Source organism: Hippopotamus amphibius, chromosome 6 (genome assembly GCF_030028045.1).
Source record: "Hippopotamus amphibius kiboko isolate mHipAmp2 chromosome 6, mHipAmp2.hap2, whole genome shotgun sequence".
NCBI classification, from domain to species: Eukaryota; Metazoa; Chordata; class Mammalia; order Artiodactyla; family Hippopotamidae; genus Hippopotamus; species Hippopotamus amphibius.
This window is the reverse complement of record NC_080191.1, coordinates 170,617,674-170,683,540: the sequence shown is the minus strand read 5'-3', so window position 1 is coordinate 170,683,540 and position 65,867 is coordinate 170,617,674. Positions and strand designations below refer to the sequence as shown.

The 65,867-nt window shown below is 39.6% G+C and overlaps 1 protein-coding gene and 1 non-coding gene across 4 annotated transcripts; both read right to left on the bottom strand.

Annotated features, from left to right (window-relative positions):
• Positions 1-13,845: 13,845 nt before the first annotated feature.
• LOC130856234 (U2 spliceosomal RNA) lies at positions 13,846-14,035 on the bottom strand. The gene has a single exon (XR_009054525.1). It is a non-coding gene; the product is annotated as a U2 spliceosomal RNA (small nuclear RNA).
• A 19,040-nt stretch (positions 14,036-33,075) lies between these two features.
• Positions 33,076-61,033, bottom strand: TFRC (transferrin receptor). Of its 3 annotated transcripts, XM_057737987.1 has the most exons (20): positions 60,945-61,033; positions 59,929-60,013; positions 55,138-55,196; positions 54,359-54,569; positions 53,246-53,456; positions 51,933-52,082; positions 51,649-51,760; positions 50,000-50,113; positions 47,440-47,538; positions 46,911-47,050; positions 43,969-44,126; positions 43,120-43,239; positions 41,904-41,989; positions 41,614-41,677; positions 40,545-40,612; positions 39,758-39,816; positions 39,493-39,574; positions 37,746-37,967; positions 36,621-36,761; positions 33,076-36,034 (listed from the first exon to the last, which is right to left on the bottom strand). In XM_057737987.1, exons 3-20 carry the CDS (start codon positions 55,171-55,173, stop codon positions 35,795-35,797), a joined length of 2,313 nt encoding a protein of 770 aa, XP_057593970.1. In that variant the 5' UTR covers positions 55,174-55,196; positions 59,929-60,013; positions 60,945-61,033; the 3' UTR covers positions 33,076-35,794. The 3 variants fall into 3 exon arrangements, with proteins under 3 accessions (XP_057593970.1, XP_057593972.1, XP_057593971.1); XM_057737989.1 differs by lacking the exon at positions 59,929-60,013 and having other exon boundaries at positions 60,945-61,002; XM_057737988.1 differs by lacking the exon at positions 60,945-61,033 and having other exon boundaries at positions 59,929-60,111.
• Between the last annotated feature and the right edge of the window lie 4,834 nt (positions 61,034-65,867).

The window sequence follows — 65,867 nt, the reverse complement described above, 5'->3', positions numbered from 1 at the left end:
GTTTTTTGTTATTGAGTTGTATGAGCTGTTTGTATATTTTGGAAATTAAGCCCTTGTTGGTCAGATCATTTGCAAGTATTTTCTCGCATTCCATAGGCTGTCTTTTCATTTGATTTATGGTTTCCTTTGCTGTGCAAAAGCTTATGTCTGTTTAGGTCCCATTTGTTTATTTTTGCTTTTATTTCTATTGCTTTGGGAGATTGACCTAAGAAAACATTGCTACATTTTATGTCAGAGAAAGTATTGCCTGTGTTCTCTTCTAGGAGTTTCATGGTATCATGTCTTATACTTAAGTCTTTAATCCATTTTGAGTTTAATTGTGTGTATGTTGTGAGGGAATGTTCTAACTTCATTGACTTATACACGGCTGTCCAGCATTCCCAGCAAAACTTGAAGAGACAGTCTTTTTTCCATTGTATATTTTCCTCCTTTGTTGAAGATTAATTGACTGTAGCTGTGTGGGTTTATTTCTGGGCTCTCTATTCTGTTCTATTGATCCATATGCTTGTTTTTCTGCAAACACCATGCTGTTTTCATTACTGTAGCTTTGTAGTATTGTCTGAAGCTGGGACGGTTATGCTTCCTGCTTTATTGCTTTGACAATTCTAGATCTTTTATGGTTTCATATAAATTTTAGGATTATTTGTTCTACTTCTGTGAAAAATGTCATGGGCAATTTGACAGGCATCACATTAACTCTGTAGATTGCTTTGGGTAGTATGGTCTTTTTGACAATATTAATTCTTTATGTCTCTTCTTGATGGATTGTACTCTTGATCTATCACGTGCCCAAGCCAGTGTCAGACACAATCACAGAAAACATGACCTATATGCATAGTCAAGAAACTGTGAGTCGGGGGAAGCAAGACTAAACAAATAAACGACTGGCTCCTTTTATTCTTCACCTACTCCTTCTTTACATCCCCCAAATCTGGCTTCCCTTGGAACTCACTGTGCTACGTTTAGAAATGAGGACCATTCCGGGCTACTGAGGTATTTTTTTTCACTTTTGGAATTCTCTGCTCTTCCTCCGTCCTTCTTTGTTTAAATCTCCCCATTTGTAGTGTAGATACAGCACAATCCTTCGCTGACTGTTCTTCCTCTTTCTGCTCCAGTGATGACCATCCCAGGGACTCTCACACATGCTGCTTTTTTGGCCACCTCTACAGCTTGGTCGGCTAATTTCCACTCATGCAACCCCCCCCCCCCCCCCCCGCCATGCATGCGTGTGCACACACACACATCTGAGCTAATTAGGCCCACAGGATAGGGCTCCCTGCGTCTGTGGCTGCCCTCTTGAGCCACGATGTTCACTGACTACCAGACACTTCCTTTTGGTCACACCAACCTGAGGAAGTGGCAACAGAATCTAAACTCTCCAGTCCAGCCCTCTCTCCTTGACTCTCCTGGCTCCCTCATTTGCCCAGAAACCAGACTCAGGGCCTTGGCCGCCTCCTCCCCCGTCGCCTCTTCAGCACTCTACGCAGACCCCAGACACTGCAGGGCTCCATCCTCCTGCCTCCTCCCCCGACTCACTTCCTCTCAGCTGCCACCTTAGTGCCCTTATGGAGAACCTGGGTCCAGGTCCTACCTTTGCCACACCATTTCTTCATATAAATGGGAATCCAGCACCTTTGAAATGCCATACACCTAACTATGAATTTACTTCTCTGTAAGGTGGGACAAATCATTTCGTCATCAGGCCTCTGTTTCTCCCACCCTGGGCGATTGTAAGGATTAGACAAGATAATGCTGTGATCTTTATGCCCTTGAATTGTGTTTTACTATAAATGTTCTTTGGATGAGGAGCTGGCTGACTTCCGTCTCTTGCCTCCATGTTAATTCCCCATTACCCTTCCTGAAACAGCGGTCCACCACGTCACTCCCTTACTCAAGAGCTCATCACTGCTCCCCAGTTCCCCCTGGCTGCTCCCTAGTGCTCCCTAGTCCTCCCTAGGTGGAAAACTGGGTCGAGACGTGCCAACACAATGAAACTAGAGGTCAAGATAGGGCTGGGGGGTTGGACTCAGAGAAATTCTGTTTCCAAAGGACAAGGCAGTCAGTATGTCCGGAGTCAGGAAGGCACCTAAGCAGCAGCTGTAAGTCACCATCAGCAAGGATAGACGTCTATAACCACCGCCGCGGTGAGCTTGTTTGTTTGTTTTTTCACGTCAAAACACTCTAATCCGTATTTCAAAATTCTGAAAACTGAAGCAATTCTGTTTTCCACGGTAGCTGCATCAGTTCACATTCCCACCAGCAGTGCACACGGGTTCCCTTTTCTCCACACCCTCGCTGACACCTCCTGTGCTGTGTTTGAAGATGGCCATCCTGACAGAGGGAGGTGGTGTCTCATGTGGTTTTGATTTGCATCTCCCTCATGATTAGCGATGTTGAGCATGCTGCTGGCCAACTGCATTTCTTCTTTTTAAAAATGTCTATTCAGTTCTTCTGCCCACGTTTTAATCAGATTGTTTGGGGTTTTTTTTTTTTTTTTTTGATGTTGAGTTGTATGAGCTGTTTACGTAAGTTGGATGTTAATCTCTTATCATTCATATCATTTGCAAGTATTTTCTCCCCTTCAGTAGGTTGCCTTTTTGTTTTGTTGATGGATTTCTTTGCTGTGCAAAAGCTTCTAAGTTTAGTTAGGCCCCATTTGTTTATTTTTGCTTTTATTTCCTTTACTTCAGGAGAGGGATCCAAAAAAATATTGCTGCGATTTATGCCAAAGAGTGCTCTGCCTATGTTTTCCTCTAGGAGTTTTATAGTATCTGGTCTTACATTTAGGTTTTAATCCATTTTATGTTTATTTTTGTATACGGTGTTGGTGGGCCTGTTTATAATAAAAAGATAAAGTTTCTGGAATATTAGTCCTCCAAGGTACCTCAATATCAACAGCCCCAAAGGAGGTGATCAGATGGCTAAACCAAGGGGCCCACTAGTTGGGGAGATCCAGGGCCCCTACACAAGAGTGTTTACAAGACAAGGACAGATTAACAGTCTCATCAGTAGCACATCTGAGCTATTGGGAGGGCTAAGAAAGGATTGTAAAGGTACCCTAAAAGGATAGAATCAAATCTGGGTTTGAGGGAGGAAACATACTTTCTCAGTGAGGGATTTTTTTGTTAGAGCTAGAAAGGGTCTTAGAGAACATCAGGCCTAACCGCCTCATTTGAAGTGAGGAAACTGAGGTCTTGAGAAGTATAGCAAATTACCCAAGGACGTCCAGCAGTTTAAGGGTGGTGATTGAATTGGATTAGAATCTCCATGACCCAGATACAAATCCAGGGCTCCTACTCTACTAATTCTTTTTCCCAACTTCCTAACCCCTCTAGCAAATACACAGATACCATGCCAAAGCTGAGCTTCAAAAACAGAAGAGTAAAAATATTTTAGTGAGTTCTGACGATTTACATATGGAAATTATACATGGGCCAGTTTCTATATGCTTGGCTGGGGATGATAAGAAAGCACCTTATGGAATTAGTTCAGGGGACCAGCTGGATATCAAGGAAGGCTGGGGCTGAGTTCTAGCATGGGAACAGGTTAGATCATCAGACCTCCTTACCTTCCAGTGCATACATGCATGAAAGCACCCACACATACTTTCCCCCAAATGCTAGAAGCCTTCATGGATAAGAGTCAAATGCACTTTGAGCTAATGAGGTTCCTGGTCCTTGGTGTGAGCACTTACATAGAACTGACTTTTTCAGCAGGGAGAGGAGCAGGAAACAGGCGAAAAATACAGAACAGAGAAGGGGCTACAGGAATGATGCTAAATCAGAAAGGTGTTATAGGATTTCTCTAGGCACCAAGGAAGCCTTTTATGTGTGGAGAAAACATTTTTTTGTTAGTTTGCCAGTTAACCTTATGATTTGGTTTATGCTTTGTTTTTGCAGTGCAACAATTTGTATGAAATCAGTTTATCAGTCTTTTCCCACATGGCACTTGGGTTTCTTTTAATTTTTATTTTATATTAGAGTATAGGCAATTTACAATGCTGTGTTAGTTTCAGGTGTACAGCAGAGTGATTCAGTTACACATATATTCATTTTTTCAGATTCTTTTCCCATATAGGTTATTACAGACTATTGAGTAGAGTTCCCCATGCTGTACAGTAGGTCCTTGTTGATTATATATTTTATATATGGTAGTGTGTATATGTTAATCCCAAACTCCTGATTTATCCCTAGTCCTACCTTTCCCCTTTGGTAACCATAAGTTTGTTTTCAACGTCTGTAAGTCTGTTTCTGTTTTGTAAATAAATTCATTTGTATCATATTTTTTTAAGATCCCACATATAAGTGATATTACATGATATTTCTCTTTCTCTATCTGACTTACTTCCCTTAGTATGATAATCTCTAGGTCCATCCATGTCGCTGCAAATGACATTATTTCATTTTTTGCAAATGGCTTAGTAATATTCCATCATATATATGTACCACATCTTCCTTAATCATTTCCCTGTTGATGGACATTTAGATAGCTTCCATGTCTTAGCAACTGTAAATAGTGCTGCTGTGAACATTGGGGTGCATGATATCGTTTCAAATTATGGTGTTCTCTGGATATATGCCCAGGAGAGGAATTGCTGGATCATATGGTAGTTCTATTTTTAGTTTTTTCAGGAACTGCCATACTGTTCTCCATAGTGGCTGCACCAATTTACATTTCCACCAACAGTGTAGGAGGGTTCCCTTTTCTCCACACCCTCTCCAGCATTTATTGTTTGTAGACATTTTGATGATGGCTATTCTGACCAGTATGAGGTGATACCTCATTTTACTTTTGATTTGCATTTCTTTAATAATTAGCAATGTTGAGCATCTTCTCATGTGCCTCTTGGCCATCTGTATGTCTCCTTTGGAGAAATATCTATTTAGATCTTCTGCCCATTTTTTGATTGGGTTATTTGTATTTTTGATATAGAGCTGCATGAGCTGTTTGTATATTTTGGAGATTAATCCCTCATTGATTGCTTTGTTTGTAAATATTTTCTCCCATTCTGTGGGTTGTCTTTTCGTTTTGTTTATGGTTTCCTTTGCTGTGCAAAAGCTTTTAAGTTTAATTAGGTCCCATTTATTTTTGTTTTTATATTCATTACTCTAGGAGGTGGATCAAAAAAAGATATTGCTGCAATTGATGTCAGAGAGTGCTCTGCCTATGCTGTCTTCTAAGAGCTTTATAGTATCCAGTATTACATTAGGTCTTTAATCCATTTTTAGTTTGTGTGTATGGTGTTAGAGAATGTTCTAGTTTCATTCTTTTACATGTAACTGTCCAGTTTTTCCAGCACCACTTATTGAAGAGACTATCTTTTCTCCATTGTATATTCTTGCCTCCTTTGTCATAGATTAGGTGACCATAGGTGCATGGGTTTATCTCTGGACTTTCTATCCTGTTCCAATGATCTATATTTCTGTTTTTGTGCCAGTATCATACTGTTTTGATTACTGTAGCTTTGTAGTGTAGTCTGAAATCAGGGAGCCTGATTCCTCCAGCTCCATTTTTCTTTCTCAAGATTGCTTTGGCTATTTGGGGTCTTTTGTGCTTCCATACAAATTGTAAAATTTTTTGTTTTAATTCTGTGAAAAATGCTTTGGTAATTTGATAGGGATTGTATTGAATCTGTAGATTACTTTGGGTACTCTAGTCATTTTGACAACATTGATTCTTCCAATCCAAAACATGGTATATCTCTCCATCTGTTTGTGTCGTCTTTGATTTCTTTTATCAGTATCTTATAGTTTTCTGGGTACAGGTCTTTTGCCTCCTAACAGGTTTATTCCTAGGTATTTTATTCTTTTTGATGTGATGGTAAATGGGATTGTTTCCTTAATTTCTCTTTCTGATCTTTCATTGTTAGTGTATAGGAATGCAAGAGATTTCTGTGTATTTTGTATCCTGCAACTTTACCAAATTCATTGAGGAGCTCTAGCAGTTTTCTGGTAGCGTCTTTAGGATTTTCGATGTATAGTATCATGTCATCTGCAAACAGTGACAGTTTTACTTCTTTTCTAATTTGGATTCCTTTTATTTCTTTTTCTCCTCTGACTGCCATGGCTAGGACTTCCAAAACTATGTCGAATAAAAGTGGAGAGAGTGGACATCCTTGTCTTGTTCAAAATCAGACTATATATAATTAAGAGTTAGAAGTGTATAGAATTTCTCAACAACAACAATGTAATATATAAAACAAGAGCAAATAATTAAAATAATTATTTTCAATGTAGAATTATATATCCAGCAAAATTATTAATAAAGTATGATAGAATAATTTCTTTTTAAGACGTACAAGGTCCCCTAACATTTATATCCCATGAATACTTTCTTAGGAAGTTACTGAAGGATGCACTCCACCAAGATAAGAGAAGAAATCAAAAAAGTAAAAGGCCATGGGATCTAGGAAACAGAACAATAGTTGTGTAGCAGTCCAAAGAGCAGCCAGTCAAAATTGCAGCGGAAGGGTGGAAGCTCCTAAAGAGAGGACTGTGGGAATAAATATAAAATGGATCAGTTAGCTTATAGGTTTGCACATATGGAGAGGAGATTTACTGTTTTGTCAAAGAGTTTAGGGATGAAATAATGTAAGGTAAATAGAAAACACAAACTTTAAAATTGTCTCCAGAGAAAATAAAGAACTGTTTAAGAAAGGAAAGCTAACCATATGTCATTGTATGGTTCATCTGTGAATAAAGCATATATAATAGAATAATGTAAACACTGACTACGGTTTAACCAATAACTATATTGGAAGAATGAGGAAGGGGAGATGCAGATGTGCGTGTGCAGGGGGGTTGCTATAAGAGCTAAAACCACATTTTCCTTAGCACACAGTATCTGTTTCCTGCTGTGGCCTAAATGTTTGTGTCCCCCCAAAATTCAAATACTGAAATCCTAAGTCCCAAAGGTGCTGGTATTAGGAGGTGAAGTCTTTCAGAGGCGCTTAAGTCATGAGCACAGAACCCTCCTGAATGGGATTAGTGCCTTATAAAAGATGCTCCAGAGAGCTCCCTGGCCCCTTTGTCCATGTGAGAACAGGAGAGAAAGCATCCACCGTGAACCAGGGACAGGGTCCGCACCCACCCAAGCTGGCTCCCTGGTCTCAGACTTCCAGCCTCCAGAACTGCAAGAAATAAATTTCTGTTGTTTATAAGTCACTAAGTCTGTAGTATTTTGATATAGCAGCCTGAACAGGCTAAGACAAGGTCTAAAACTAAAAAAGTCAAATAGCATTTTAAGCATGTTATTTAGAAATAAAGAGGTAAATGCTGAAATAAATTGCTAAAAGAGTGAAACAATGGCCTTCTAAGGACTAGGGGAGGTTGGAGTTACTTTTTTGTTATAAGCCTTAAAGGACTGTTAGACTTTTTAAAGCCATGCATAAGTATTATTTTGATAAAAATAAAAATTAATTAGAAAAACAAAACCAAGTCCCTTCACCTTGAAAGAACTAGCGTTAACATTGAGTAAACATCATTCTGGATATCTCTGCATATGGATCTATCCAAGATACTCTGGAATCTATCCAAGATACTCTGAAGACAAGGGCGGAAATTTATCATAGAAAAGAACGGACACGGGTGTTAGAAAATAATGCTACTTTCTACTTGCAGCGAGTCCATCTCATTTAACAGTTACATATGACTGTAAATATATGGTATCCTTTTTTAATGTTCTGTCATGCAGATGGCCTTTTAATTCAGCACATTCCTGAGATCTATCCTGTTCAAACATATAGGTGTAGTTCATTTTACCATCCCTGACTTTACCATTGTATGAATATACACTTTGCTCAATCCTCCGTTCGTGGACATTTTGGGTGTTTCAGATTTTCCGCTATTACAAACAGTGCTGTGAGGAACATCTTGTATACACGTCTCCTTGTGCAAACATGGAAGAATCTCTCTCCGGTACATAACTGGAGGTGACATCGCTAAGTCAAGGGTATGAAGGGCATTTTCAAGTTTCCTGTGCAATGCTAAACTTCTCTGAAGTGAGCCTATCAATTTTCACTCTCACTATCAGATCTAGACGCGTGTGGGAGATTCCCGCCCTCTTTGAGACAGTCTGAAAGTGGTGTGATTTTTCCTTCAGTGCCATTAAGGACCACTATAGTTCCTGCCTTAAGTACCTCTTCCTGCATCCTGAGGCCTTTGAATTGGCATTGAGAATAGAAAGCCATCCCCAGGCCATGTTCTCACTGTTAAAGTGTTTTTTGTCGTGTTTGTTTGTTTTACCAGAATTTACACCATCTACTGGGAGATGGGTGGTGGGTGATGGCCTCAGGCCTCTAAACCTTCTGTGTGCAGTGATAAGTTTCCTTTCTGAGAGTTCCATAATTCCCTGTTCCTATATCTCACTATGTTCCCAGAAGAGGGAAGGGTTTACTCTTCTCCATTATGAACTGTCAGCATTTGGTAACGCATCATTTTGCCTTTTGCAGGGTGAGGACAGACCTCCTTTATACGCTGCATTCATCTCCAGAATCTTCTGTTTCTTTCCTCGAAGACCACTCTGGGGAAATTCCAGCATCAAATTGTACCTGCTTGTTTAGTTGCTTCTGATAAATCTCTTTTGCTGGCTGTCACCCGCTTCCTCATCCCCTGCCAATTTTGTGAGTATTGGGAAGGGAGCTAATTTTTCACCTCTCCATCTTATCAACAAAAACATCAAATAACAAGCTAACAAGAAAGAAAAGAAAATTTTATTCAAGCCAGACTTAAGGGTTATAACCCAGGAGACAGACTCTCAGAAGCTGTGAGAGCTGTCCACTGGTCAGGGGTTAGAGATGCAGTTTTATACATTCTTGAGACAAAGAATTTTTGTGTCATATAGACAGGTTAGCATCGTTCATAAAGTCCATCAGAGATGTTTTGGTCAGGTATGCACGTATGCAGCAAGGCTTTAGACCAAAGCAACCCTCTGTACAGGACGAAGAAGAAACATAAAGACTTACAGTGCTGGCGTCTGAAGCAAGGGACCATTTTTCTCAAACGTTGATTGTATCCTCGTACTGTGAGGAGGTCTGGTTAATGTATAACTCTGATGCACGTCGCACACTGGGAAAGGCCCATCACAAATGCGGGCATGTTGGGGAATTGTTATGGGGCTTTCAATTCTGACTTAGTTTGATTGTCCTGCCATAAAGAAATTTATTATTTTCCCTCATCAGTCTTAACCTGGAAGTTCTCTGCATTTTAATTATGTACCCAGACGCTTAACAACTCCCTGTTTCTAACAGTGTATATGTGTATGTAAAATACTTCATCCACAAATGGAAATATTTGCGCCACATAACACAGGGCTCATTTCTGTCACATTGAAAACTACTCTGTATCTAAACTCACCAAGTTATACGCTTAAGATCTGTTTGTTTTGTTGTATGTAAATATACTCCAATTTTTTTTTTAGTGTGGCAGGGTGAAAGCATGTAGCCATGCTGGTAGCACATGGTATATGCTTAATGTCAATTTTCTTCCTCCCAGGTAAATAAAGGTACATAAGTAGAGTCACAGATATAGGAAAATCCGAGGCATTTGGAGGACTAGCAAGTAATAAAGCAATAATATAATAATGATAAGCTCCTATCATGTATATATTATTCCATTTAATCCTTGAAATGATTTTTTAAATCAATATTGCTATTCATTCAATATTGATTGACTCTCTGTTATGTGCTGGGCATTGTGCCAGGCGCTGGGAATCCAGAAATTAACAAGTCAGAGAGGCTGTTTCTAGGAGGCTTACGTTGTCTATTCTGTAAGTGAAGAAACCAAGAGAATTTAAGTAAAATTGACCAGGACACACAGTAAGTCATGGCAAAGTCATTATTTCTCTTTTCTTTTTAAAATATTTATTTATTTATTTGGCTGCGCTGGGTCTTAGTTGTGACACGTGGGATCTTTAGTTGAGGCATGTGGGATCTAGTTCCCTGACCAGGGATCGAACCTGGGCCCCCTACACCAGGAAAGCAGAGTCTTAGCCACTGGACCACCAGGGAAGTTCCAAATTCATTATTTCTTTAACCAGTTCCCTATAACCTCAGAGTTTGTATTCTTTTTTTTTACTTGAATATTTTATTGTCCATTTTCTTTCATAATCCCCTTTTTCCCCAGTTTTATCGACATATAATCGACATACAGCCCTGTGTAAGTTTAAGGTATACAACATAATGCTGTGACTTACATACATCATGAAATGATTACCCCAGTAGGTTTAGCGAACATCCATCATTCATGTAGATACAGTATTAAGTAACTAGAGGGTTTTCTCCCCCTGTGATAACTCTTAGGATTTACTCTCAACAGCTTTCTTTTATGGCACGTGGCAGCGTCAGTTATCTTTCTCATGCTGTACGTTCTGTCCCTAGCACTGATTTAGCTCATAACTGGAAGTGTGTGCCTTTTGGCCGCCTTTATCTAACTCCCCCCTCACTCTGCCCCCTGCCTCTGGCAGCCATAAACCTGGTCTCTTTTTCTATGAGTTTATTTTTGAAGTATGATTGATCTACAACACTATGTTAGTTCCTGGTGCACAACACAGTGATTCAATATTTCTATACATTTCACAGTGAACGTCATAATACGTCTAGTTGTCATCTGTCACCACACAAATATTACCTAATTATTGACTGTATTCCCACACTGTATATTTCATACCTGTGACTCATTTATTTTGCACGTAGACGTTTGTACTTCCTAACCTCTCTCCCCTATTTCTCTCATCCCCCAACCCTCTTCCCCTCTGGCAGCCACCTTTTTTGTTCTCTATAGCTATGATTCTGTTTCTGTTTGGCTATGTTTGTTCATTTGTTTTGTTTTTTAGATTCCACATACAAGTGAAATCATACAGTACCTGTCTTTCTCTGTCTGACTTGTGTCACTTAGCGTCATGCCCTCTGGTCCATCCACGTTGCTGCAAATGGCAAGATTTCACTTGCTCGTGGCTGAGTAACACTGAGAGCTTGTATACTTAAGCATTGTGGTAAAGCAGTGGTATTTGCTAAATATTCTCTCTGTTCCAGCTCCCTTGCAGTTAGACAGGGCCATGGGGCCAGTTCTGGCTAATGAATCATGAGAAGTGACATATATAACTTGCTGGGCTGATTCTTCAGTTTCTGCTTTTAAGATGCGACTGAGAATACTTAATGTTCCAGATGCAGTTGTCACAAAATGGTGGAGCTTCAGTCATCAAAAACCCAGACAATTTGGAAAAGAGCTCCTAGCAACCTGTGTAGAATAGGTGGCATGAATAAAAAATAATCTTTTGTTGTGTTTGGAAATACACTGGATTGGTGAGCTTGTGGGAGAAATGAGAACTCATTCTTACATTGCTGACAGGAATATAAGTTGATCCAGTGTCTTTGGTGATCAGCCTAACAATTATCTAACAAAAGTTTAGGTGCATAAGCCATTTGATCTAGAAATTTTATTTCTAGGTATTTATCCTACAGGTAAACCCTCTGCTTGTGCATAGAGAGCTAGAGAGAGAGCTAAAGAGATAGGTAGATGAAAGATAGAAGCTCAGTTAAGTATAATATGCAGTAGCAAAACAGTAGAAGTAGCTTAGATGTTCCTTAAGAGGGAACTGATTTAAAAGATACGACAAATCTATGGAGTGTATAATATAAAGGATTTTTTAAAAAGTACATCTGTTTGTATAGATATGGATCATTCAAGATCTAATTAAGTGAACAAAGCAAGATACTATGGTGTGTATGTGCATTTTTATTTTACATATTTTTTGAGGTATAATTTACGTACACAACACTGCACCATTTAAATGTACACCACTGGGACTACCCTGGTGGCTCAGTGGTTAAGAACCCACATGCCAGTGCAGGGGACATGGGTTTGAGCCCTGATCCGGGAAGATCCCACATGCCGAGGAGCAACTAAGCCTGCGTGCCACAACTACTGAGCCTGCGCTCTAGAGCCTGCAACCCACAACTACTGAGCCCATGCTCCGCAACTATTGAAGCCCACGTACCTAGAGCCGATGCTCCATTAACAAGAGAAGCCACGGCAATGAGAAGCCCATGCACCATAACGAAGAGTAGCCCTCGCTCACCAAAACTAGAGAAAGCCTATATATAGCAACGAAGACCCAATGCAGCCAAAAAATTAAAAATGAATAATAAATAATTAATTTTTAAAAATATAGAACCTGATGGGACTTCCCTGGTGGTGCAGTGGTTAAGACTCTGCACTGCCAATGCAGGGGGCTGGGGTTTGATCCCTGCTCAGGAAATTAGATCCCATATGCATGCATGCTGCAACTAAGGAGCCAGTGTGCCACAACTAAGGAGCCTGCCTGCCGCAACCGAGACCTGGTGTGACCAAATTAATTTCTTTTTTAAGTGTGTAACCTGGTGAATTTGACATAAGTATAAACTGTGAAACCATCCCCGCGATCACATTTCCATCATCCCCAAAACTTTCTTTTTGCCCCTTGGCAATCTCTCTCTTTCACTCCACACCCCCACCCCTTGCATCCTCTAACTCGTCCACCCCATCCTCAAGCAACCAGTGCTTTTCTTTCTGTCATTATTGATAAGTTTGCATTTTTCAGAATGTTATGTGAATGGGGTCAATCGTTTCTTTTTAAAACCAAGTAGTAGTCTGTTGTATAGCTAGAATACATTTTGATAGTTATTTCTACTTTTGAGTTATTACAAATAAAGCTTCCATGAACCTCTGAGTACAAGCCTTTGTGTGGTTACATGTTTTCATTTTTCTTGGATAGACCTAGGAGTGAAATGGCTGGGTCACATTGTGGGTGTATATTTAACTTTTAAAGAAACTGTCAAACTGTCTTCCAAAGTAGTCATAATATTTTACATTCCCATCAGCAGCATGGAAAAGTTCCAGTTGCTCAACATCCTCACCAATGCATGGTACAGTCAGTCTTTTAAGTTTCAGCCATTTTAATGAACGCGTAGAAATATCTCATTGTGGTTTTCAGTTGCATTTCCCTGGTGACTAATGATGTTGAGCATCTTTTCATGTGCTTATTCACCATTTCTACATCTTTTGTGAAGTATCTATTCATCTTTTGCCCATTTAAAAAAATTGGATTGTCTTATTATTGAGTTGTAAGTTCTTTATATATTCTGGATACAAGTCCTTTATCAATATATGATTTGCAAATATTTACTTCCAGCCTGTGGTCTGCCTTTTTATTTTTTTAAATAGTATCTTTTGAAAAGGAAAACTTTTAAATTTGGATGAAGTCTAATTTTTTTTACACTCCACCTCCATGTCTAACTTTATTTTTTTTTCATTACTTATCTATTTTATACATAGAATCAGTAGTGTATATTTGTCAGTCCCAGTCTCCCAATTCATCCCACCCCCCCACCCCATGAAGTCTAATTGATCTTTTTCTTCTATGTGTCAGCTTTCTGTATTCTATCTTTGCCTACCCCAAAGCTTTTCTCCTGTGCATTTTTTGTGGAAATTTTATAATTTTAGATTTTACATGTAAGTCTGTGGTCCACTTTGAATGCATTTCTGTCTGTGGTAGGAAGCAAGGGTCAATGTTCATTTTTTCCTTGTATGGATGTTGGTTGATCCAGCACCATTTCTTGGAAAGACTTGTGTTTCTCCCATTGAGTTACCCAAGCACCTTTGTCAAAAATCAGTTGACCATATATGGGGTGAGTTTATATCTGAACTCTATTCAAATCTATATATCTACGTTTTTGCCTGCACCAAGTTGTCTTGATTCCTACGGGTTTATAGTAAGCCTTGAAATCAGGTCAGGTAATGCCTCCAACTTTGCTCTTGTTGTTGTTGTTGTTCTAGTTCTTCTTTTCCTTCTCCTCCTTCTCCTCCTCCTTCTCCGTGCAACATTCCTGGAAACATTCCAATACCAAATTAAGGAGTGTAGTCAACAGAACAGGCTCCTGTTCTATCTCCCTGACCCCAAGACCCATTTAATATCTTAACCTTGGCAGAGGACATGTCAAATGTGAAACTAATAATAACAGATACTACACTTGAACTCAGCCACAAGGCTGAGAAGTTCTTTTTAAAAATAGCTTCTCTAGGTCCTCTGCATTTCCATATATTTTTATTACCAGCTTGGCAATTTCTGCAGAAAAGCCTGCTAGAATTTTGTTTGGGATTGTGTTGACCCTATGGAACAGTTTGGAGACAACTGACATCTTAATGATATGGGGTCTTGCAATACACAAACATGGTATACTTCTCATTAATTTAAGTTTTCTTTGATTTCTCTCACAACTTTTTGTAGTTTTGGGCCTTGAAATTTTGGACATATTTTATTAAATTTTTTCTCTAAGTAATGTATGTTTTTTGGTGCTATTGTAAATGGCTTGTTCTCGTTTTCTTTTTAATGTTTGCTGCAGTTGATTTTCGTACATCAATCTTCTATCCTTTGACTTTGACAAGTTCACTTATTCTAGTTGTTTTTTAGATTCCCTGGGATTTTCTATTTAGCAATCATAAACTCTGTAAATAAGGATAATTTTATTTCTTTCTGACCTACATGCCTTTTCTTTTTCTTGCCTTATTGCAATGGCTAGGGTCGCCAGTACAATGTTGATACAAGTGGTGGTGAAAATGAGCATCATTTCCTTGTTCCCCATCTTATGAGTCTTTCACCATAATGCATGGATGTTAGCTGTAGCTTTTTCATAGATGTGCTTTTATCAGTTTGAGGAAGTTTCCTACTATTTCTAGTTTTCTGAGAGGATATGAATCATGAAAGGGTGTGACTCTTTCCAGATGCTTTTCTGCATCTATGGCATAATCATATGGGTTTCCTCCTTTATTTTGTTAATAGGGTAATTGGTTCTTAATAACTTTATTGATATATAATGTACATACTATATAAAATTCAACCTTTAAAAGTGTATAATTCAATGGTTTTTAACATATATTCACAGGATTGTGCTACCATAACCCTTCTGTAATTTTGGAACATTTTTATCACAGCAAATAGAAACCTCATACACATTAGCACTCACTCCCCATTCCCTCTTAGCAGTCACTAATCTACTTTCTGTCTCTATAGATTTGCCTATTCTGAACATTTCATGTGAACAAAATCATACCATATGTGGTCTTTTGTGAATGCCTTCTTCCACTTAGCATAGGGTTTTCAAGTTATATCCATGTTTTAGCATGTATCAAAATTTCATTCCTTTTTAATGGCTGAAGAATATTCCATTGTATGTATATACCACATTTTGTTTATCCATCCATCTCTTCATGGACAGTGGGTTGTTTCTACCTTTTGACTCTTGTGAATAATGCAACAATGAATATTGTATACAAGGATTGGAATTGCTGGATCATATCATGATTCTATGTTTAACTTTCTAAAGAACCACCGAACTGTTTTCCACAGCAGCTGTGCCATTTTATACTGCTATTAGCAATGCACAAGGGTTCCAATTTCCCCACATTCTTGCCAATGTTTTTTTAAATAATAACCATAACTTACAAAGTGTGAAGTGGTAGCTTATGGTGGTTTTGGTGCATTTCCCTAATGACTAAGGATATTGAGCATCTTTTCACATGATTATTGGCCATTTGTGTATCTTGTTTAGAGAAATGCCTATTCAAGTCCTCTGACTACTTTTAAATTGAGTATTTTTTGTTCTTTATACATTCTGGATATTAATCCCTTACTAGATATATGACTTACAAGTATTTGTCTTCAATTATGTAGGTTTCCTTTTCACTTTCTTAATAGTGTGCTTTGATGCATAAAAGCTTTTATTTTTTATAAAGTCCAATTTATTTTTTTTGTGTTCTGTGCTTTTGGTGTCATATGCAAGAAATCATTGCCAAATCCAATGTTATGAATATTTTTCTGGTGTTTTCTTCTAAGAATTTCATAGTCTTAGCTTTTAATTTAGGTATTTAATTCATTTTAAGTTAATTTTTGTATCTGGTGGAAGGTCAGTGTGTAACTTTTTTTTTTTTTTTGCATGTAGATATACAGTTTCCTATACTATGTATTGAAAAGATTTCTTTCCTCTTTGAGTAGTCTGGGGCACCCTTATCAAAAATCATTCCACCATATACATAAGGATTGTATTCTATTGGCCTGTGTGTCTGTCCTTAAGCCAGTACCACACTGTTTTGATTACTGTAGCTTGGTAGTAAGTTTTGAAATCAAGAAGTGTGAACCATCCAACTTTGTTCTTTTTCAATATTGTTTTGCCTATTTAGGTACCCCTGAGAGTCCATATGAATTGCAAGTTAGGTTTCCCTGTTTCTGCAAAAAACGCTGTTGGGAGTTTGATAGTAATTGCATTGAATCTGTAGAATTGGAATAGTATGTCATCTTAACTATTAAGTCTTCCATTCCATAAACTAGGATGTCTTTCCATTTATTTGTATCTTTAATTTCTTTTAGCAGTATTTTGTAGTTTTCCGTGTACAAGTCATTCTCCTCCTTGATTAAATTTATTCCTAAGTATTTTATTATTTTTATGCTATTGTAAATGGAATTGTTAAGTTCCTTTCAGATTGTTCATTGCTAGTATATAGCAGTGCAACTAATTTTTGTGGTTGATTTTGTATCTTGTAGTTTTGCTGAATTTTTAAAAAATTTTTGTGTCTTCTTTAGAATTTTCTATATATAATATGTCATCTGTGATCAGAGATAATTTTACTTCTTTTTCAATTTGGTTAACTTTTACTACTTTTCTGGCTAGAACTTGCTGTACAATGTTGAATGAAAGTGGCAAAATTGAGCATCCTTTTCTTGTTCCTGATCATAGCGAAAAACCTTTCAGTCTTTTACCATTGCATATGATATTAGCTGTGGGTGGATTTTTCATATATGATCTTTATTATATTATGGAAGTTCCCTTCTATTCCTAGTTTATTGAGTGGTTTGGGTTTTTTTTTTTTAAATCGTGAACAGGTGTTTGATTTTTTTCAAATACTTTTTTCTGCATCAATTGAAATAATCATGTGGGGTGTTATATTGACTGATTTTCTTATATTGAACCATCTTCACTTTTCAGGAATAAATGCCATTTAGTCATATTGTATTATTCTTTTAATATGTGCCAAATTTAGTTTGCTAGTATTTTGTTAAGGATTTTGTGTTAATATTCATAAGGTATATTGGTCTGTAGTTTTCTTATAATATCTTTGTCTGGCTTTATTTATGTATTCTGTTGAAGTATAGTGGATTTACAGTGTGTTTCAGGTGTACAGCAAAGTGATTCAGTTTTTTATATATAATATATGGTTTTTCAGATTCTTTTCCCATATAGATTATTACAAAATATTGAGTATAGTACCCTGTGCTATATAGTAGGTCCTTGTTAATTATTTATTTTATATATAGTAATGGGTGTATGTTAATCCCAAATTCCTATTTTATCCCCCCACACACACCCTCCCCTTTGGTAACCATAAGTTAATGTTTTCTGTGTCTGTGAGTTTCTGTTTTGTAAATGAGTTCATTTGTGTCATTTTTTTTTAGATTCCACATATAAGTAATATCATGTGATATTTGCTTTTCTCTCTCTGACTTACTTCACTTACTATGATAATCTCTAGGTCCATCCATGTTGCTGCAAATGGCATTATTTTATCCTTTTTTGTGGCTGAGTAGTATTCCATTGTATATATAACACCACATCTTCTTTATCCAATCATCTGTCTGTAGAAGTTAGGTTGTTTCCATGTCTTGGCTATTATAAATAATGCTGCAATGAACAGTGGGGTGCATGTATATTTCTGAACCATGGTTTTCTATGAATGTATGCCCAGGAGTGGGATTGATGGATTATATGGTAACTCTATTTTTAGTTTTTTAAGGAACCTCCACAGAGTTCTCCATAGTGGCTGTACCAATTTACATTCCCACCAACAGTGTAGGAGGGCTTTTTCCCACACCCTCTCCAGAATTTATTATTTGTAAACTTTTTGATGATGGCCATTCTGACTGGTGTGAGGTGATGCCTCAATGTAGTTTTGATTTGCATTTCTCTAATCATTAGCCATGTTAAGCATCTTTTCATGTGCCTTTTGGCCATCTATCTTCTTTGGAGAGATGTCTATTTAGATCTTCTGCCCATTTTTTGATTGGGTTGTTTGGTTTTTTGTTACTGAGTTGTATGACCTGTTTATGTATTTAATTAAGCTTTTGTCAGTCACATCATTTGCAAATATTTCCTCCCATTCTGTAGGTTGTCTTTTCATTTTGTTTATGGTTTCCTTTGCTTTTTTTAAAAGCATTTAAGTTTAATTAGGTCCCATTTGTTTATTTCCCCCCATTTGTTTGTTTTTATTTCTATTACTCTAGGACAGAGATCCAAAAAAATATTGCTGAGATTTATGTCAAAGAGTGTCCTGCCTGTGTTTTCCTCTAGCAGTTTTATAGTATCTGGTCTTAAATTTAGGTCTTTAATCCATTTTGAGTTTATTTGTGTGTATGGTGTTAGAGAATGTTCTAGTTTCATTTTTTTACATGTAGCTGTCCAGTTTTTCCTCCCATGTATTGAAGAGACTGTCTTTTCTCCATTATATAGTGTTGCCACCTTTGTTGTACATTAATTGACCATAGCTTCATGGGTTTATTTCTGGGCTTTCTATCCTGTTCTGTTGATCTGTATTTGTTTTTGTACCAGTACCATATGGTTTTGATTATTGTAGCTTTATAGTATAGTCTGATGTCTGGGAGCCTGATTCCTCCAGCTCCATTTTTCTTTCTCAGAATTGCTTTGGCTATAAGGGGTCTTTTGTGTTTCCATACAAACTTTAAATTTTTTTGTTCTAGTTCTATGAACAATACCATTGGTAATTTGATAGGGATTTCACTGAATCTGTAGATTCCCTTGGGTAGTATAGTCATCTTGACAATACTGATTCTTCTAGTCCAAAAACATGGTGTATCTTTCTATCTGTTTGTGTCATCTTTGATTTCTTTCATCAGCATCTTATAGTTTTCAGAGAACAGATCTTTTGTCTCCTTAGGAACGTTTATTCCTAGGTATTTTATTCTCTTGGATGTGACAGTAAATGGGATCGTTTCCTATAATTTCTTTCTGATCTTTTGTTATAAGTGTATAGAAATGCAACAGATTTCTGTGTATTAATTTTGTATCGTGCAACTTTACTGAGTTCATTGATGAGCTCTAGTAGTTTTCTGGTAGCATCTTTAGGATTTTCTATGTAGAGCATCATGTCATCTGCAAACAGTGACACTTTTACTTCTTTTCCAATTTGGATCCTTTTTATTTCTTTTTCTTCTCAAATTGCTGTGGCTAGGACTTCTAAGACTATGTCAAATAAAGTAGCGAGAGTGGACACCCTTGTCTTATTCCTGATCTTAGAGGAAATGTTTTCAGCTTTTCACCATTGAGTATGATGTTAGCTGTGGGTTTATCATATATGACTTTTATTATGTTGAGGTATGTTCCCTCTATGCCCACTTTCTGGATAGTTTTTTTATAATCATAAATGGATGTTGAGTTTTATCAAAAGCTTTTTCTGCATCTATTAAAATGATCGTATGGTTTTTATTCTTCAGTTTGCTTTGTGGTGTATCACACTGATTGATTTGCAGATATTGAAAAATCCTTGCAAACCTGGGATAAATCCCACTTGATCATGGTGTATGATCCTTTTAATGTATTTTTGGATTTAGTTTGCTAGTATTTTGTTGAGGATTTTTATGTCCTATGTTCATCAGTGATATTGGCCTATAACTTTTTTTGTGGCATCTTTGTCGGATTTTGGTATCAGGGTAATGGTGACCTCATAGAATGTTTGGAAGTGTTCCTTCCTCTGCAGTTTTTTGGAATAATTTCAGAAGGATCGGTGTTAACTCTTCTTTAAATGTTTGCTAGGTTTCACCTGTGAAGCCGTCTCATCCTGGACTTTTGTTTGTTGGGAAGTTTTTTAATCACAAATTCAATTCTAAGACTTGTGATTGGTCTGTTCATATTTTCTATTTCTTCCTGGTTCAGTCTTAGAAGATTGTACCTTTCTAAGAAATTGTCCATTTCTTCTATGTTGTCCATTTTATTAGCATGTAGTTGCCTGTAGTAGGATCTTATGATGCTTTCTATTTCTGTGGTGTCAGTTGTAACTTCTTTTCCATTTCTAATTTTATTGATTTGTGCCCTCGCCCTATTTTTCTTGATAAGTCTAGTTAACAGTTTATCAATTTTATGTTTTCTTCTTCTTCTCCTCTCCTTCTTCTTCTCAGTGCCACATGGCTTGCAGGATCTTAATTCCCCAGGGATTGAAGCTGGGCCTCTGTAGTGAAAGCACCCAGTCTTGACCACTAGACTGCCAGGGAATTCCCAATTTTGTTTATCTTTTCAAAGACCCAACTTTTGGACTTCCCTGGTGGTGTAGTGGTTAAGAATCTGCCTGCTAGTGCAGGGAACATGGGTTTGATCAAGACCCCACGTTATGCAGAGCGACTAAGCCCACATGCTGCAACCCCTGAGCTGACACACTGCAACTACTGAAGCCCACGTGCCTATAGCCCATGCTTCCCAACAAGAGAAGCCACCTCATGAGAAGCCTGTGTCCCCACAACAAAGAGTAGCCACTGCTCACCACAGCTAGAGAAAAGCCCTCGCACAGCAATGAAGATCCAACACAGCCAAAAAAAGTGTGTATGTATGTATGTATAAATAAATAAATAAATAAAGTCATTGGGGAAATGCAAATTAAAAAAAAAAGACCCAACTTTTAGTTTCATTGATCTTTTCTATTATTTTTTTGTCTCTATTTCACTTATTTCTACTCTCATCTTTATGATTTCTTTCCTTGTACTAACTTTGTGTTTTGTTTGTTCTTCTTTTTCTAGTTGCTTTAGGTGTAAAGTTAGGTTGTTTATTTGATAGTTTTCTTGTTTCCTGAGGTAAGATTGTATCACTATAAATGTCCCTCTTAGAATTGCTTTTGCTGTGTGCCAAAGGTTTTGGATTGTCACGGTTTCTTTTTCATTTGTCTTTAGGTATATTTTGATTCCTTCTTTGATTTCTTCGGTGATCTATTGGTTATTTAGCAACATGTTGTTTAGCCTCCATGTGTCTGTGCTTTTTGCAATGTTTTCTTCTAGTTGATTTCTAACCTCATGGCATTAGTGACAAGAGAAGATGCTTGATATGAGTTCAGTTTTCTTAAGTTTGCTGAGGCTTGCTTTGTGGCCCAGCATGTGGTCTATCCTGGAGAATGTTCCATGTGCACTTGAGAAGAATGTGTATTATGCTGCTTTCAGATGAAATGTTCCATAAATATCAGTGAAGTCCCCCTTGGTCTAATGTGTCATTTAAGACCTGTGTTTCCTTACTGATTTTCTGTCTGGATGATCTATCCATTGATGTAAGTGGGCTGTTAAAGTCCTCTACTATTATTGAGTTAACATTTGCCTTATATATTGAGGTGTTCCTATATTGGGGGCATATATACTTACAATTGTTATATCTTCTTCTTGGATTGATCCCTTGATCATTATGTAGTGTCCTTCTTTGTCTCTTATAATGGCCTTTATTTTAAAGTCTATTTTGTCTGGTATAAGTATTGCTACTCCAGCTTTCTTTTGATTTCCATTTGCATGGAATACCTTTTTTTCATCCCCTCACTTTCAGTCTGTATGTGTCCCTAGTTCTGAAATGAGTCCCTTGTAGGCAGCATATATATGGGTCTTGTTTTTGTATCCATTCGGCTAGTCTGTGTCTTTTGGTTGGAGCATTTAGTCCATTTACATTTAAGGTGGTTATTTGTATGTGTGTTCCTACTGACATTTTGTTAATTGTTTTGGATTTGTTTTTGTAGGTCTTTTTTCCCCTTTCTTATTTTGCTCTCTTCTCTTGTGATTTGATGACTGTCTTTAGTGTTGTGTTTAGAGTCCTGTGTCTTTTGTTTATATCTATTATAGATTTTTGATTTGTGGTTACCACAAGATTTTTATATAGCAGTACATACACTTGTTTTAAGTTGCCAGTCCCTTAATTTCAAATACATTTTTGATACCCTGCATTTGTACTCTTCTCCCTTCACAATTACTGTTTTTTTTTTTAATGTTTATTTATTTGGTTGTTCCATGTCTTAGTTGCGGCATGTGGGCTCCTTAGTTGCAGCAGGTCAGCTCCTTAGGTGTGGCTCACTGGCTGCTTAATTGAGGCTCATGGACTTCCTAGTTGCAGCTCATGGGCTTCCTAGTTGCGGCTCATAGGCTCCCTAGTTGCGGCTTACCAGCTCCTTAGTTGCTCATGTGGGCTTCTTGGTTGTGGCATGTGAACTCTTAGTTGCAGCATGCATGTGGGATCTAGTTCCCTGACCAGGGATCAAACCCAGGCCCCCTGCATTGGGAGCATGGATTCTTAACCACTGCGCCACCAGGGAAGTCCCATGATTACTGTTTTTGATATGTTTTATATCTAATTGTTTTGGGTATCCTTTAACTGCTAAGTGTGGATACAGATGATTTTACTACTTTTGTCTTTTAACCTTCCTACTAACTTTGTGTGTGGATGATTTCCTATCTTTACTGTATGCTTTCTCTTACTGGTGAGCTTTTTCATTTCAAATTTTCTTGTTTCTAGTTGTGGCCTTTTCTTTTTCACCTAGAGAAGTTCCTTTATCATTTGTTGTAAAGCTAGTTTGGAATTCTTTTAGCTTTTGCTTGTCTGTAAAGCTTTTGATTTCTCCATCAAATGTGAATGAGAGATTTCCTGGGTAGAGGATTCTTGGTTGTTCCCTTTCATCACTTTGAATATATTGCACCACTACCTTCTGGTCTGCAGAATTTCTGCAGAAAAATCAGCTGATGGCCTTATGGGAGTTACCTTGTATGTTATTTGTTCCTTTTCCCTTGCTGCTTTTAATATTCTCTATGTTTAATTTTTGTCATTTTTATTACAGTATGTCTTTTGGTTAATCCTGTATGGGACTCTGCACTTCCTGGACTTGGGTGACTGTTTCCATTACCATGTTAGGGAAGTTTTCATCTATTATCTCTTCAAATATTATATTTTCTCAGGCCCTCAGGCTCTCTTCTTCTGGGATCCCTATAGTACGGAAACTAGTGCATTTGATGTTGTCCCAAAAATCTCTTAAACTATCCTCATTTCTTTTAGTTCTTTCTTTCTGTTCAGCAGCAGTGATTTCCACTACTCTGTCTTGCAGCTCACTGATCTGTTCCTCAGTATCATTTAGTCTACTGTTGATTCCTTCGCATGTATTTTTCATTTCAGTTTTTGTATTCTTCATCTCTGTTTGGTTTTTCTTTATACTTTCTCTTTGTTAAAAACTTATAACTTCTTGCTCTGTGCATCCATTCTTCTGAATTCTTTGATCATCTTTACAATCATTACTCTGAACTGTTTCTCAGGGAGATTGCCTATCTCTACTTCACTTAGTTCTTCTTGGGTTTTATTTTGTTCCTTTGTCTGGAACATATTCCTCTGCTGTGTCATTTTGTCTAAGTTGCTATTTGTATTTTTATGTATGTAGTAGGTTTGTTAAATTTCTCGACCTTGGAGAAGTGACCTTCTGTAGAAGACTCCCTGTGTGTCCCAAGAGTGCACTCCCCTCTCATCACCTAATCCCCCTGAAAGGGTGGCGTGGATTCTCCTGTTGTGGTGGGCTGGCTGTGTGGGCAGTGTGGCAGGCTTTTTGGCCCCTAGTCTGGTTGGTTGCCAGGCCCTTCCGTGCACAGATGCTGCAGTTTGGCAGGGCTTGGTCACAATGGTGGCTGCTTGTAGAAGCCTAGGGGGCCCCAGGGCTCATGCTGGCTCACTAGTGGGCAGTGTCAAGGTTCTGAAGACTCTGGTCTGTTGCCCTCCTACTTGCAGGTGAAGCCAGATCCTGGGGTTAATGCTATACTGCTGGCAGGCAGAGCTGGCTGCTGGAGTCTGGCGGCAAGGCCCAGGGATCCCAGAGCTCGTTTCAGATCATTTTGTGTGTGTGTGGGGGGGGGGGGGCGGTTCTTGACACTGTTGGGTATGGGGACCTGGGTGTCCCACAGGTTGAGTTGGCCTGCTAGTAGGCAGGACCAGGACCCAGCGGGTGCCAGCGTAGGGTCTGACCTGCTGTTGGTGGTCTGCAGGCTATGGGATCATAGTTTTCTTGCTTCTGTTGCCTGCCCACTGGGTGGGTGGAGCTGGGTCTTGGCCCTCTGGTGGGCAGTACCGTGTCTAGAGGCATGTCTAGAGGTGTCTGTGGGCTCAGGAAGTCTTTAGACAGCCTGTCTGCCGATGGGTGGGGCTGTGTCCCTGCCCTGTTAGTTGTTTGGCCTGAGGTGTCCCAGCACTGGCACCTGCAGGCTGTTGGGTGGGGCCAGGTCTCGTCCCTAATGAGCCAAGATGGCAGCCCCCAGTAGCAGTGCTCATACAGTTGAATGCCTCCAAACACGTCTGAAACCAGTGTCCACGTCCCCAAGGCTAGCTGCAGCTGCCTCCCCTGACCCTCACTGCCTCTCCAGGGGACTCTCCAAGACCAGCAGGTAAGTCTGGCCCAGGCTTCTATCACATTCTTCTTTTTGCCATGTGTCCTGGTGCACATGAGATTTTGCATGTGCTCTTTAAGAGTGAAGTCTCTACGTTCCCGGGTCTGATGGGGCTCCTGTAATTAACCCCACTGGCCTCAAAGCTAAGTGCTGTGGGGGCTTGTCTTCCCTGTGCTGGACCCCTGGGCTGGGGAGCCTGATGTGGAGCTGAGAACTCTCACTTCTGTGGGAGCACCTCTGCGGTATATTTATTTTCTAATCTGTTGGCCACCCACCTAGGGCGTGTGAAATTTGATTATATTGCAAGCATGCTCCTTCTACCCATCTCATGGTGGTCCTTTCTTTATGTGTCGTAGAAGGTCTTTTCTTGTAGGTTCCAGTCTTTTTCACTGATGGTCGTTCTGCAGATGGTTGTGATTTTGGTGTGCTCATGAGAGGCGGTGAGCTCAGGATCTTTCTACTCTCCCATCTTGGCTGCTCTCCTCTTCATTCTTTTTTCTTTCTGCTCCTCAGATTGGATAATTTCAATTGCTTTGTCTTTACGTTCACTAATACTTCTGTCTGTTCAAATTTGCTGTTGAATAACTCTAGTGAGTTTCTCATTTCAGTTATCTCACTTTTAAGTGCCAGTGTTTATTTGGTCCTTTTTCTAATTTCTCTCTCTTTCCTGATATTCTCATGTGTTCTACATAGTTTTCCTGATTTTCTTTACTTCTTTGCCCATGGCTCCCTTTAGCTTATTGAACACGGTAAGTCAACTGTCCTAAATGTCTTTAACTAACAATTCCAGTGTCGGCTTCCTCAGGGATGGTTTCTGTCAAAATCTCTTTTCCCCTGTGATTGGGCTACACGTTCCTGTTTCTGTTTCCTATAGCTCTTTTATTGAGAACCAGATAAACTGAGCATTATGTTGTTTTAACTCTGAAACCTACCTCTCCCACTCCTCAGGGATTGGTAAATCTTGCTTGTTGAGGGCTGGAGCCATTCTTTGTGACTTCTCAAAACTATTTTTTTGTTTTGTTTTGTTTGTTTTTTTGGCACACGGGCTTAGTTGCTCCGTGACATGTGGGATCTTCCTGGAGCAGGGATCGAACCTGTGTCCCCTGCATTGGCAGGCGGATTCTTAACCACTGCGCCACCTAGGAAGCCCCTCAAAACTATTTTTGCAGAGTGTGTATTCCTTGTTTTTTGTGGTCACTGAAGTTTCTGTTCTGATATCTCTACAGTCAGCCAGTAAGCTGACAAATATTTCCTTAAATGTCTGACACCCAAAGGGAAATACTGCCTCTAATCCTCTGTAAACCACTTTAGTTCAGGGGGGTTGAAACAGTGGCCAACAATGGCCCCCTCAGTGATCAAAAGCAGTAATTATCAATCAAAACACACAATCCTAATATTTGGAAAACAAGTTTCTTATTGTCCACCCTGGCTCCAAGAAGCTGTACCAGGAATGTGGGCCACCATCTCTCCTCTCTGTTCCCTGCTTCAGAAGATGGTAGTAGAGGTATGGTAGCCACTATGTGAAAGACCAACATTCCCAAGAATTTACTGAAATTTACCAGTCTCTTCATCAAGATCTACCCTGAACATTGCAAGTATTTAACTAGATTCCAGAATTCCAAAATAGTTGCTTTAGACAGTTCTTGCCATCTCAGTAGTTTTTTAGGTGGAGAAACGGCTTCCTACCCTGCTATTTTCCCTGTCATCACTCCACTTCTTTTCATTGCCAAATAATATTCCATTGTAGGCTTATACCACATTTTGTTTATTCATTCATCAGGTAATGGACATTTGGGTTGTTTCCTTTTTTTCTTTTAAAGTCTGGCTCATCCAAGTTTGTTTGTTTGTTTGTTTTGGCTGCATTGGGTCTTCATTGCTGCGTGCGGGCTTTCTCTAGTTGTGGCGAGCAGGGGCTACTCTTCATTGCAGTGTGTGGGCTTGTTGTTGTGGTGGCTTCTCTTGTTGTGGAGCATGGGCTCTAGGTGTGCAGGCTTCAGCGGTTGTGGCACATGGGCTCATTAGTTGTGGCTTGCAGGCTATAGAGCACAGGCTCAGTAGTTGTGGTGCATGGGCTTAGTTGCTCCACAACATGTGGAATCTTCCCAGACCAGGGATTGAACCCACGTTCCCTGCATTGGCAGGTGGATTCTGAACCACTGTGCCACCAGGGAAGTCCTCAATTTTTAACTATTGTAAATAATGCTTCAATCTTATAACTATAGCTTATAGCTTTAACTATAATGAACAAAGGCTACAAATTTTTGTGTGGACTTGTGTTTTTATTTCTCTTGGGTATATACATAGGCATGAGGTTTCTGGGTGCAATGATTACTATTATTAAGAATGATTACTGGGACTTCCCTGGTGGCGCAGTGGTTAAGAACCTGCCTGCCAATGTGGGGGACACAGGTTTAAGCCCTGGTTGGGGAAGACCTCACATGCCACGGAGCAATTAGGCCCGTGCGCCACAGCTACTACTGAGCCTGCACTCTAGGGCCTGTAAGTCACAACTACTGAGCCCGTGTGCCACAACTACTGAAGCTCCCACATCTAGAGCCCATGCTCTGCAACAAGAGAAGCGACCGCAATGAGAAGCCCGCAAACTGCAATGAAGAGCAGACCCTGATTGCCGCAACTAGAGAAAGCCCACATGCAGCAATGAAGACCCAATGCATCCATAAATAAATAAATAATAAATAAAACAATTAAAAAAAAAAGAATGATTGCTATTATTAACTCTGCATTCCTAGAATAAACCCTACATGGTCATAATATGTTATCCTTTTATATATTGTTGGATTCAATTTACTAGTCTTTTGTTAAGTTTTTGCATCTACATTCATGATAATATTGGTCTGTAAATTTTGTTTTTATAATGTCTTTATCAGGTTTTGGTATGTTATATTGACATCAGTACTTTTCTTTGCCTCTATTTTCTGAAAAAGTTTGTGCAAGGTTGTTAATAGTCCTTCCTTGAATGTTTGATAGTCTTTACCACTGAAACTGAGTCTAGAATTTTCTTTATGCAAAGTTATGATAAATTCTATTTATTTGATACAGGGCCATTCAGATTTCCTGATTTTTCTTGTATTAATTTTGATAATTTAATCAATACCTTTGTCTAGTTCATGTAAGTGGTCTAATTTGTTGGCATAAAACTGTTCATGATATACCTTTATTATCCTTTAATGTTCATAGGATCTGTAGTGATAGGGGTTTTTCTATTTTGTTTTTCATTCCAAAGAGTCAGATTTTGGCTTTGTTAATTTTATCTATTGTATGATTTCCATTTCATTGATTTTTGTTATTTATTATATTTCCTTTCTTCTATTTCTTTAGGCTTACTTTGCTTTTCTTTCTCTAACATATTAAGATGGAAATTTAGGTCATTGATTTTAGATGTTTTTCTAATATAAATATTTAAAACTATGTTTCCTTCTAAGCCATGACTATTCAATAGCCCTTTCTGCAGTGATGGAAATATTCTGTGTTCTGCTGTCCAGTACAGTAGCCACTGAGCACGTGATATGTGGCCAGCCTGTCTGAGGAATTGAACTCTTATATTAATTGAAATTTAGTCACATGTATCCAGTGGCTACTGTACTGAGCAGTGCATCTCCAAGCACTGCTTTACCTGCATCCACAAATTTTATGTTGTAGTTTTCATTAAATTCAAAATATTTTCTAATTTCCCTTGTGATTTCACCTTTGATGAATAAATTATATACAAATGTGCTGTTTAATTTCCTGAGGTTTGGGGGTTTTCTGGATATGTGTTACTGATTTTTTACATTTTTAATTTAATTCCATTGTGATCAGAGAACACACCATGTATAATTTCAGTGCTTTTTGAGACTTGTTTTGCAGCCCAGCATATGGCCTATCTTGAATTTACCATGCATACCTTAAAAAAGAGCATTTTGCACTTGTTGGATGTAGTGTCCTATAAATATCAATTAGATTGAGGGGGCTGATAAAGTGGTTCAGATCTTTTGTCCTGATTTGTCTAATTGTTCTACTGACTGCTAAGAACTGGGTGCTGAAATCTACTGTGGCAGAATTACATTTCTCCCCACAATTCTATAAACTCTGAAGTCATGTATTTAAGGCTATCAGGCATCCTACATACATATTTATAATTGTACTATCTTCCCAGTGAATTGTCCCTTTTATCATCACGAAACGTTCCTATTTTTATCTATGATAGTAATCTTTGTCTTAAAGTCTGTTTTATCTGGTGTTTATATAGCCACTCTAGTCTGACTATGCTAATTTGCATGTTCTATTTTTTCCATCTTTTAACTTTCAACTTATGTGTTTTTAAAGTGTTTCTTGTAGGCAGCATTTAAATGATCTTTTTTAATTAGAATGTTAACATGTCACTAATGTAATTAGTTGTTTGTTTGCCCTCTCTTTTTGTTCTTACCAACTCTCACCTTTCTTTCTTTCTTTCTTCCTTTTTTTGAGGTCACTTCCCCAAGCTTTACTCCTATCCACAGTCTGTTTGCCTGTGTTTACTTTTTAAGTCCTCAGGTGGGTTTCTTTTCCTTTCTTTTTTTCTGTTTTGTAGTTTATCACCTTAAGCAGTGGGAAGGATGGGTTATGGGGCTTATGTTGTGATACTGGAACCAAAACTCCTTTCATGGCTATTCTCACTTATGCATAGACTACTTTGAAAGTGTACACAAGAAATTGGTGATTGTGGATATTTAGAGGGAGAAATTGTGAGGACCAAGAAGAAAAACTTACTTTTCAATAAACAGACCCTTCTGTACTTTGACCATCTGCCTTTTCAAAAAAGGCATTAACAATTAGTCAAAGTAATCAGTTTGGGATGGATTAGACATTAGGCAGTTTAAAGGACAAATGTAGCAAACAACAGAGGCTTCAACTCAAGCACCTAAGAAGGTAAGTCCATTGATAGCTGCAAGGAAGGTAATGGTATCTGATGTGTTAAACTCCAAGCAAAGGTGTATCTTGCAGATAACCAACCATATGTCTCTTCAGATATTTGTTTAGGGCTGCCTCCTGGCCCATCACCTTTCACAAAAGCACATTATCCTTAGAATACAGTTGTTTATTGTCTTGATTTTTCTCAAGGGTGTGCACATGGCTACTCATTCTGACAGACGAAAGCTTGGACACAGGTGAGGCAATTAAAATTCTAGCGGCTGCTTCCTTGAAACACTAAAAACAGAATTACCATATGACCCAGCAATCCCACTACTGGACACATACCCAGAGAAAACCGTAATTCAGAAAGACACATGCACTCCAGTGTTCACTGCAGCACTATTTACAATAGCCAGGACATGGAAGCAACCTAAATGTCCATCAACAGAGGAATGGATAGAGAAGATGTGGCACGTATACACAATGGAGTATTACTCGGCCATAAAAAGGAACGAAATTGGGACATTTGTAGAGACATGGATGGACCTAGAGACTGTCATACAGAGTGAAGTAAGTCAGAAAGAGAAAAACAAATATATATTAAAGCATATTGCAGAATATAGAAAAATGGTACAGATCAACTGGTTTGCAAGGCAGAAACAGAGACACAGCAGATATAGAGAACATATAGACACACCAAAGGTGGAAAGCAGGGGGGCTGGGGGGGGGTGTATTAGGAGATTGGGATTGCCATATATACATTACTAATAAAAAAATCAAATTGTATACTTTAAATACATACAGGTTATTGTATGTCAATTATATCAATAAAACTCTTTAAAAAATTTAAAAAATGGAAAAACAATAAAATAAAATTCTAGCAGCTGCAATTCCTACAAGCATACTGAAGAATCCTGGCTGGCACTTGTAGTTATGAGATTAAATTGTATAATGGCTTTTTGGTAATTGCTTAGTAGAAAGCCTGTAAAATAAGACCCTTACCAATTACGCCTTTTGCTATAGAGCAGCAGTGTCCACTAACCCTAAGTAGCTATTGAACACTTGAAACAGGGGTGATCCAAATTGTGATGTGATAAGCACAATGGATTTTGAAGACTTAGTATGGAAAAAGGAACATAAAATATCTTGGCAACAATTTTTAATGTGTACCTGTTAAAATAATAGCATTTTGGATATATTGATTTCAAATATACTAAAATTTCGTCTTTCTTTTTAGGTTTTTAATGTGGCTAATATGACACTTAAAATCACATAGGTAATTCACCTATGGGGGGGACAAAATATGTCCTGCTAGAGTTTTTTTTTTTTAATTGAAGTATAATTGATTTACAATGTTGTTAGTGTCAGGGGTACAGCAAAGTGATTCAGTTTTATGTATATACTTTTTCAGATTCTTTTCCCTTATAGGTTATTCCAAAATATTGAGTATAGTTCCCAGTGCTCTACAGTAGGTCCTTGTTGGTTATTTTATATATAGTAGTGAGTATATGTTAATCCCAAACTCCTAATTTATCCCTTCCCTCCCTGCTTTCCCCCTTTGGTAACCATAAGTTTGTTTTCTATGTCTGTGGGTCTGTTTTATATGCAGGCTCATTTGCATTTTTTTTATTTTTTTAGATTCCACGTATAAGCGATATATTTGCCTTTTCTCTGACTTACTTCACTTACTATGATAATCTCTAGGTCCATCCGTGTTACTGCAAATGGCATTACTCATTCTTTTTTATGACTGAGTAGTATTCCATTGTATATAGATACCACATCTTCTTTATCCATTCATCTCTCCACGGGCATTTAGGTGGCTTCTGTGTCTTGGCTATTGTAAATAGTGCTGGCTATGAACATTGGGTGCATGTATCTTTGAATTATGGTTTTCTCTGGATATATGCCCAGGAGTGGGATTGCTGGGTCATGTGGTAGCTCTATTTTTAGTTTAAGGACCCTCCATACTGTTTTCCATAGTGGCTGCACCAATTTACATCCCCACAGTGTAGGAGGGTTCCCTTTTCTCCATGCCCTCTCCAGCATTTATTGTTTGTAGACTTTTTGATGATGGCCATTCTGACTGGGATAAGGTGGTACCTCGTAGTTTTGATTTGCTTTTCTCTAATCATTAGCCATGTTGAGCATCTTTTCATGTGCCTTTTGGCCATTTGTATGTCTTTGGAGAAATGTGTTTAGATCTTCTGCCTATTTCTTTATTGGGTTATTTTTCTGATATTGAGTTTTATGAACTGTTTGTATATTTTGGAAATTAATTCAAAACAAAAAGACAACCTACAGAAAGGGGGAACACATTTGCAAATGATGTTACCTGCTAGAATATTCTTAATGAAAACCAGTGACCAATTGGACATCCACACGCAAAAAAAGAAATGAACCATATACCCTTCACAAAAATTATCTGAAAATGGCTGAGCTAAATGTTAAATGAAAAAACTATAAAACTCCTAGAAGATAACACGGGAAAATCTAGATGGGTTTGGCGATACATGAAAGAAATAATTGATAAGCTGGACTTCAGTAAAATTAAAAACTTCTGCTCTGCAAAAGACACTTTTGCAACAGAATGAGAAGACAAACCACAAACTGGGAAAAAATATCTGTAAAACACATATATCTAATAAAGGACCATTATCCAAAATATACAAAAAAAATTCTTAAAACTCAACAATAATAAACAACCTACTTAAAATAGGAGCAAAAGATCTGAACAGACACTTCACCAAAGATACACTTGGTAAATAAGAATATGAAACATCTTGTCATTAGGGAAATGCAAATTAAAATGAGATACCACTACACACCTACTAGAATGGCCAGAATCCAAAACACTGACACCACCAAATGCTGCCAAGGATGTGGAGCAACAGGAACTCTCATTCACTGCTAGTGGGAATGCAAAATGGGACAGTCACTCTGGGAGAGTTTGGAAGTTTCTTACAAACCTAAAGATGCTCCTACCATGTGGTCCAGCAATTGCACTCCTTGGTATATACCCAAATGAACTGAAAACTTATGTCCACAAAAAAAGCCTATACACATTTATAGCAGCTTTATATGTAATTGCCAAAATTTGGAATCAACAAAGATGTACTTTGGTAGGTGAATGGAGAAATAACCTGTTACATCCAGACAATGGAATATTATTCAGCACTGAAAAGAAATTAGCTATCAAGTCATAAAAGACATAGGGGAACCTTAAATGCATATTACTAAGTGACATTATCTGAAAAAGCTAGATTGAATGAATTGTATGATTCCAACTATAACTATGGAGACAGCTAAAATATCAAGGGTTGCCAGGGGTTACTGGGAAGGGAAGATAAAAAGACAGAGCACAGAGGATTTTCAGGGTAGTAAAATTATTCTGTATTGTACTATAACAGTAAATATGTCATCATACATTTCTCCAAACCCATGGAATGACCACCACCAAGAGTGAATCATGACATCAACTATGGACTTTGGACGATAATGATGTGTCAAGGCAGGTTCACCAACTCTAACAAGTGCAGTGTTTCTCGGAGGGGAGGGTGGCTCTCGGGATGTTGGTAGTGGGGGAAGCCGGGGTGGGGGCAGTGTGTAGGCAGGGAGTATATGGGCTCTCTCTGTACTTCCTGCTCAGTTTTACTGGGAACCTGAAACGGATCTAAAAAAAAATCTATTAAAAAATGACAACTCAAGTGTTCAAGCATTTTATTAAATCAGATAAGGAACTGCACATACCAGATCATACACAGTTATAAGGGCATATCACTTGTTCACAAGGCACAGCTGAACAGTAAGCTGGCAAGTCTAATAAGCCATCTTTAGCCAACTGAAATTTCAAGAACACGTGAGAGGAAACAATAAAGGTCATGCAAGTTCTGAAACAGTGCATCATGACAAAGCTCACTCATTTCATTCTTTACCTTCAAAATGCACATGACACCTAAAACCAGAAAACATCTGACCCGCTGGTTGTCACTAGTCAGGTAAACATTTCATTCAGGAATATGAAGCCCCGTACCACTTACTGACTTGTTTGACTGTAAATAACTTAATCCTAACTACAGAAAAGTTTTTTAAAGAGATTTACTGCTGTGAAATGTATGCCCATTATTCATAATATGCCTTGAAGTCACTGAACTTTCATTAAAATATGATAAAGCACGATACTCAAACCAAGAATCCCAGCTACGACCTTTTCACTTACACTAAATATCAGTTCAAGATAAAACACTGTGTAGACTAACATAGACTGTGAATAGTCCAATCAGTGAGGCTGTATTAATCTAGATCTATTTTAACTTACACACATGACAGGAAGGTTAAGAACCTTAAGAGACCCTATGGACTTTTTCTTAGGTGACAGTATTGAACTGCCTTAGAACAGCTGATTTCAGGTTTTGGCTGAGTAGAAAATCAAGTCCTAACTGATGTAGCCTCAAACTCATTTGTTCACATCTACGTTTAACTTATAGCCACCAAATGCTAATGGCTGGGGAGACATGATCAAAGCCCCTACTGCAAGCTTCATTTCCCCACACCCTTCACTCCCCCCTCCCCCCAAACTCCTATACAAGTTTCCCCTGCTTTGAGCTAAAAGGTCAATTCTGGATTCAAACTTGTGTGAACTAAGAGGACATGCAAACAAGGGGATAAAGTTAAATTCATTTGACAACAGCAAACATTATAAACGTATGCTACTATTCCGCTAAACAGAAGACCCAGGGAAACCACAAATATACCAACACACAACATTAGGTTTAAAAACAAAGAATCCTGAAGGAAGTAATTTTATTTTACAGGGGTTGAAGTTAGCCACCATATGCTTAATGACCTCAACATGTTTCTGCAACTAAAACTAAAAGAGAGAGAATTACAGGGAGCTGGGAATACATGTTAGATACTAACGATCTTCAAGCTTTGAAGATGTCATTGCATGAAGAAAATTATGGGAAACACTGTTCCCGATAATTACGTACACCCTTAGTGTAGCATATGGAGATCACTGTCTCCGATACAGACACTGTGGTAGGCAAAAACTACCTTGTTCTCATACATTATGGGAGACACTGCTCCCGATAATGTGCGTTAGGGTTGTGACAGAGGTACTGGAAATTCTGCAAAATTCGAATTAAAGCTACACCTTGGATAAACTGAGCTGTAAAACTGTGAGTACAATCACAGCTTTTAAGTGACATTAATTTATAACTTGGTCACACTTCACTGCATTTAGGAGAACTGCATGTTTATCTGGTCAGCTAAACAGAAGTTTAACTTGATTAGCAACCACTAATTACATTTAATTCTTCTCCAAGACTTAGCTTTACAATGTTATCTGACTTGTGGTTGTTTTCTGACACCCTTACGTGTTGACCACAAATGCAAAACTTCCAGTATCTGTTGGGTTTTATTAGCAGATGCTGCTTTTATTTAAAAAAAAACGACAGTATAACTGTCATAATTATGGAAGGCACTGCTTCCGATAATTATCTTCTATAAAAAAAAAACACCATTTATAGTGAACTCTGTCACTGATAAATAAACAATAAATATCTCAGTGCCAAAATGACAGGAAGCTTTTCCAAAAAATTAACACTTTGGCCAAAATTTGGCAGTGTGTTCTTTAACATCTGACAAACTGAGTTTGAAATTAAACATCTAAAAATCGGTTCTCTTTCAAAATACCTTGGCAAAAACAAAAACAACAAAAAGCTAACAAAGGTTTATGGGACAAAGGACAGAGGAAAAGAAAATATACTAGGTCTTTGGCTTCTGGTCTCCTCTTTTCATACATAATCCTGAGGTTAACACATTAAGGCCTTACTCCTGTGATAAGCAGTTGAACCTCATTTTATGCAGCTGAAGGACCTCCATTTCAGACCTCAATGGCAAGAAAACAAGTCCCATCTCTTCTGAAAGTGAACTGCTTCACTTTCAGATGTGGAAACCAGCTAAATCCTTAAAGAAGGCAGAGAGTAAAGCCTTACAGCCTGGTATCTCCCGTCTAGCATCAGACGAAGACGGAGGACCACCTCCAGCAGGCGTCGCCTTCCTCCTCGAGTTCAAAAGATACCAGTTCATATCATAGGATTTAGAGCAATAGTTCACGTTCACTGGTTCTGACTTTTTCCTAACTGTAACAGGAAAGAGGCGGTTACTATTACAAAGCACTTAAAGTTCTAGAGATAATCAGAGAAAACATTCTATCACGAACATTTTTTTTAAGTGGTTATTCACTTTAACATGAAGTGCAGGTACCTACCCTGGATCAAAAGCTGCTGCCTAAAGCCATCTAGTAGTACCAAGATTGGGTAGATTTTTAACAATATTAGGTTTTGCAGCCCTACTGAAAATTTAGCACAACCAACACAAGTCTAGAAACCACACTACCCTGATAAATACGTTACAGGTATCACATTTAAAATTCATTGTCAATGTCCCAGATGTCACCAGAGAGGGCATTTGCAGCTCCCTGAATAGTCCAAGTTGCCAGAGCCAACTGGTTTTTCAACAGCGTTTCGTTAAAAGCACCCTTATTCCGACGCAGCCTCAAGTGCTCTAGCAAAGCTGGCAGCGTGTGAGCACCAGAGCCCCAGAAGATGTGTCGGAAAGGAGATTCTCTCGGCGACACATAGGGTGAGAGGAAGTGATATTCCACCTGTGAAAACAAAACACACAAGAGAGCTTACACAGTGCCGTGACTTCCGTTGTGAGGAAAGGACCTGAGATAGTAAAACAACCGTCACTCTCTCACTTCAAATGTTAAAATCTCCCTGAAGTTAAGAATGCTGAGAACCAAGCTACTGGTCTTCTAATGTTAGACGTGTAAAGCCAGCTATCAACTCCTTTGTAAACTCGAACTGCATTGGGGATTTTTTTTTTTTCTGGTCGGAGCCTATATACCGAAGTTTACAAGTTTCCAGTGTAATAAAGTCTTCTGCTTCTTCCAAGCAGCCTACGATAAAAGCAGCTAAGGGCTGAATCAAACAGAATTACAGAGGAAATGACAGCTAAAAACCATAAATGTTTTTAAAGCCTAAAAAAATTAATCCTATGTCAAATGTCTTCTGTATTTCCAGTTTAGATACGCTGGCTTTAGATCTTGCACAAGTTAAAATTTGTGAATTCTAAAGCAGCAAAAGATTCTAGGCTCCTGGAATTACTACTCTACTTTTTAGAAACACAAGATATACCAATTAAAAATGAACATCCTTGAGTTCTTCCTTTTCTAAGGGTTTACGTACTTTCATGATACGGTCATTGATTTCCCTCATGACAAATCTGTTTGTTCTCTCAGCATTATTATAATCTGTTGTTAGTTTCGACGTAGCACGGAAGAAGTCTCCACGAGCAGAATACAGCCACTGCATATTCAGACCCATCTCCTGAAGCAGAAAGACATTAAATTCACTATTAGATGTTGTATTTCTAAGGATGTTATTCTATATACCTTTCTAAATTTAGATGTAGTAACTGAAATGATTCTGATAAAAGGGGGTGAGACTCACAGACAAACTCAAGTTCAGGAAAGCTAGACTCAAGCATCTTGTATAGAAGGTTCCAAGCTCTATAAACTAAAGTAACACACTCATATTTAAGCTCAGCAGATAGTACAATTATCCACTCTTAGTCTCGTAAGAAAACCATCCTCCATCAACAAGTGTAACATAATGTACTTAGTAAAAGTATATAATCCTGGGTAGTATATCCTTCCCAGTTCAATTTCCCTTTGCTGGCAAACTTCAAACATTCTGGTTCAGTGAACTTCAGAATCTAGTTATTTCCCTCTGGTAAGTCCCAATTTCTGATCAGTTATAATTAGTTTCAAGAAAGCCAATCCTAATAATTAAGATTCAGTTATCAGTGATTTACTTCATTTAAGGGATCTGTTAAATTGACTTCTAGTACCATAAAAGCCACTTAATAATATTAATTTGGTTTTATCAAATGTTTGATTAGACACAGAGGATCAACACTGAATAAAGACTTTAACTACTGGTTGTGTTCTCTCTCCATCCATGTCATCTCTGAAAGGCACACGGGGCCCAAGCTCATGGGTTCGAGTCCTAGCTGAGATTCTCACATCCTCTAGGCCCCACCTCCTTTATGGCTGCTTGGGATAACATGAATGAGAGAGAGCTTAACACCATTTTAGACTCTGAAAAACTTGCTGTGGTCTATCCTACAACTATAACCGTAAGCCTCTCAACTTTCTTTTCAAGTGAATTATGGATTCTAAGCAAAATTACACTTCAGTTCACTCTGAAACATGCTTTGGCTACCAACCCTGCTCCTCAGGAACAGCTACACATTCTTCCTCACACTGCTCAGCGCTTCAGCAGCAAAACCTGATCTTCATCAGCACTCACCTTCATGTCTGCTCTGAACTGGTTTATTTCCCTCACAAACCAAAGTATCTTGTCATTATACATCTCATAGTTCAGGTGCAATTCAACATCGTGGGTGAGTTTAATCACAAGCTGACCGGCTACTTCTGCTGCCACTCGTGCCATTTTGTTTAAGTCATTAACTTGCCGGGTCAGCATCTCATAGGTGTCCTTGGGAGTACCCAAGTAAGGGTAATCTTTGTCCTGGAAAAAAAAAGTAGGTTCATGTACTGGGGCGGGTTGTAAGACTAGGAGCCTCACGTTCTAGCTTCCCCATCAAGGTAACAGTAACTTTACTCCTTCCTTTGCTTCTAATGTACTCCTTCTCCGGCTTAACCTCACACCCACTGCTTTAAGACGCCGCCGCTCTTCCTCATTCCTCTGAACCTAACCTACTCCTGGAGCGATTACTTTCTTCCAGTTTCTACAGAATCCCTGTTCTATCACATCACAACAGATTTCTAGCTAAACTCCTTGAGGTTATGTCCTTGTTCTCTTCTCTCTGGAGCGTTCGGCCCATATTAATGAGGAAAGAAGAGAGCATGCATGCAATGTGCTTCCAATATAAAGTTTTAGACAAAAATGTACCTTCCTCCTCATCACGCAGCAGTCATCCGCTCACACACACGTTACCTTTCTAACAAGACCATCTGACGCTTACAAGAACTGCCCTCTGCTTTCACTGGACAACCTCAGTAACTGTTTCCTCAGCTCCATCCCCGACCACTGTTCCTGGTGACAGTCTCACTGGCAATCCTTTGGTGTGACCTCAGCTCTTTACTTTCAGACTGTACGTATCTGTATTACCTATACCTCTGAACCATCACTGCTAGGAATCATTAAGAAGGTTTTAAAAAAAACGTGACTTCTGAAGGTCAACAGAAATCATAAATTTCCTCAACCCTAGGACCCGACACTCAGTCCTTCCTAAGGTACTAAATGGACATCATGACCAGATATCTCAATGCCATTCATACCGTTGCTCTAGCAGAAAGTCAGGGGAATTCCAGCTATGTTCATCTCCAAATCCAGACCCTTCATCACTCCCTCACGTCACGCCTTTCTGTCCTGGTCCCAGGCTAAAGCAGCCAGTGGTGAGACGTCTAAGGACCTGGCCTCCACTGGAGCAACGAGTGGACGCCAAAGTCAACAGCGTCCACCCTGACCCCCTGTACTAACTCTGGGATCTCTTCAAGAGTCTGCTTCAGAGCTCACTGTCCAACTCGAGCACTTCAGCACAGAAGCCTTTCTCATTCCTCTCACTCTGCCTGGTTTTCAGTGCCTTCTAACTGGCTCTCGTACCAAGCCAGTCTTGTGTGCCTACAACGTGGTCCGTTCAAAGTTCTGTCTCTTAAAAATCTTACCTCTGGTTTTTGTGCTTTTATCTATAATCCCTGCTTAAGAGACTCACACCTCGGGACAAACGTCTACACATTCCAGCACGCATGAAGAACAGCCTTATCTGCAGAACTCTGAAGGACATGTTCTATACCTGCACTGTCCCACAGGCAGCCTTGTTATTAGCACTCATCACATATAACTGAGGAACTTCAGCAAATAAACGCTACCTAAGCTGAGATTAAAATTCTATGTTCAGACGGATAATAAGGGAGATTATAATAACTGCATATGCCTAACTTCTCAAAACGTAACTAAGCACTCTAGAAAACCTGGTCTCAAAACTGACAAAAGACCCAAGATATAATGCTGTAGCAGTCTTCAGACTTACCTCACAAAAACAGAAAGAGACCGCAGGGATTCCAGAGTATGCAAGGAAAGGGAAAGCAGCATCATCAAAAGAAAGCTTCTCCCTGCAAGAGGAGCAAGACTGTGTCTTTACAAAGTGCTCCGTGCAACCCCACCCTACCCCTAAGTAAATTCTGAAATTGCACTCCCTGCAAAGTTATGTTTAAACCTCTACCTAACACAGCAGCTGCTATTTATTGAGTGACTTTGCTTTTCTATTAGCTGTTCATTGACTTTCCTCAACTTACACCTTGTTGATCCAGTTGCTGTCCTGATACAGAGACTGGCTGGTAAGTGGATGTTTCACCTGTAAAATAAGAAATTAATTTACCACTACAATGAACCTTTCTAGACGTATGCATTCAGGCTACTCACTAACATTCTTCTCTATAAATGTTTGTTTAAAATATTAAATTTTTTATTATATCTTCTTGAAAAAAATTTAAGACAGTTAAAACAATCCCAAATTTCTGAAGTTACTTCTACTAGGCTTGTACTGGTAGTCCCTTTAATTATGGTGGGAAGAAAGTTTTCCTTCTTAACATTTTAAAGGTGGCTTCACCACAATTTTAAAAGCCCTGTCTAGCCTTTATGATCTGCCCATCTCCTTTCTAGTTTCTTTCTTCTAGCCCATTTTATACTACTGCCAGCCTAACCTGCAAGCACATTACGACTGCCCTGTTGGAGACCCTATAGTAATCCCTAGTTTCCTATGGGATCAAGGTCAAGTTCCCTGACCCTTATTTCTCTCCAACTTTAATCACTCCAATATACTGTGTCTAATCCCATCAAGCAAATTTTGTTCCTCCCTTATTCCAAACTACGGTCATTCACATGTCTGTTTTTAGTCAATGAGTATTTCATCTGGCCTTCCTATTTAAGTCTCAGGTATGGTTCAAGTTCATTTTAAATCTTCCTTAACATTCTGACTCTACAGACAACCCCTGTGGACACCTGCAGTTTAAATATCAATGTTTTTCGTCTTAATTTTTTGTCTAATTTACATTAGACTTTCATAATTAGGTGCACACTCACATCTTGCATCATCTTCTCAATAAGTGAATACAACAGTGGGCTGGAAGAAACTTTGAACTTTTTGGTACCTGCAAAGAGATTATTTTAACATTGTTTAGTCAAGCAATTTGCACATTGCTACTTCCAAAACTACTTGGCAAAAGGAAGACAATGACCCAGATCAGTGGCATATACAACACCTATCCTCTTTTTTTTTTTTTTAGCTCTTTATTGGAATATCCTATCCTCTTAATGAAGTAGACAAAAACGTGGTTGAGAAGTCAAGCACTTTAGTGACTGGCAACCCTAATTTCACTCAACTGAAGCTCTTACTCCTTGAGTTTGCACATTTAATGTCAATGATTTGGTTTTTTGGTACCGTTTTGGCTCACCCATGCTAGGGCAGTCCTCTGTTAGCTATAGTAAGCTTGCTACGTCCAGCACATTCTGCTGCAAAGGTGAAATGTCGGTAATGACTAACCTAATGAAATGCAGTTTGTTAACGCCTCCCCGGTTCTTCCCAAAGCAGACATTTCATCACCCTCCAGTTCACCCACTGGCTACATCTGGACTTTCAATAACACCAAACGCTTTCAGGAGTTTGATTATCTTGTATTTCTATCCATGATGCCACAACGTTAGCAAGCTGTGAGTTAGTCTCTAGAAATAATACCATTCTGCTGGCATGGTTTAGTTCCTTCTGGTCCAAAGTAGAGAACCAGTGGTTCTCAAACTTCAGTGCATCAGAATCACCTAGAGCACTTGTTAGAACAGTTTTGCTGGACCCTGTGCTGCAGGTTCTGATTCAGAAGGTCTAGGGTAGCACCTGCAATTTCGCATTTCCAGCAGTTCCCAGGGGACCCTGAGGCTGCTGATCTGGGGACACATTAAGAAGCATTGCTCTCGACACGGCCATCTGCACCCACTCGATAACTTCAGGCACCATGTAAGAGAAAGTTAAGTCAATCTTTTGATCTGGTTATGTCCACTGTAAACTGTAAAAAATCACAAGTGCTGCTTTAGAAAGCTTTCTTCTACTATTCTATAAGTAGTTTATAAATTTATAATCGACTAATGAAAAAATACCTACCAAGAACAGCTTTATCCAGATTAATGTAAGTAAAAGCCTTTAAATGCAAAGAGGCAAGGTATCCCTAGAAGAGAAGGAAAAAGATGAACGTACTAATAGGTACTCATCTAATGATCATAGACAGTAGCTATTATTAGCGATTTCTGTTTAAGTCTGGATTCTATTGAAACTAAATATACAAAGGTAAAAATGATATGATCAAATCTAAAAGAGCATGGTATCTGGAGGACAGCTGAAGCCAATGAAGGCTCGGGTGCCCATTCTGGGCACGGATGATGTATTGATAATACCTCTAGCCATTCAGTGGCACCAATAGCTCCAAAGTCTCCCCCACTCCAGCTGGCGAAGACGATGCCCCTGCTGGGTTTAAACTGACCTGAAAGACAACAGAGCCAGTTTATCTTGGGAAGGTTATAGGCAGGTAACTGACTTAAGATGAAATCAGAAACTTCTAATTCAAGACCACAGATTCAAAAATACTTCCTTTCCTTTTGAGGCCCCAGGTGAAAGAACCAAAAAAAGACATAGAAATAAAATTTAGAAGTAACATACCAAAGAACAGAATAGAAGATCATATGCAAATAAGGTCTTAACTACATAGTAGGTACCAGTTTACTAGACCTCAGTTTTTCACACTCCATTCTTTAAGTCCCTTATAACTTCCAGACCAAGAGATACTTGAAATCACAGCCAAAGTATCTTCTTTGAAAACAATGTGCCTAGAGGTAAGTCACTTAAAACACTGCATTACTTTAAAAACTGTCTGAAACAGAATTAAAACTCACAAATTTAAGTTTAGGAAACAGTGAGTGTTCAGAGAAATTATATTAATGACAGCTCCTTTGGGGGTTTTATGTGCCTCTATCCTCCAACTCCCCACTCCTTGGTATGTATTTTTCTGCATTAATGTACTTAAGCACTGCAACTTACCCTATGACCCAAAGATTCACGAATGTGATGGGGGTTTGCATGTGTGGATGGATGGGTATAAAGGAGTGGCAAGTACTATGGGAGAAAGGCTTGAAAGTAAGCCTTTCTTACATAACCATATTATATACTAAATATTATATATTTAGAGATCAAATATATAAATACATATTCTACATTATATTTGTAAGTATGTAAAGTTATATATTATCATTTTATAACAAAACTATAGGACATCAGTGCAGAGATTATGACACTGCTTGCTTCCAAATAGACTCCTTAGGCACCATATGAGACCTGCTGACCATTCTGGACATGTCAAACTCAGAATTCAGGGCCCAATATAACGCTTTCCAACGTCTCAAAGAAGCTCATGATTCCTAGTACAATGAAGACACTGCACAGAAAGCTATTTCAAAGTCAAAGGCAGATACAACAAAAGACAACCTGCTTTGTGCTTAAGAAGTCAGAGTCTAGCACAAGTGAACCATAAGACTATAGGCAAAAGTGAGCAAAGCATATTATAACATTTAGAAATACAGTTCATAGACGTTCAAGTTCTTAAAAATTGTACTCTACCTTTTGAGACCATATCAGAAAGTATCTGGGCAAGTTTCAACAGGAGACTTGTTCCTACACTGGACTTTGCAGCTCCAGGACCCCAGGCATCCCTCTGGGCCCCTACTATAACATAGCGATCTTAATTTAAAAAACAAAAAAAGAAAGGATAAATTATACAATCAGCTTTTAAACTGTTTTCTAATATTGAAGTCTAGAATAAGCATGTTAGTAGAAGGGTAAAAATGTAGTGTATGTATTTAGGGTAAGAGAGCCTTACTTCAGATCTGACCTAAGACTCCAGGGATTAAAAATTCACACGACAATACTGATCTCTTTTTCCTTATTCATTGTGCTACTCTTTTCTACATTACCAATTAAGGTTACTGACTAATTTGTGCTCATTAATTGTCTAATAAGCACTGAAGTCCAAGGGCTTACCTTACCAAATGATATGATTATTTGATGACATTCTAATAGATATATTAGCAAACTACAGTCTGCATACCCACATTGTCCATGGCTGTTTTCATGCTACAGTGGCAGAGCTGAAGAGTTGCAATGGAGACTGTATGGCCTGCAACATGTGTATTATTTGCTCCCTTAAGAAGAAATTTGCTCACCTCTGATCTATTTAATAACTTAAAAGAGATTTTCTAGTCACAATGGTCAGTTTTTGACAAGTTAATTTCCTAGGGCTTTATTACTTCCCACTGAAACTGACCCTGAACGGTTCACTTTAGGACAGGTAAGATTTAGCATTTCAAGAAACCAAGGCAAGTCAGCCTTCCTGCACTCCCTCCCTCTGGCCCCAATCTTAAGAGTAAGGAAAACAAAACAAACAAACAAAAAACCTCCAAGGATCTTTACCTGGTTCTTCAAAGCCCTTAATAACTCCAAAGATGTTAAGAATTCTTATCTCTTTCAGCACATTGTTCACAGTGAGCTTCACATTTTTGTTCTGTGCGGATACCAGCTTACATGAAGAGTCCACTCCCCAGATAGAAGGACAGTCTCTTTCCATATTTCTAGAAGCAGAAAACAGAGATTAGAGTTCTGAGTTAACGTTAACTTCCCCCAGTTTACAAAATCAGTCCTTCCTACTGTCCAGTAAAGTTCTAGGTTAAGAGGATGTATAAACAAAACATACAAAATTACTCACTAGCAGCCAGACATTTGTATTTTACTCTGATCTGTAGACAGTCATTTGAAAATCATGAGTTATTTCCTAATTTAACCAACGTTTTTTTAAAAATGTATTACCTATCCCATCTGGAGAGGGTGTGGAGAAAAAGGAACGCTCTTACATTGCTGGTGGGAATGTAAATTGATACAGCCACTGTGGAAAACAGTATGGAGGTTCCTTGCAAAACTAAAATTAGAACTACCATATGACCCAGCAATCCCACTACTGGGCATATACCCAGAGAACACCATAATTCAAAAAGACACATGCACTCCAATGTTCACTGCAGCACTATTTACAATAGCCAGGACATGGAAGCAACCTAAATGTCCATCAACAGATGAATGGATAAAGAAGATGTGGTACATACGTACAATGGAATACTACTCAGCTGTAAAAAAGCAATGAAACTGGAACATTTTTAGAGACATGGATGGACCCAGAGACTGTCATACAGAGTGAACGAAGTGAGTCAGAAAGAGAAAAACAAATATTGTATATTAACACATATATGTGGACTATAGAAAAATGGTACAGATCAACTGGTTTGCAAGGCAGAAATAGAGACACAGGTGTAGAGAACAAACATATGGACACCAAGTGGGGAAAGCAGGGAGGGCTGGGGGGGGAGGGGAATGAATTGGCAGATGGGGATACCAAACTGTACACTCTAAATATATGCAGTTTATTGTAAAAAATAAAAAAATAAAAAGTTTAAAAAAAAAAAAGATTATTGCAGCACTATTTACAATAGCCAGGACACAGAAGCAACCTAAATGCCCATCAACAAATGAACGGATAAAGAAGATGTGGCGTATATATACAATGGAATATTACTCAACTATAAAAAGGGATGAGATGGAGCTATATGTAATGAGGTGGACAGACCTAGAGTCTGTCATACAGAGTGAAGTAAGTCAGAAAGAGAAAGACAAATATTGTATGCTAACTCACATATACGGAATCTAAAAATGGTACTGATGAACTCAGTGACAAGAACAAGGATGCAGATGCAGAGAATGGACTGGAGAACTCGAGGTTTGGGGGGGGCGGGGGGTGAAGGGGAAGCTGAGACGAAGTGAGAGAGTAGCAGACATATATATACTACCAACTGTAAAATAGATAGCCAGTGAGAAGTTCTTGTATAACAAAGGGAGTCCAACTCGAGGATGGAAGATGCCTTAGAGGACTGGGATGGGGAGGCTGGGGGGGACTCGAGGGAGGTGGGGGGGGGTAGTTGAGGGAGGGAGGAAACATGGGGAAATGTGTATAAAAATAGATGAACTTGGTGTACCCCCAAAAAAATTAAAAAAAAAAAAGAAATAAAGGACAAAGGATTTGATTCAGGCAAAAAAAAAAAAATTTATTACCTATCCCATCTGACGCGTGCCTTGCTGCCAGAGACGTAGCTACAATTTACATTGGAAATAGATTCCAAGATGCACTCAGAACGAAGTTCTTATATACAAAAGTACATTAATATATTCTTATGCTTCCTAATTCTCTGCTAACAAGGGTAGTGTACATTCCTATTTCGGTCATGAGAGAATGCACTCATGCTGCTGGTGGTTAGGTTAGATACCCTCCCCTATCTGATTCCTCGTGTGTCATCCAAACGATGACTACTCCAGAAGGGCTGACTTACATAAATATGTCAGAACATTATTAGTCCTCACGACACAAGAATAAGATAAGGGGCTGGCTTCCCAGGTTAGGACAGACTTGTAGATGACAGGAAGAATTAGCTGACTCTAAGTTTGGTTTTAGTCAAAAAGAATCACCCATTACAAAAACCTCTTAAATAGCACTATTAATAGCCAGACAGGATTTCTGAAGGTCTTTCCATGTAGATGGCTCTTCATCTGATACCAACAGCCCTGCTAAGTAGAATATACTTTGGCTATCCAATTAGGTCAAAGCAACGTGATCAGTGGGGTTAGAGTAAGTTGTTCTATGTTACATAGCAAATAAATACTCACATGAGTGTCTGAAACGAGACTGACATCCCATGCCAGTACCAGGTGGGAAACACGTTCGGATCAAGATAAAACTGAATGCCATGTACTCTCATCAGACTGGGTTCTGTTTTTAAGGAGGGATACTAACACACTAGGGAGAATATCCAGAACGACTAATTATGACTGTAAAGCATCTGGAAACTGTTATGAGGACAGAGGATATTCAATCTATAGACAAGGAAACTTGAGTCATTCTGTTGCTAAAAAAGAAAACCCAGAACTAATGAGTGTTCCAGGGAATAAGATTTCAGTTCAATACAAATTCTTATAGATCTCCAATACTGAATGGGTTGCCCTAGGTAACAAAATGCTTTACCACAGGAAGTATTCAAGCAGAAGCTACACCGGGAATATTACATAAGAAATTCACCAGGTGGACTGAACAAGGATTCCTTGAGTTTAATAAATCCAAGGGCTATTATTAAGATCACTTTGTGGAGGAAAACTTTCATTTTTATCTACACCATGTTAATAGGTAACCATCCCCAAAATGTCCAAAATGTGGAAAATTATAGCCAATTGTTTTAAGATTTTATCAAAATCAACAGATTGTTTTTCCCTAATCATAAAATCTGACCCTGCGAGACAGTTTTCAAATAAGCACTTACTGAAATAGCTTTTCCGCAGCGGCTCTGGAAACTGTCTGGACAGGTATGTTAGGCAACCCCGACGACTGGGACGGTGGGAACTGAGTGTGATTGAAAGAAGGGAATCCAGGTGTGTAAGGGTCCCCTGTTCCCAGATGAGCCTAGTAAACCAAGAGAGTAATTAATTAGCTCAGGCATTTATTTAAGAAATCCCTCCAAGATTCAAATTCAGGATGAAGCTATAACCTAACTTCAGTTTAGCACCTTAAAGTTTGAAATTCTGAGTGGTTCTATATGTGACTCTTGTTTTTATATGGCATATGTCAAATTATCAATTCAAGATACTACTGACAAGGTACTTTTAGTAAGAAGTGATAATTAGGTCTCAAAGTCATGTAATTCATCTCCTCACTTACTGCTAAAACTCTCCAAGGGAAAAAAAAGAGTATTTAAAAGTATTTAAGGAGGTTTTATTTCTATTAATGGAGATGGAATCCCGCAACAATGTGGAGAACCCAATAACTCATTTACTCAAGAAATAAAAACTCACATGTCCGAACACAGGGAGGTCTGCCTCAACAACGGGAAAATCACTGTGCTCCAGGTATATCAAGACACCAAGTGCATTGAAACTTTCAGCATTTGCAACCTAAAGAAAAACAGGTAAAGCTCAGAAAATGAGGAACTACTCAACCAAAATTAGAAGCATATTGAACTTATACTGAAAGACAAAGGGCTACAGCAGACTACCCCAAAACTCCCAATGTTTCAAATAGCTTATATGTTCAGAAAAAATACTCGCCTTAAAATTGAACTCTTTTTTTAAAGAAAAATTTAATTGAAATTTTTAAGGAGATAATTATAGATTCATTTGCAGTTTTAAGAAATAGAGATCCAGTTTCTCCCATTAGTCAAATTTTACAAAACTATAATGTCACAGCCTGAATATTAACGTTGATACATTACAATCCACCAATATTATTCAGATTTCCCCAGTTTTACTTGTACTCATTTGTGCGTTTGTGTGTATTAAGTTCTAAACAATCAATCAAAATACTGAACAATTAGTTTTTTGTTTTGTCTTGGCTGCGTTGGGTGTTTGTTGCTGCACGTGGGCTTTCTGTAGTTGCGGCGAGCGGGAGCTACTCTTCGTTGCAGTGCTCAAGCTTCTCATTGCAGTCACTTCTCTTGTTGTGGAGCACAGGCTCTTCAGTAGTTGCAGCACACAGGCTCAGTAGTTGTGGCACACAGGCCCCTAGAGTGCGCAGGCTTCAGTAGCTGAGGTGGGTGGGCTTGGTAGTTGTGGCACTAAGGCTCTAGGGTCTGAGGGCTTCAGTAGTTGCAGCGCATGGGCCTAGTTGCTCTGCAGCACATGGGATCTTCCCGGACCAGGGATTGAACCCGTGTCCTCTGCGTTGGCAGGCGGATTCTTAACCACTGCGCCATCAGGGAAGTCCCCTGAACAATTAGTTTTAACACCACAAAGATCCTTCCCATTGCCATTTGATATCCAGACCCACTTCCTTTCCACCCTCAACTCCTGACAACCACTAATCTCTCCTCCATTTCTTTTTTTTTTAATTATGTGTATGTATATGTATACTGATATATTTGGAGATACACATAGCACTCTTTAGTAGTAATAAAAATAAGAAAAAGAATACTACTAGCAACGTGATGAAGGTAAAATCACCATTTCAGCTATAAATTAAATTTAGCTTTTTCCAGACTAACATCTTGGTGATTATAAAGCTTTCATTTTGTCTTTCAAGCGGTCAAGAAAAGTATGTTCATTATACGAGGGTGAGTCAAAAATTACCCACACTCTGGTTACAGTAAAACGTCTGTAAATTCTACAGCCAGAGTGCAGATAATTTTTGACTCACCCTCATATTATACTCACTGAATGCCATTACCTGAATATTAGCAATTAAGCTACTTTTTAAGAGCTATGAAATGATAGAAATTCAGTGTTCTTTTTTTACTACCCTTTTGCATTTACTTTCTCCTCCATTTCTGAAATGCCGTCATTTCAAAAATGTTGTATACTCAAAAAGCTAAACAGTTACCACATGACCCAGCAATCCCACTCTTACGTAGATACATAAGAGAATTAGAAAATATCTATTCACGTAAAAATATGTAAGTTAATGTTTATTGTAGCATTATTAATAAAGGCAGAAAGTGGACACAGCCTGAATGTCCATCAACTGACAAGCAGCCAAGCACAATGGGGTGTGTCCACACAGGAGAACTCTATTCCGCCGGAAAAGAAATGAGGTGCTGATGAACGCTGCAACACGGATGAAGCTTGAAAACATCATGCTAAGTGAAAAGATGTCAGTCACAAGAGGCAAAATATGGTATGATTCCATTCACATAAAATATCCAGGAGAGGCAAATCCACAGAAACAGAGAGTAGATTAGTGACTGCCAGGGGCCAGGAGGAGGGGGGATGGGGAATGGCTGTCAATGGGTATGGGGTTCCTCTAGGGGATAATAAAAATATTCTGCAATTAGATCATGGTGATTGTTGCACAACCTGTGAATACACTAAAAACTGAATTGTACACTTTAAAGAGTGAATTTTATGGTATGTGGAATAGACCTTAATTTAACAAGTAAAAAAGAAACAACTGAATGTGGCTACATGACAAATCTTAACTAATTTTTTAGGACAGTTCAAAAAATAAGAGAAATAATAAAAACCCATCCAACACAACCACTGCCTTTCCAGTCTAAGCTGTCGTGTAGGTGACTTTTAATTTTCCTTTTTATAAAGCTGAATTATATATGTATAGTATATATATATTCTATATATAACTTGGTTACACAGACACAATTTAAACTTCTTTCACTTAAGCATTTCTGATTTCTGCATTTTTATTCACAGACAACGACTACAAAATACTCCAAGTGGATATGCCAGTTTTGGAAGTATCCTATAACTTTAGATAACTGGAACTTACTTGATTTGTAGAGTACTTTAATAAATTATATTATCAGGTATGAGAGTTTAAGACAGATGCTTTTCAGAAGGTAAGAAAATTAACAATACCATCTGGTTGAAAAATGATACGATGCCAATGTATTCAATAGCTCATACTCACCTTTTCGGCAAAAGTGATTTTCCCTGCTCTGACAATCACTAAAGATCCGTTCACAGACATGTTTAAATCCTCAAAGTCTTTTTTAGTGCCAAAATTAGCATGGACCAGTTTACCCTAGAATAAAGACATTAGATTCAATGAGCATCGTGGTATTAGAATAGCGAGAGTCTGCCACCAAATATTTTACAGGTCAAACCCAAGAGAGAAAAGACCAAGGGAGGAAAAAAAGGCCAAGGCCTAGAAAGAATATATGAGAGTTCTAAAGTCAAAACTGGTCAAGGTTAACAGGAGTGAAGTCAAGATTTCTGGTCTTTCATTACCTTATGATGCCTTTAATTAACACTGATTATTTACATTAATTAATTTACATTGCTTCAGATATTTGGGGGGAAGAGAAAGGATAATAAGATATCCTTAAGCAAAGAGATCTCTATCAATATAAATATGGTAGGCTAGCCAAGGCAGTATCAATTATACAATGTTCCCACACTTGAACTCCAGACAATTGAGGACATTAAGAATTAACTGAAAGTTCTGATAATAAATCTGTCCAAAAATTGTTTTACAATAAAATGACTTGCACAGATCAACTTTCAGATGTTTTTATAAGCTGTTATCATAATGCTCCTAAACGCTATCAGAGTTCAGATATACAGCTATAAACTGACATTAACGACCAAATACCTAAAATACAGAAAGCTTGCAGGTGAACCAAAACTTCACATGTTCTTTAACAGAACAATCTACCCACCTCCAAACCACTGGCTTGTGGGTGGCCAGCACAGTTACGTAACCAAGAAGGCAGAGCACAGTCATAAAACTTCATTTGGCTCAGAAGGCAGTCTTTAGATAGACCCTGGCATATAAATATGTGGTTTTTAACCTAAAAAACCTAGCTGTTTTTTAATTTCTGTAGTAGTTTGGCCACATTTGCCTAAATTTTAAAAGATCAAGCATTAAAGAACCAAAGTAAGATTAGACTCCAGCCAAGATGGTTACTTATATCTGCCCCCACATAAGGGCATATCTGATACATGAATTCTTCCAGTAAATTCTTTCAGTGTCAGGCACTGTCCAAGCCTCTGGTACATAGCAGAAAATGAAATCAAGCCCTGGCCCTTCGTGTGTTTACATTCCAGTGTGGAAACGATAATGTCAGGTACTGTAAGTACTAGCAAGAAAAATAAAGCCGAGTAAGGAGAAGTGATCTTAGAGGAAGGACATTTTTGATAAGATAATCAACGAAGACTTCCCTAGGGAGATAATGCTGGAGAAGAGACTTGCAGAGTGACGGAAGAAGCCATGCTAATATTTAAGAGAAGTGTGGGCTAGGCAAAGGGAAAGGCGATTTCTATAAAGGCCTTGAGATGGGAGCATGCTTGAGTTTGAGTGTTTGAAGAAGAGCAGGGAGGTTAGAGTGGCCACAGCAGAGTGAGCGAAGAGAAGAGCAGTGGAATTACTCAGGGCCTTGCCAACCAAGATGAGGACTTGGGATTTTATTTTCACTGTGGCATAGGAGGTTTAAGGACTAAAATATCCCATGATTGGTTACATTTTACAAGTAAATTTATACTAAGAACAGTAAAGACAATGAGTTTTTGAGCTATTCAACAGGGAAACAGTCTCAGGCACGGGTCTGCCTTACTCACAGTAACTGTCGTCGCCTTACTGTACGCCACATAACCCTCGGGATGCTCCACCAGGTCTGTCGTACTGCTGTTGCCGCTTGTATTCACTATGGCCACTGAGTTGTAAGTATTGCTGAAAAAAGATTATGTTAAAATGAAGCTAAGGCATCCCTGAGAAAACTATTACATGGATTTAATACAGTTAGCATTTGACCTGCATTATGTATTTTTGAAGGTCTTTGCTATAACTAGCACACCTTAGAATAGCTACTTCTATAAAATAAGGTTACCATCTTTCAACATACCTGCCTTTGACCTGAATCTTAACAAAATGTTCATCATGCCAGACTTTGCTGAGTTTAAGTTCACGGAATTGATTTTCAATGAAAAAAGCAAGCCTTTCATCTTTCTGAGATCCAGCCTCACGAGGGATGTAAGAATTTTCATTCAGCATCCTGGAGGAAAACAAGTCAAATATTAAATGAACTAAAGTTTAAATTAAATGAACTAAAAGTTTAATTTAAGTAAACATTGAACTCAAGTATCAAGCAAATCATTTTAAAAGCATAACTCAAAAAAATAAATTAACTGTGACCCAAAATCCTGGTTATACCAGATAGAGACAAGCTTAGAAGAAAAAAAAATTGTCCCCATATTTGCAGGAATTTGTGACTTCAAACCTGTTAAAACCTCTTTATCTAATGTAAAGCCCCACCCCTATATATCTGTTTAGGGTAATTTTAGGGGAAATGAGTAGCTTCCAGAAGATCTATTGTAAGCAAAATGAAAGATAGTATTACTATTGGTGAACTCAAGATGTACAGCTTCAATTTTCGCTTTTTTGAAGCACTCTGAGTACCCTAGAAGCAAAACTCCTCTTTGTTCTGATTTCCTATGACTCTTTGTAAATATACACATCATATTAGTTATATGATCTTTTTTTTGGTAGACTATATCCTCACTTTATCCATAATGCCTAATGTATAGTATATAAAAAGGACTCATCAGATTAAGTAAAAATGCCAAGATTTCTCATTTGAGAACAAAAGAATCACTATACCATTGAAACTATAAGGAGCTAACAAAAGTTAAAAGATGATCTGTTCTTTACACAGAGTTAGATATGTGTCCAAAGAAGATCTTAAAAATCTAAGGACAAAAACCTTAAGGACATGGATTGAGTGAGAACCAGAAGAAATCAAGAAATACTAGAGACATATCAAGTAGGGCAGTCAAGTTAGTCCCGAGAGGATGCAACAGGCGGCCGACACCCTTATGGATAGCAGCAGGGCTCAGTACGACTCACAGGGGGTGAGATGGAAAACCAGAGCGAAGGAAGTATGACAGCAAGCAACAGACTCCAAAGAACCAGATGACAAAAAGATCAAGAGCCTGTGATTTTTCTTAAAAAAAAAGAGAGTCCCCACAAAAATTCTAACATTCTTCCCTATCAACAGTTTGAATTCTTTACTCTTTACCCTCTAACTGAACATGGGAAGTCTCGCCTATTCTAAAAAGCTTCTCCTCCAGACTATCACCTCTGTTTTATTCCACTACACCTAATAATCAGTATTTGTTAAGGCACTGAGGTTGAACTTGTGAAGCAGCTCAAGCTTACTTGATGGTAGTGGTGAAATCTATGGCATCCAGTCTCTCCGACAACGTTGATTTGAGGTCCGTCCAAAATATGTGAGGTGTTTCGGGCAGCTGCTCTTCTGATTCGGAGGGCTCTGTCTCCTCTGGGCACGAAGACGCTGTTCCTGCCGGTCTCTGACAATCGGCATTTGGGTCTACACGTTTACAATAGCCCAAGTAGCCAATCATAAATCCTAAGGATAAAAAGTTTCAGAGCTGAACTCACAGAATTTACTTATAATCTATTCGTATAAGAATTGTTAATATTTTCAGGTATCCCTTGAAAATACTAGTTTTAATCAAATTGTAAGGCATTTGAAAGTAACTAATGCATCTCAATTTTGTCTATTTTAAACCAGTCAATCTATTATATAATTTTATTTTAAATAGTTACCTTTTCAAAGCAAAGGTACCTTTTGTTCCCTGAAGCCTTTCCTGAATCCTCAAGTCCAGCATCTGTGCTACAAATATCCTGTGCATATATCTTGTATAACATTTGCACATTACACTGAAATGATTCATGGGTCTCTCTTTTCCCACCAGGCTAACCTCAAATGCTGGTATAGAATCTTTTTTTGTTTTGCTTTAAATGGCTATTTTTATTATTATTATTATTTATTTATTTTATTGTCTGTGTTGGTTCTTTTTTGCTGCGCACGGGCTTTCTTTATTTGCGGTAAGTGGAGGCTACTCTTCATTGTGGTGCGTGGGCTCCTCATTGCCGTGGCTTCTCTTGTTGCAGAGCACGGGCTCTAGGCGCGTGGGCTTCAGTAGTTGCAGCACATGGGCTCAACAGTTGTGGTTCACGGGCTCTAGAGCGCAGGCTCAATAGTTGTGGCGCACGGGCTTAGTTCCTCCACGGCATGTGGGATCTTCCTGGACCAGGGATCAAACCCGTCTTCCCTGCATGGGCAGTTGGATTCTTAACCACTGCGCCACCTAGGAAGCCCTGGTATAGAATCTTAGCCATCACTGTACTCCTAGTGCCTTGCACAATGGCACGTAGAAAGGTACAAAATAAATGTTTGCTGAGTTGACCAAACAGAACTCCTAGAGTTGATGACAAGGAACATAAGGTTTGAACAGCCATTCTTACCAATCAGGAAAAAGATGATCACAGCCACAGCCCCATAGCAGATATACCCATTGAGCCTTTTGGGCGCTGTGACCCTGGTGTGGCTGCCGGCCACGCTGCTGTCAGCATTTTCCTCCTCATCTGCAGCTAGTTTCATCTCCACGTGACTGTTATCGCCATCCACTTGCCGAGCCAGACTAAACCTGGTATATGACAATGGTTCTCCACTGAACTGAGATTTAAAAAAAAAAGAAAAAAAGACGTAGAGAAAGCATTATGAAGGAGAAGAATTTCATGATGAAGGGAACAGAGACATTTAAAGAAAGTTTGGTCAGGTGTTATTATTGGGCCATTACTGTGACTTGCTATACATTCTCAAGGAAAAAGAAGTTCCCCTTTCAAATCAGTGTTCTTCCCTGTGCCCAGTTCTGTCAATGGCAGGTGAGGCCTGGATCTCACACTGGCCTTCATCTCATTTGGCCTTTTCATTCAGGGTTTCTGTTTATTATGCATGTGTACTGGTATACAACTTGACCAATGCTTTCTTTAGTTCACCGTATCTACTTGACTGTCTCTCTGCCCCGAAACTTCTTACAAGATTTTCCATAATTAACTCTACTCAAGATTGAATATGCCCTACCTTTGTGAAATCAGTTACACCTCAAGACCAACACTGCGAATATAAATGAATACCTGATGATAGCTTTGGGTATTATTTCTTGCTTACTGGGTGAAAGCCATCCTTGTATACTTCATATTCTTGCAAACTGGTGGCAGAGAAATACAGCTTAAAATCTTACCAAGTTAGAGAATGCTGATCTCGCTTGATCCATCATTCTGAAGTGCCACACAGAAGAGCCTAGTAGTAAAATAGAGAATTAATATAGTGAGATAGATACCACTGAATCAGACTGGTGAGGACTTTTCATTACCACACTAGATTAAGTATGACATATCAATTTTACTTTTAAATATATTATCACCTTTCTAGAAAGGGTATTTAACCAAGATATTTACTTTACATGACAACTAAATTTAGTGTGATCCTTAATTAGATTCTGAATTGGGGGGGAGCAGCTTGAAGGACATTACTGGAAGAAATAAAAAATTTGAATAGAGATTATATCCCAGATAACAGTATTGTATCAATATTAGATTTAGGAGTGTGATAATGGTATTGCATTGTTTGGAAGAGAATGCCCTTGTTCTTAGGAGATTAACGCCAAAGAATTTAAGGATGAAGTACTGTGACATCTGTCACTTAATTCCAAATAGTTCAATTTTAAAAAGTACATAAGAAATAAAGAAGGGGACTTCCCTGGCGGCACAGTGGTTAGGAATCCTCCTGCCAATGCAGGGGACAGGGGTTTGATCCCTGGTCCAGGAAGATCCCACATGCCACGGAGCAACTAAGCCCGTGCACCACAACTACTGAGCCTGTGCTCTAGAGCCCTCGAGTCACAACTACTGAGCCCACATGCCACAACTACTGAAGCCCGAGCTCCTAGAGCCTGTGCTCCACCACCGCAATGAGAAGTCCACGCACTGTAAGGAAGACTAGCCCCTGCTAGCCACAACTAGAGAAAGCCTCTGCACAGCAAAGAAGACCCAATGCAGCCAATAAATAAATAAATTTCAAAAAAAAAAAAAGGAAATGTGATTAACAATCAGTAAATCTAGGTAAAGGGTATATGGATATACACTACAGTAGTATTTCAGCTTTTCCTGTAGGTTTGAAATTTTTTTAATTAAAAATGTGAGGAAAACTAGTTAGAATGTTATCCGTGGGAAGTAGATTTAAGTAACTGAATTTAGTAGTCAAAGAAAAGGGACAAATACAAAAAAAGAGACTAGCACCTGAAAAAAAAAAAACTTAACAAAAGTAAAATTAAGTCAAGACTGCTCATGCTACACTAATCAGTAACAAATCACCACCAATAGAAAAGGAGAGAAAACTTGATCTTTCTGATTAAATGAACATTTCCTAACAAATGATTTGACAGGTCTTTGATGCAAAAAGGATAAAAGAAAAACACAGAGTATGCTATTTTACAGATGAAAAGGCCAGTCATTTGAGATGTTAAGTGACTTGTTCAAGGCTGAAAACTGATAACCTAAAAATGAAGTCCAACGGGTTTCTATAACTGGTTTTATAGAAACCGTGTTCTCATTTCCAGAAATTTAAGAAATTATTTTCAACTTTTTTCAAAGCAAACTATACCTTTGTAACGAAGAGAGTCTTAAGTTAAAGCACAGGTATTAACTGAAATCGAGATTTTTCTAATTAATTTGGTTTGAGTCCATCTACATACTTGAAAGTGATAGTATGTTGAGATGTATAAAATGGACATTTATTTCATACTACTTTAAACCTTTTCCTCTACTACAAGCACCCTCATAGCACATTTAACACCCACACAGCACAAAGCAAGCTGTGATATATATGTAGATTGTAAAACAAATTATATAAACTGGCATTAGAAAAGTCTCCTATGGAAACCTACTAACAAAAAAAAAAACCCAATTTTTAATCCCCAAGCTTCAAAGACCAGAGCCAATAAGCAATAGATCATATTCTTAGAAGCACAATCTCTTGCCCCATCTGGTACAAAAAGCTTATCACTATCTCTGCACCATAACTGTACAAACCCAATCACCAGAGCCAGAAGTGGAAGGCCCACCCTGAACCAATTTTAATCACCCTTTTCTAGGAAAAAACAGCTTACCAATTTAATATTCATCTGAGCCAGTCATTCCTCAAGGTTTCTAGTTTTAAAGACTAAAGTGACAATACATTTAAATAAATGATCTAAATAAAAGATTTAAAGAAACAAGGAGAAGACTGATCGCAAGTCTGAAAAAACAGATATTAACAGCACGTTATGATTTTGTGTAATTAAAATATAAGTATTTTTTTTACGGAAAAAAACAGATATACTATTTCTATTTCAATCCCCAGACACAAAATTAAGACTCTAAAATAAATCAAGTCAGAGGAAAAAGTGTGACCTAGGTAATTCCCATTTTAACTCTATCATTTAACCCCACACCTGTGAAGAACATGATTCTATGATATCTACAAATTATTCCTGGAGTTTTACAGACAACAAAACTGAGTCATTCTTCCAAAATCTCACACACAGTAAAACTTTCTATTTAAAAGAACCCTTAATGAACTTTCTTCTAACTGAAATCACTCTAATTTATGTGCTCTAAAAGTGTGGGAGAGAACCTTTTCATACCAGTTATATACCAGTCTATAAACATGTAGTTCTGTTACAAGACTACATATAAAAGCCAAACAACTCTTATTTGGCTTATTTCAACACGTCACCACCAGTGCTAACAATCTATTACAAGAGACAAACCAAACCACCTTGATTTTTATTGATATTAGCATCTTGTATATCTTCGGTGTTCTCAATAACTGGAAAAACTATTCAGTTTTTCACAATAATGAAAATTAAGGTAAGCAAAACCAGAGCCCCACATGTTTTGAACATGAAATGGTAGGAAGATCTGAAATATTTTTAATTGAGCCATGGGATGGAAGACAGGAGGCAGGCAAAGGTACTACCTAGACTGCAGTCCCAAACTTCTTTCAAATTCAAATCATCTTATCCCTACTTTCTTTATATGTGGCATTAATTTCTATTTAATTTTTTTAAAAATATGGTCATTATCTTGAGGTCTTAAGCTACTTTGGGATGTCTTAAAACCATGAGTCTGTACAAAATATATACAGCTAAAGGGCTGTGGGGATCAGGTACCAACATACACTTTCACCTATGTAAGAAACATACCCAAAGCTGCTACACCACTTTACCTGAAATAAAAATAAGGCATTGTCTGTTATTACTGACAAGCCCATTTCAATTTAGAAAACAAGCCACAGCTTCAAACCCTTTGAGCTCACACAAAATGAAGGTCCTCTGCCTGCTTCTGAGGCTCTGTTCTAGAGACCTGCGCTACCTAATAACTTCAGTGCCCTCCATCTTCTCCAAAATGAGACAGAATCCAGCCCCTGCCTGTACTCACTAACATCCTTCCTCTATTCTTAAAGCCCTACTCGTTTCTTCCAGGATCAGCTCAAGGGCCATCTCTATGAAGCATTCTCTGACTGGTTTCCCTACCCTACAACACTTGATATGGAAATATGTGGTACTCAACAAAGAGTAAAAATATTTTATTTCTTGGGCTTCCTAGGTGGCGCAATGGTTAAGAATCCGCCTGCCAAAGCAGGAGACACCGGTTCGATCCCTGGTCCAGGAAGATCCCACATGCTGCGGAGCAACTAAGCCCGTGTGCCACAACTGTTGAGCCTATGTGCTGCAACTACTGAAGCCCATGCACCTAGAGCCCATGCTCTGCAACAAGAGAAGCCACGGCAATGAGGAGCCCACACACCACAATGAAGAGTAGCCCCACTTACCGCAACTAAAGAAAACCCGCGCACAGCCCAAAAAAAAAAAAGAGATTTTATTTCTTAACAGTACTGCGACATGCTTCATGTATAAGAGGTTCACTTTTCATATCATTTGGAAATTACATGAAAGAGAACATAAAGAAAACCTTGGATGTGGGATCTTCCCATCCTTGCTACTACTTTGGATTATTCTGAAATCACTGGGCAAGGCTTGGGTAGTTGAAAAACTTCACCTGGCAGAGCTCCAAGATGTCAAGCAACTGGTTACAGATACCCATTTTGCAAACAATTCCCCAAGACAATTATGCACTTACAGGTGAAAATGAAAAGATTACACGAACTTAACAAAACTCCTGCCTGGCCCTCAGAACACACATACTTGTGTATACCCAGAATGACTTACAAAAAGACGGTTGGTCAAGGTCTTTACTAGCTTTAAGAGTAAACTTTATGGGCCTAAAATGAAAAGGCAGTGGAGGAAATCAAAGAAAACAAGCAAAATCTTCATTCCTATTTAGCTTTCTGAAAAAAAGCTTGTTCAACATGAAGGTCAGGACCACCTATTTGCGTAGTGCTCATCTGAGAGAACAGACAGAAGGCACACACAGAAGAGTTCCAAAAGGCCTCAGAGAATCATGTTAGGAGCTTTCAATTGTTGTCGGATTCACGTTTAGCTGGGAGCCTTCTCCATTACAGATAAGCACGTTATCAGAGGCAAATAACCGCCACCCCTTAGGGCAGAGTTAGCGGGAGTTGTTTGTTCGCTATCCAACGATCTTCAGCACAGGCTAGGTTCACAGCCACCATTACTTAACAAGAACATTGCATCAAAGAAAAGTTAAAGGGTGCTATACTACATATAGACTTTTGGGAAATATTTCATATCCATGACAAAATTTTTTTTAATTCTGAATTTTCTTGTGAAGCGTATTGAGTTTATTATAATCCAAACTTGAGGGGCGAAAAAAACCAGCAGGGCAAACAAGTTTACTGTAGATAGCCTAACCTTAATTTTCAAAGCTGAAAATCAGGGACTTCCCTGGCAGTCCAGTGGTTAAGCCTCCGCGCTTCCACTGCAGGGGGCAAGGGTTCGATCCCTGGTCAGGGAACTAAGATCCCACCAAAAAAAAAAAAAAAAAGGTAGAAAACCGCTTCTGGAGATCACCTTAAATGTCTCTGTCAATAAGGTCAAACTCCCCAGCTCAGAGACCACCGAATCAGCGTCCCGTGTTGCAAACTCCCATCTAAGGCTAGAAGAAAGGTATCAGGTATCCAAATACTCTTGCAACAGGACAAGTGCTTCCTACTTCAACCCTGTCCGAAAAAGCAGCAGCGGCCGCCTTCCTCGCTGTACCCAGACCTTCCTCGCTGTACCCAGACGAGTCGCCGCCAGCAGCGGGCAGAGGGAAGCCGCCGCCTACCCGGCCCCCACCACCCGCTCGGCGAGCCGCCCACCGCGGGCCTCTGAGGCGTTCGTCAAGGCAGCACAGGCCTTCAAGCCGCACCCCAGGCTTCCCGAAGGCAGCAGCCGGTTCCAGTCCCAACAGCTTCGCCCGAGCGTCCCCACCGCCGTCTTCACCAAGCAGCGGTCCCAGCGGCACGGCCGCCCCCTGCCCGCGAGGAGCGCCCCGCGGCCCGCGCCTCGGGCACCCGGGCGCCCACGGCCAGCGAGCCGCGCTCCAGGAGCGGGGCGCCCCGGGGGTCGCGGCCCCGGCTCTCAGACGCCCGCCGCGAGGCCCGGCCCCGGCCGCCCCGCCGCCGGGACAGCCGCGTCCCCCGCAGCGGGCCACGAGACGCCTCAGGCCCGCAAGGTCAAGGTCACCCACGCGCGCCACGGCCACCGCCTGCGCGCACTTCCCGGAGCGGCCACGTGTTCGCCAGGCGCGGCGCGGCCCCCGCCAGGCTCCCGGCCCCGGCGGTCCCACGGGCGCCCCGGGCCTGCGCCCCTCGAGGGGGGACGCGCGGACGCGGGGGGCGGCGGCCCCAGGCGCCCCTCGTCCGGCCCGCAGGCCGCACGGCGGGCCCGCCCGCCCCCGCCGCCCGCTCCCCGCCGCCCCCGCGCCCCCGCCAGGCCGCCGCACCGCGCCGGCCGGGGCCGCCCCCGACACGGCCCGGGGCAGGGCCGGGGGCTGCGGCGAGGGCGGCAGGGTCACGCGGCCCCGACCAGCGCCCGCCACTCACACGCGCCTGCCGCCGCCGCCGCCGCCGCCTTCTCTGCGGCGCCCGCCGCCCGCGGCCGGGGTTTATAGTCTCCCGCCCGCGCCTCGGCCGGCCGCGCGTCACTTCCGGCCTCACGTACCCCTCGCGGGGCGCCGTGGGGGGCAGGGGGGGATGGGGAGGGTGCGGGGGGAGGGGCCCCAGCGTCCCCCGCGAGGCCGGGCGCCCGGCGCGCGGCGCCTGCACGCGGCCGTGAGGCGTGCCCGGCGGGCGGGACAGGAGGGCGCCCCAGAGCCGTGCCGCGGCCGCGTGCTCCGCAGCGTCGGGAGGACTTGGGGTATAAGCGAAAAGGAGAAAGGAGGACGAGCGACGCGCAGCGGGGCAGCGCGGGGAGCGGCACGCGGCGCCTCGCGATACACGGTGGCGGGGAAGACTCGGAAAAAGGCGGCGCGCGTGTCCACGCGCGTGCAGGCCCCTCCGCCGTCCCCCCGAGACTCCCGCGAGGCTGTCCGCCCGCTCTGGTGTTGAGCGGAGCGACGCGCGCACCCGCGCTGAGGGCGGGCGAGGCCGCCGCGTGGAGCCCGCGGCGGGCGCGGCGCTTCTTGGTGTCCTGACGCGCGGGGGAGGGCGCGGACAGGCGGGGCGCGTCGCCGGGGAGCCTGGGGGGAGCCTGCGGCCGCAAGAGGCTCCCTAAGCCCGGCTTCCCAGCCTGGCGCGGCTGCTCCTCCCCTTCCACGCGCCCTGATGGCGAAGGGGCGCAGGGGTCCGCCCACGGCCCGGACGTCTCTCCCCAGGGAGACGTGTTTCTAGAATCTTATCGCTGCACCTTGGTGGGTCCACGCTGGAAAAAGTTGAAGCAGGGAATGGAATGGATTTGCTGGCATGGGGCCAACTTGAAATTCTGACAGTAGGTGCTGAGTCCCTTTCTCTTTCCCAGACTGCTGGGAGCTGAAAAAAAATTAAAAAAAAAAAAACAAACACAAAACCATGCTAATATCCAGGTGAAATTTTTATAACCACGTGGAGGAAATGGATTTGGGAGACTGGAGGTCAGGATGGAACCTACGAAAATCCAAATTAAAAAGTTTACATTCACTAAAATGAGACGATAAAGAAGAGCGTGTCGATTATATGTTTATTTTCATGCTTTTCTTAGTAATAACAGATACTATGCAATTACATTCCCTTCACTATCCGTTTCTCCTAGAAGCTTTGCAGGATCTCCCTCCCCTGCAATTTCAATTAGATGAAAATAAGTTTGTCTTGCTTTATTGTAGAATCTTTTTTTTTAAATTGGGGTATGGTTGTTTTACAATGTTGTGTTAGTTTCTACTGTACAGCCAAGTGAAGTAGAGTTCCCTATGCTATACAGCAGATTCTCATTAGTTATCTATTTTATACATATTAGTGTATACATGTAAATCCCAATCTCCCAATTCATCCCACCTCCCCCCCCCCAACGTGTCCATGTGTTTGTTTTCTACATCTGTGTCTCTATTTTTGCCTAGCAAACCGGTTGATTTGTACCATTTTTCTATAGTCCACATATATGTGTTAATATACGATATTTGTTTTTCTCTTTCTGACTCACTTCACTCTGTATGACAGTCTCTAGATCCATCCACGTCTCTACAAATGACCCAATTTCGTTCCTTTTTATGGCTAATATTCCATTGTATATATTTACCCCATCTTCTTCATGCATTTGTCTGTCGACGGACATTTAGGTTGCCTCCATGACCTGGCTGTTGTAAATAGTGCTGCAGTGAACATTGGAGTGCATGTGTCTTTTTGGATTATGGTTTTCTCAGGGTATATGCCCAGGAGTGGGATTGCTGGGTCATATGGTAATTCTATTTTTAGTTTTTTAAGGAGGCTCCATACTGTTCTCCATAGTGGCTGTATCAATTTACATTCCCACCAACAGTGCAGGAAGGTTCCCTTTTCTCCACACCCTCTCCAGCATTTATTGTTTGTAGAATCTATACATACTGAGAGGCAATTTTGCTTTGTCTGATATTCCATACACATGTTCAAAGATTTATTTTTTAAATCTGATTATGGTTGCCATTTTCAATTTTGGTTGCCATTATTACATAACATTAGCCCCCACTTCTGGAGACCGAATAACTTGGATGCTTCCAATGAAATAAAATTTTGGTAACTTTATATAAACTATCCAGCATAACTGAAGTGGATATTATTCAGTTTCCAACTTTCCACAGACTGTTACATAAGATTTACCTTACAGTGGACCTGAAATTCTTGTGGTTCTTCCAAAAGGTACACAACATTTTTTTAAATCATGTATGCTAGAATTTTGCTTAAAGGCAACTGGAGGTTGGAGAGGAATGTACAATGTGCTTGAATAGTAAACAAGCAAGTAAATAAATAAAAGCCCTGGAGATCTGGGAAAAGAGCTTAAAGCCTGGAGTTAAGGAACTGGAGTTCTCAACTTTCTTGAGCCTGGGTTGTATCTGCTCTTAAATGGGAATAAAAATGGGTTTAAGTGAGATAAGGCAGGTGCAATCGTCTAAAAACACAGTAACTGTCACAGAGTAGACTCTTGGTTGAGTCAGTCTGGGTAGGATGAAGCAGGATCAGGCAGGAAAGTAACATGGAAGATGTCTTCAGGCCAGACTTAGACTGATGAGGAAGAAATATGGGTATTTAGACAGAGGAGACCGGCTTGCCTGTGGTGTGTATTAAAAATCCTACTCTACGTAAATACCTCAGGGAAATCACTGGTGGAAGAGAGAGTTACAGAAATCAGCTACAAAATTCTCCCTCCCTCTCTTTTTTCTTCACCTTGAGATGAAAGCAGGAAACTTCCAATTTAGTGAGAGAGGAATAGCAGGGAAAACAAAGCAGAGAAGCCACTGATGTAGTGAAAAGAGCCCCAGCCTCAACGTTAGCAGCTAGTCCAGAGCTGTCACCAACTGCACTGCAGAACCATGGGCTTAATGGCTCTATGCCTCAGTTTCCCCACTGGCCACATGGAGATAACATCCCTTTACTTCCTTCACCAGTGAATTAAAAAGTAGAACTATGGAAAACAGTATGGAGGTTCCTTAAAAAACTAAAAATAGAACTACCACATGACCCAGCAATCCCACTCCTGGGCATATACCCTGAGAAAACCATAACCGAAAAAGAAACATGTACCACAGTGTTCATTGCAGCACTATTTACAATAGCCAAGACATGGAAGCAACCTAAATGCTCATCAACAGATGAATGAATAAAGATGTGGCACATATATACAATGGAATATGACTCAGCCATAAAAAGGAATGAAATTGAGTTATTTGCAGTGAGGTGGATGGACCTAGAGTCTGTCATACAGAGTGAAGTAAGCAAGAAAGAGAAAAATACCGTATGCTAACTCATATATATGGAATCTAAAAAAATGGTACTGATGAACCCAGTGGTAGGGCAGATGTAGAGAATGGACTTCAGGTCACGGTGGGTGGGGGTGTGAAGGGGAAGCTGGGGCGAAGTGAGAGAGCAGCACTGACATATATACACTACCAAATGTAAAATAGCTAGTGGGAAGCTGCTGCATAACACAGGGAGATCAACTCGATGATGGGTGATGACTTGGCTGGGATAGGGAAGGCGGGAAGGAGTTGTGGGAAGGAGGGGATTGGGGGGGGAAGAGTAGGAAAGCTCCTTAAACTACACAGTTACGCAAATACAAGGTGCTGCTAGTTCAGAGCCCAAGCCAAGTGAGTAAATGTGGCCTGAGGAGGAAAAGCCTGGAAACTGAAAAGTTCTAAGCAACTAGCAATGGAGTAATTGCTCCAGAAAAGGACAATTGTCTTCAATGGCATTTGACTGCCCTGATTCCAGTAAAAATTACTCAGTTATTGATAATGGCTGTGAAGAAAAAGTAATTAGGATTTATTGCATTTATACAGTCACGTTTGTTGAGTAGTATTGTGTGTCCAGCAAAGACACATGATAGGAAAGGAATCTCTACTCCTGATAAGGCAAACAATGTAGCTGGGGAAACAGAATTTATACTTAAAGGACAAATAACAAGGATGCAACTATGAAATATAAGCAAAAATAAAAGTGAGTCAGGGTCTGTGACCGCCAACTGCCCAGATCTGAAAAGGGACCTAGGTAAGACTTTGGTGTGCTCACCAAGGCACGCCGTAGTTCTCTAAATCTTGTTCCAATTTATATTTCTTTTTAGATTCTAGTTAATTACCTGTGTTTTAACCATCTATTTCGTAATGTAAAAGTGCTATCGAATGTAAACACACTCTCCTCTCTAACTCAGTCACAGGTACAAGAGGGAACTTTTGCTACTTGCCCCATAAGATCAAAATCAAAACATACACGTCTTCCGGGAGATACAGACCAGGAACCTAGACCTGGTCCTAGTCCTGGTCCTAGTTCTAGGAAGAAAAATAAGGGGGATGGCAGAGGGGAGACAGCATTGTAAACCCAAACCTCTAAGATGATGCAAGTTGAGGATGGGAGGTTTTTAGACAAAGGCATTTAATACTTTTTCCTTTACATTTTAAAATGTTAGTCTGTTTATGTTATGTATATTTTATCACAATTTATAAAAATACATTAATCTGTCAACTCAGTAATAGAGGATCCAAAATTATTTGCTTTCTCTGGGGTCCTCTCTGTGGCCCAAATGCTCAGTGGGTTCCCATAGGTCAGCATTTCTCAAACATTTTTGACTGTGCTCCATGGTAAAATGTTCACCTGACTGCACAATCCAGTATACGTGTGTGTACATGTATTCACATGAAATAAGTAAGAGCTTCATGAATAATACCCTTGCTGTGTGCAAAGCAGTCTGGAATTTTCTATGTAATTTTTTTAAATGCTGATTTCAACCTATTACATTTCTCAGTGGGCTATAACCTGTGTTTGAAAACCACAATCCTAATCCACCTCCATTTTCAGAGCATAAGTCTTTCT

Coding starts and splice junctions, on each gene's coding strand:
- TFRC (XM_057737987.1), bottom strand. CDS start 55,173: ATGATGGATCAAGCGAGATCAGCATTCTCTAACTTG. Junction 44,127..46,910: donor GCTGCGGAAAAGCTATTTCA/GTAAGTGCTTAT, acceptor TTCTGCTTCTAG/AAATATGGAAAGAGACTGTC. Junction 39,817..40,544: donor TTGAGAAGATGATGCAAGAT/GTGAGTGTGCAC, acceptor CTTATTTTACAG/GTGAAACATCCACTTACCAG.